At 41.5% G+C, this 72,089-nt stretch overlaps 2 protein-coding genes across 2 annotated transcripts; both read right to left on the bottom strand.

Moving 5' to 3' along the window:
- Positions 1 to 6,363: 6,363 nt before the first annotated feature.
- CPN1 (carboxypeptidase N subunit 1) lies at positions 6,364 to 25,274 on the bottom strand. Its single transcript, XM_060768180.2, has 10 exons — positions 25,119 to 25,274; positions 24,760 to 25,006; positions 20,294 to 20,490; positions 17,896 to 18,051; positions 15,721 to 15,903; positions 13,434 to 13,545; positions 11,509 to 11,648; positions 10,930 to 11,029; positions 9,432 to 9,550; positions 6,364 to 7,078 (listed from the first exon to the last, which is right to left on the bottom strand). Exons 2-10 carry the CDS (start codon positions 24,980 to 24,982, stop codon positions 6,947 to 6,949), a joined length of 1,362 nt encoding a protein of 453 aa, XP_060624163.1. The 5' UTR covers positions 24,983 to 25,006; positions 25,119 to 25,274; the 3' UTR covers positions 6,364 to 6,946.
- Positions 25,275 to 31,961: 6,687 nt separating this feature from the next.
- ENTPD1 (ectonucleoside triphosphate diphosphohydrolase 1) lies at positions 31,962 to 52,899 on the bottom strand. The gene is made up of 9 exons (XM_060768179.2): positions 52,791 to 52,899; positions 50,190 to 50,307; positions 49,023 to 49,173; positions 48,318 to 48,477; positions 40,923 to 41,159; positions 39,143 to 39,403; positions 35,835 to 35,942; positions 34,731 to 34,868; positions 31,962 to 33,492 (listed from the first exon to the last, which is right to left on the bottom strand). The coding sequence occupies exons 2-9, from the start codon at positions 50,266 to 50,268 to the stop codon at positions 33,286 to 33,288; spliced, it is 1,341 nt and encodes a 446-aa protein (XP_060624162.2). The 5' UTR covers positions 50,269 to 50,307; positions 52,791 to 52,899; the 3' UTR covers positions 31,962 to 33,285.
- Positions 52,900 to 72,089: the final 19,190 nt, after the last annotated feature.

Here is a 72,089-nt window from a genome sequence, read left to right on the forward strand (position 1 = left end):
TGATGTGGCCTTCAATGAAAATGAGTTTGACACCCCTGTCTGAGGGTGAGCAATCACAGCACTGAAGTACTGCCTTGATGTACGTATTTTCTTTGTTTTTGTATGTGGGCTTTTTAAATTTGAAAGACAAACTCTGGACAAATGCAACTGATGTTCAATGTACTACTTACTGACATCATTAGAGGCTGTCTGTTGGAGCATAATGAATTACCCATAAGTTTAAAGCCTGGAATAGTCATGACTTACCAAGGAGTTCTGCCAACACAATCCCTTCCACTGTCCCCAAAATTATTGATTTCATAAGATATTGCTACCAGTAAAACAAGGATCTTCTACATAAAGGTAAAGGTAAATGTTTCCCCTTGACATTAAGTCTAGTTGAGTCCAACTCTGGGGGGTTGTGCTCATTTCCATTTCTATATCTAAGAGCCAGCATTGTCCATAGACACCTCCAAGGTCATGTGGCCACCATGACTGCATGGAGTGCCGTTACCTTCCTCCGAAGCAGTACTTATTGATCTACTCACATTTGCATGGTTTTGAACTGCTAAATTGGCAGAAGCTGGGGCTAACAACAGGAGCTCACCCCCGTCCTGCTGATTCAAACTGCCGACCTTCCAGTCAGCAGGTTCTGTAGCGTAGTGGTTTAAATCGCTGCACCACAATGACCCCTGATCTTCCAATACCTTCCAATTATTCTGATTTTGTAGGTACAGTCCCAGGCTAGATCTACACTATTCTATATCCCAGGATCTAATCCCAGATTATCTTCTTTGAATTGGATTATATGAGTCTCCACTGCCATATAATTTGGGATAAGACGATAATCTGGGATCAGATCCTGAGATATAGAGCAGTGTAGAAGGTGTCCCAGTTAATTCACTGTCATGCCATTTTTTCAACTGCTTAAAAAATGTCCCAGTTCATCTTTCTTCCCCTGCCCCCCCCCCCCAAAAATTTTCCCCCTGCCCCCCCCCCCCAAAAATTTCATTCTCTGCAAACTAATTTCAAAGTAAAAAATGTAGTTTTACACTATTAATTTAGCAGGATGAGGAGATGACAATAGATTTTTTTTCTGTTTGCGCTAAGCCCAGGAAAACCGCTCAGAAACAATAAAAAGATAAATACAGAATGAAGTGTGGCAGAGGAACGGCCGAAAAATATTTTATACCAGCAGTCTGTGAGCTTCTGTTGACACATATGCAGGGTGAATTGGCCAGCATATTGTACTGTTCACACCACTAAGAAAATATACATACACTCTGTATTGACATAATTTGGACCAGACCACAATAAAAAACAATAAATGGAAACAGTGATCAGTGAAAAGCTTTTTCCACGGTCATGTGGTCCAGTGGCCAGAAGAGGGCAATATAGGCTCACTTTTATATCCTCAGGGTGCATATAGGTAAGGCTATGAGGCTTGTAGTGTGGGATCTTCCAGTTTCATTCACAGAATTGGGGAGCAGGAAGAAATCAGATGTTTCCTTTTGTTGCTTCTCCCATAATGTTTGTCCTCATATTGCACTTCCCCGCCTGTTTGAAGTCCTGTCTCCACTACTCTGTCTCCTATGAGCTCTCCCATACAAATATTTCTTTTTCATCTCTATCTCATCCTGAGTTTTATTATTTTATCTTGCACATGTGGCCGTCCTTTGGGATTGATTTTTTGCATTAAATTACTCTGTATTGCTTTATTGTATTCTTATGTTTTTATTTATTTAATTGTGATGTTTGTTTTGTTGTTCTGGTTTTATTTTGTTGTAATGTACTGCTGGGCTTGGCCTCACGTAAGCTGCCCTGAGTTCCCTTTGGGACTGCATTAAATCACTACTGACAAAGAGGTCATGAGTTTGAAGCCAGCCTGGGTCAAAGTAAGCTCCCGACCATTAATAGTCTAGCTTGCTGTTGACCTATGCAGCCCAAAAGACAGTTGCATCTCTCTTTATGTGTGGAGGCTAATTTAACTAATTTACAACACCATACAATCTTTCAGCAGTGTGTGTAAGAATGAGGAAGTACTCCATCAAGGACTCGGTGTCACAAGTGGACAGCGAAGTGACAGCTCCCCCTGTGGTCGGAGTAGAGCATACCCTCATGAAACTGAAAAGCTGGAATGTTAAATTGTCTCTGTGTCTGTCTATATTTGTTGTATGTTTATGGTATTGAATGTTTGCCATGTATATGTGCATTGTAATCCACCCTGGGTCTCCTGTGGGATGAGAAGGGCAGAATATAAATATTGTGAACAAACAAACAAACAAACAAACAAATAAATGTACATAAATACAATAAAAATAAAAGGAGTATATTGTAGCAGCATACTACTATAAAACATGCAAATGTGAGCAGATCAATAGGTACTGCTCTGACGGGAAGGTAACGACACTCCATGCAGTCATGCCGGCCACATGACCTTGGAGGTATCTATGGACGATGTTGGCTCTTTGGCTTAGTAATGGAGATGAGCACCAACCACCAGAGTCGGACACAACTGGACTTAATGTCAGGGGAAAAGCGTTACCTTTACTTATAGTCGCATCTTAAACACTGACTTTTAGTTTAGCGTGAGTATTCATACATATAAATTGACTTCTTCAGACGAATTGGTTGTGTGTTTCTGTACTACAAGAGAAGCTCAGAGGTTCTGTTTTTTGCTTGGATCTGTTTGAAAATGTACTCCTTTTCTTGTATGAAAATTCCATAAAAGTAATAGGAAAGCCCTTGATATAGTTTCTTCTGCCACACAAATACAGTCCCTATCTTTGCAATAATAGCCCTTTAATACCATTCATGGGCTATTAACAATCCACCTTCCCCACCCAGGATCTGTAAGTCAGGCCTTCCTTATATGTATGGCTACAAATCCCCTTCTTAAATTAGTAGGATTACTTCTGCAGAAATGGTTCTGGGCTTTGTGCATAAGGAGATAATCTAAGAGCTCTGTTCAGAAAGCAAAATCTCAAGCAGAAAAAAAAGTTGAAGGACAAAGATCATCAATGTCTTTGGTTTCCAATAGCCAAGGGCGATTCCATATTGGTAGCTCCTGGCATTACCAGTTAAAAGATCTTGCATAACTATTTTGTCTTTTTCTCCTTAAACATGTGTGTGTGTGTGTGTGTGTGTGTGTGTGTGTGTGTGTGTGTAAAGAAAAGTGGAAAAAAACATGGTATGATTACCAGTGGAAGATGAGGCTTGGATTTAATAATAATAATAATAATAATAATAATAATAATAATAATAATATTTATACCAATCACTGCAAAGCCGGCCCCAGCAGGGCGTGAGTGGGAAAAACAAAATACTGTCCTATATAAATATGTATGTTTTACTTGTACCAAACATGTCAGCTTCTTTGAGCAGCTTACCACTGGCTGTTATCCTTTCTGGCCAGATTGAATAAAGTACCTCAGTGGCTTTTGCTTCAACTGGTGAACATCTTTGATTGGGTTTTAGATTTAAGCCTCACCAGGCACAGACTCAGTTTTCGCATTCTGGATCTCACTTTTGCAAATTGCTCTAAATTGATCAATAACGCAACTTATAAGCTTAACTGTTATATTTTGTAGGTATGGCTTTGTGGTTGTTACGAGTATTTATCATTCTCTCATAAGTTGCTTTATATGGTTTAAAGCAATGGTTCTCAACCTTCCTAATGCCACATCCTCTCTCAGACATGTCCTTTGAAAAATAAATGACTAATATAATGGAAATAATTAAGAACCTATCAAGTAAAGGCAAGACTAAAAGCATATCAGGTAAAGGCATATAATTTAAAGAGCGGCTACAACAAGTTCTTCAGCTATAGTCTGCCTTTACAATTTGCATGACAGAGCTAGGAGCAAACAGAATTCATTTCCATCTGTCAGTCTGATTTATCCCTTGCTTCAGATATAATGGGCAATTGGCAGATACATTTGTTATGCTTTAATCTTTCTTTTCAAAAATCACCAACCAAACCTGCAGGAATTCTAAAAACAGGTGTCAAGCTGCTTTGCAGTTTTGAACAGGTCGTATGTTAGTATCATCATCGGTAAAAGCCAGCCTGTACTGTCTACAAAAGGTTTTTCACTTTTCAAGCATACTATGCTGAACAGATGGAGAACTGGTTTCTTCAGAAATTATCTCAAGAAAATAAATGTATGTACTAAATCCTGTTTGGGTGCTTCTAAATCAAGACAGATGTTATGTCTACCTCACTTCTTATTTGCATGCAAAAAGAATGTGTCACCAATCTGTTACTCATCTAAAATGTTTCATTGTGGATAATAATCCAACCCTAAACGTGTTTCCTTAGGAGTCAGTGAGATTTATTTCTTAGCAAGTGTATTTAAAATTGCATCCCCAGCACATCAAAGAGGTCAAGTAGGATTCTTGGTGGGTGATCTCTACTATGGGGTGATCTCTACTAGAAAACGTAGAATAGATGCAGCTCAAGTTAAGGTAGGTAAAGATTTTCCCCTGACATTAAGTCTAGTCGTGCCCAACTATGGGGTGTGGTGCTCATCTCCATTTCCAAGCCAAAGAGCCGGCGTTGTCCGTAGACACCTCCAAGGTCACGTGCCAGCATGACTACATGGAGCATGGTTACCTTCCCGCTGGAGCAGTACCTATTGATCTATTCACATTTGCATGTTTTCAAACTGCTAGGTTGGCAGAAGCTGGGGCTGACAGCGGAAGCTCATGCCGCTCCTCGGATTTGAACCTTTGATCTTTTGGTCAACAAGCAATGCATTGGAAGGCCTAGAGTAAAGAGGGGGGGGAGGGATATCTTAACCTAATCTTCTTACTTGGGAAGTGTGGGTCCTTCCACATAGCCATATAACCCAGAGTATCAAGGCAGAAAATCCCACAATATATGATTTGAAATGGTTTATCTGAGTCCACACTGCCGTATTTTCTATTTCAAAGTAGAAAATGCGGCATTTTATTCAGCTGTGTAGAAGGGGCCTGAGTGAGGCTAGATTTACATTATCCTATGTCCCAGGATTTGATCCCAGATTATCTTTCTATCCCAGATTATCTGGCAGTGTGGACTAATATAATCTAGTTTAAAGCAGATAATGTGGGATCAGATGCTGGTATATAGGGTAGTGTAGATCCAGCCTGAGCCAAGATGGTGTAGTGCTTTAAGTGTTGGAGATCATGGTTCAAATCTGCTCAGTCTTAGAAGCTCACTTGGGGATCTTGGGCACGTCAAACTCTTGGCCCCCAAAAAAGACAATTGCAAACCTCCTCTGAATCAATCTCATCAAGAAACTCTATGTTAGCAGAGTTGACTTGAAAGTACATAACCAGATTGCACTGATACAAAAAAATCTCTTTCAAACTCTCAGGGCCCTTTCACATAGTCCTATAACCCAAATGCCACAACATCCGCTTTGAATTGACTTATCTGAGTCCACAGTGCCATATATCCCAGTTCAAAGCAGATATTGTGGATTTTATTCAGCTGTGTGGAAGGGGCCTCAGTCTCTCTCTCTCTCCACACATACACACACACACACAGAGAGAGAGAGAGAGAGAGAGAGTAATAAAATGTGGAAATAATACCTTAGAAGTAACCGTGTTACTTGTGAAACTTACTTTGTCAGTAACAAGGTAACGATCAACTTTTTGAAAGTATCATCATGACTGGTAATGTTACTATTCCTTCCTCCCATATTAAGCAATTGTTAGTAGGATGGGGTGTGGGAATTAAAAACTCTTGTGGGTCATTTCAATGGTATTTCCACCAAGTTCGTGGCCATTTTCTTTTTTAAAAAGTAACGAGAGTAACAAGTAAAACAATGATCAATTTTAATAAGCTATTTTTTTTGAACACATAAAAATGAGTAAAGGCAAAAGTGTACATTTACAAATTGTAATGAATAATGGAACCAGTTTCTTTTTAACGTTGCGGTCTATAGGCTGCATCAACATTGCTTTTTAACATTGCAGTATGGGCTGCATCAACACTCCAGAACTATAGCAGTTTGGCACCACATTAACTGTCATGGAATTCTAGGATTTGTAGTTTTGAGATTTTTATCCTTTTCTGTCAGAGAGTTTTGGTGCCAAAACAAACTACAAATCTCAGGATTCCATAGGGTGGAGCTATGGCAGTTGAAGTGGTGGAGCCCTCGATGGTGCAATGAGTTAAACCCTTGTACCAGCACGACTACTGACCAAAATGTTGGCGGTTCAAATACAGGGAGTGGGGTGAGCTCCCATCTGTCAACTCAGCTTCTCAGCCAGGAACATGAGAGAAGCCTCCCACAGGATGGTAAAACATCCAACGTCCTCTGAACAACGTCCTTGCAGACAGCCAATTCTCTCACACCAGAAGCAACTTGCCATTTCTCAAGTTGCTCCTGACATTAAAAAAAAGTTGAAGTGGTGTTAAACTGCTATAGTTCTGCAATGTGGATGACCTCTCAGACAGAAAGATAGATAAACACACACACACAATTTTAATGTCTGATATTTTCCATGTGTTTTATAAACTACTTATGGCCATATTTTGGGGGGGGGGGGCAATAGCACTGGCTGCAGGTGATACTAAGCCAACAAATTGGTTGAGACAGTTTAAACTCTGTGACTGTCAGTGTTTCTCAAACCGTTTTCCTCCAGTTGTTTTGGACTTCAGCTCCCAGAAATCCCAGCCATCCATCCTACCAGCTGTTAGGAATTTTAGGAGCTGAGTCCAAAACATCTGGAGGAGCACAGTTTGAGAAACACTGGGTTAGAAAATCATAGAACTGAAAGGTCTAATGACTGCCCTCCTCCTGAAAGAGTCTGCACCAAAGTTAAATATTTCACATTTAATAAACAAAGTCTCAGCTCATTTCATGTTTACAGGAGACAAGAAAGGTTGTGGGGTGGCCTTTAGAAAGTTCATCTGCCAGCATTATTGACTTCTTATAGTATAAATGGCTCAATTCCATCTGCTTCCACCTTTCTGCTTTCACCGAGGCATCTCCCTCTGGGCAGCACGTGGCACAACCTTTTTGTGCAGAGCTTTGCTTGTGTGGTGTTTTTCAGAGATCTTCTGTGCAGGACGGTTGTCCAAAGCACCCTGCCTGAGCTGGAAGTGTACCTGGAAAAGAGAAGATCATTGAAGTGCCATTCAATGCAGAACTACATGCTACATCATCCTTCCACTGATTCATGATGACAGAGGTGTGCGAATGGTCAATCATATCTAGAAGTACAGCAAAATAAATCTTATCATGATAGATTTGGCCAGTTTGAAGGGGAAGAACTTTGCAGCTATAACACAACTTTCTGACAAAGGTATGGCTGCACACAAAGCATGCAACTGACTGTTGACAACACAGCAAAAATAATGAGAGGAAGCTGGAAATGACTTGAACAATAGGAAAGCAACAAAATTATCAATCAGAAAAAATGATCCTTCTTTTCTCCAGCAGATGGTTGAGTTCTAAGTCACAGCACCACCTCTAGGCTCCCTCCTAACACATCCCCTTCTTCTGTGTGTGAGAGGGTTTCCCTGATGGGAAAGCCTCTCAGTAAATCTTCTAAGTATATTTAAAAATACTTCAGAAAATCTGGCAGCTTCCACAGCCTTTGAGAGTAAAATGAAGTGCGACAGGTCCATGCAGAAAGTTAGGAAAGCTCAAGAGGCCAAAGTCAAAGAGCAACAGGAGGCCACAGGCTATACCTATGGCAGATAGTGGATTTGTAGTCCAGGTAGAAGAGCTAAAGCAGTCCTGGGCTAGACTGATCTGGCTCTGGTAATGTAATGACTTAACTCTCCTTGAGTCATCATTTACTCACATGAGCTACTACACTGTATAGATGTATACCTAACCCTTCAAATATATTATTTTCAGGCAGTTTGATGGACTCCAGACAGGGATATTTGCCTGGATTGGCTTAATTCTTATTGATCCCTAGCAGAGCATAATGCTCCAGCAGCATACTTATGTAGTGACTGAGGTGGGTAACAGCTGCCAGCTAGATGAAGACATGATGGACTATTATGGTTTATCCCCATGGCCAACCAGTGGATCTTTGGAGTAAGGACAGTTTAGCTGTACTATAGTACCATTTGGCACAGGTGGGGAAAAACCACATTGCAATTAGGTACTGGAAAATGTATTGTCAAAGGCTTTCATGACCAGAACCACTGGAGTGATCTGTGGTTTCCTGGCTGTATGGTCGTGTTCTAGCAGTATTATTTTCCTGATCTTTCACCTACATCTATGGGTGGCATCTTCAGAGGATCATCTGAAGATGCCAGCCAAAGATGCAGATGAAATGTCAGGAGAAAATGCTGCTAGCACACAACCATATAGCCTGGAATCCTCGCAACTCCCCAGGTAATAATATAATAATTTAATTTTTATATCCTGCCACCATCTCCCCGAAGGGACTTGGGGTGACTTAAATATGTGAGAGGAAGCCACAGGGAGGAGGGAGCAAGCTTGTTTTCTGCTTCCCTGGAGACTAGGACGCGGAACAATGGCTTCAAACTACAAGAGAGGAGATTCCATCTGAACATGAGGAAGAACTTCCTGACTGTGAGAGCCGTTCAGCAGTGGAACTCTCTGCCCTGGAGTGTGGTGGAGGCTCCTTCTTTGGAAGCTTTTAAACAGAGGCTGGATGGCCATCTGTCAGGGGTGATTTGAATGCAATATTCCTGCTTCTTGGCAGGGGGTTGGACTGGATGGCCCATGAGGTCTCTTCCAACTCTTTGATTCTATGATTCTATGATTCTATGGGGACTATGCCCAGCATAAAGAAGGATTACAAACTAAACACAATTAAAAACAAATTAATAACATCTAAACAATATAATTTAAACACCTAAAACTAGCTGTTAGGAATTGTGGGAGTTGAAGTCCAAAACACTTGGAGGGCCAAAGTTTCCCCATACCTGCTATAGCAACATAGTACATTACATCAACATAGTACTCAGCGCTGCAAAGTGATGCTTTGCAATGAATTTTCCCCCAAAATATTTTTGAGCCATGTTTGCTTGAATCCATGCATATGGAGAATGAACTGTATTTGTGAGGTCAAAGTAAATTTGAGGGAAATAAAATATACACAAACTGTGCATACATTTAAAAGTGTGACTGACTTAAAATATGCAAAACTGAAAAAGAGACGTAAACATGTTTTGCTCTTCGAAAATATGTACAAAAATGCTTATATTAGAAAAACTTCATTCAAATAAATCTGTATCGGGGAGAAATGTGTGTCAAATGTGCATAAGAATTCCATGCAGAAAAAAAGATCTGCAACTTAATTTGTACAAAAAGTTGGGATGAGAATGCACGTGGGATTGGAAGAAATGCAATAAAGCTGAGACTGAGAGCTTTCAAGTCCTGAGTACTCCAAAACAGTAATTCTTCCACATTAAGTCATGTATTAATGTCTGAGTTTTAAAACATTGGTGCCTTCAGTTTTGCTTGATTACTCACCACAGAGGGCCCAGCGGGACCCACCACAACTTTCTCTATTTGGGGTTGGTAGCCATCTGCTGATGCAGTGACTGTGTAAGTGCCAGGCAAAAGCAGCCGGAAATAGTCACCCTGTTCACCTGTAAGAAAAAGAGAGATAAGAATAATGGATTTCTAAAGAGATTCAATCTAAGTCCAAGATTATAATACACTCAAAGAAAATACTCTTTGAGGTTGAGAGGAATACAGGAATCTGTAAGGAAACTTGATGTGGCAATAAAAGTTATTGCTGGAATCCTTGGTATACCAGGGCAAGTGGTCAAGACTCAAACTGAAAGGACCTTTAGGGTCCAATCCCAACATGCAATACAGAATAAACTTTCAAGAGGTGTGATTATTTACAACAAGGAAATTGCAGACCAAGTTTTGCAAGCTCATGCCAAAGATCTGCTTGAAATAGGAAATGTCAGGATTGCAGAATTAAGAGAACCATCTCAGACAATAAAGAAAATAAGGGATTAATTTTTCCTGGCAGATAAATTGAAGAAGAAAGGCTAAAGATTCAGATGGGAAAGCACAAAATGACTGATGGTATCTTATAATAGACAAAGATATTGGTTAACGTCAGTCATGAAGGCCCAGGATTTCTATGAGAGGTTAAGAAAAGACCTGGATTCAGAGGAAAGATCAGAGGACAAAGGAGAAAGAACATCTGGGAAGGTAGGAGGAGATGGCAACCTCAATAGATCTTGGATAAAGAAGACATTCAATTACAGTGGCAGACCACTTCACATGAAGAAGAATGGGATGATCTACTATTTCAAGAACGAAGATCTTGAGGATACTTTATTTAAATATACATGGAATGGATACACCAAACAAAAGGAGCAGAGCTTTTCATTATTTGCAATTACCAGAAACAAAAGAAAATTTATGGATTTCAAAAATGATGGATCTGGCAGAAGTGGACAAATTGAATAGGCTTATACAATCGCCAGATCCTTCAAAATTTGAAGAAGAATGGCAGCCTTTTATTGACTATTTAAAAGAAGAAAATGAAAAGAAAATATGTTTTCTATAGCACTAAGGGAAAATTAGTAATACAGGGGTGTAGGAATAACAAGAAAAGAAAAAAATAGAGAAGTTAGTGACAAGAATAACAGGATCCCAATGATATTCAAGGGATCCTGGAAAGTTAAATCTACCACAGATATGAAGTTTTATGACAAAAAGAATAGATTCTTTGATTATGAAGAGGCAGCAAAGACAAGGTAGCAAGCATTAGTTAGGGCTTTCTATTTTCCATTTCTCAACTTTTCTATCTTCTTTGCTTCAAAATACTGCATACTCGCTTTTCTATCCTTCTGTTTTAAATTAGAAAATAAATTATTTTTTTTCTCTTTAGCTGTTTTCAAAACAAAAAATTATCTAGTTTTCAATTGAATTGCAAAGAAGGAGAAAAATGATATAAATATCACTTAAGAAAATCAGTCTAATCAGCAACAAGCTGAATACCAACCTGCAGTGACATCATGGCCAATTCCTTCCACCGAAATGACAGCACCAGCAACTTTGTTGTTATTCTCATCTGTCACCATGCCTTTGATGCCATGATGAACCTGAAGGACAGATAGAGTGAATTGTCCTAAGAACTGAAGTTGAAACATGCAAGAGATAAAGCAGCAGCCAGCACAGAGTGTATTTACTAAGTTCGACCTAACCAACCTCAATCCCTACTAGGAACCAGTGAATACTTACTCAGAATCTATGAGAAGTTTTGTTTCGGACAGAATTTTTCAAAATTCGCAAAAAAAATAAAATAAAAAGAGAGGAAGAACTAAAATGGCAGTTTTCCTCACAAATACCCAGTAGTGAGACAGAGCTTTGCATCTAGAAAGCCCCAGCTTCAATGTCTGGCACATTTAGAAAAGGTTTGGAAATACTCTGGTTTAAAATCCAGAAAACTATTGTCTTCATACATCTGCCTGGTATGAGATAGATTTCCTCTAGGTATTGGTCAGTGATGAATCCCAAGTTAAGACACTTGTTAAAGAGCAGGAGGAGGATGAGACAGAGTGGCATCTTGTCAGTTCATTACCTCCTCTATGTAGGCAATCAGTGCTTCACGATTTGCTAGCCATTCAAACTCCAGTTCTTCCTGTGGTGGGAATTTGTTGCAGCTCAGTTCAAGAGTAATCTCAAAACAGTTGGTGAACAGATAATTGAAATCCTGCATCCCTGTAAGCCAGACAGTTGAGAATGTTTATTGGCTAATTGCATAAAACCATCTCTAGCCTAGCCACATCTTAGCTTGTGAGTCAACAGTAGCAGTGAAATGATCAAACAAATCCAGGCAAACATTACTGGAACAAAATAGCAGGAGCTTGTAAAAATAACAGGTCAATGGAAAACATTACATGGGGCCAGAAAAAGTGTGCTCAAATGAAGTCATTCTCATCTGCTGTTATCTAAACTCAAAGATGAAAAGAGCCAAACCTCTCAGGTTCGTGGACTCTGTAGTCAAGGTTGCTTTGCTAACAAGGTGGTCCTCCTGTGTCTTTCTTTCAACCACGCATCAACAGATAGCAGGGACATAGAACAAGCCTCTCCTAATGATCCTGACACCTGAGCAGGTTCATTAGGGATGAGATAATTGTTCACCTCACAAAATTTGAGGGGACTCTGACTACTACAATAATGTACTAGAGCAGGGGCCCTCAGACTTTTTAAACAGAGGTCCAGGTCACAGTCCCTCAAACTGTTGGAGGGCCGGATTATAATTTGAAAAAAAAAACATGAAGGAATCCTATGCACACTGCACATATTTTATTTATAGCGCAAAACCCACTTAAAAACAATACAATGATTACAATGACGAACCATTTTAACAAATATAACATTATTAGTATTTCAATGGGAAGTGTGGGACTACTTTTGGGTGATGAGATAGGATTGTTGTTGTTGTTGTTGTGTGCTTTCAAGTCGTTTCAGACTTAGGTTGACCCTGAGCGAGGGCCGGGTAAATGACTATCATAATATGTCATTAAGCACCTGGGCCTTAGTTTGAGGACCCCTGTACTAGAGGTATATGCTATACAATGTTTCTATACAGAGATACCATTTAATGTACAGAAAATGCTGCTTCCTGCACAGAAATGGCTGTTTTCTGTGCAAAACAATCACCTAAGGATTTTATATTGACCCAAATCACCATCAGGCTTTGAAGATTTTCTCTCAGCAGGAAGAACATTGCTAATACTACTTGTTGTATCTCTGCAGAAGAAACTTAGTGAAGAATTATATATGTGTATGAGTTAACTTCCTGTATAAATTGAGGACAGTGATGGGAGCTAAAATTATAGGTCTTGATATGACTCAGGGCAAGAGGAAGATCATTCTTCAGAGTGGAGAAAGTGCCAGAGCCACGTCAGATGGCCAGACCTCCGTAGAAACTGACACCGACATTTTCCAACCCATTCATAAAGGCCTTTCATCTCTCTACCCAGAGAAAGGGATCGCTCTCTCTCTGTGTATGTGTGTGTGTGTTAAGGCATGATATTAACTCCTATCAAAGCAGAAACTGTGCCTTAGTCTGAATAGAGTGGCAAAAGGCAAGACCGTAGTCCATCTCAAGAGAACCTAAAAGAAGCATGGACCCCCTCTTCTCCCTTGGTGATTTTTCAAGGGGAAGCGGCAAAGAGTCATTGCCACAATTTTTTTCACCTAGGCATTCAAAAAGACCAGAAGCAGAACCACGGGAGAGAGAGTAGAGGGGATTGGTGTTTCTTTTAGGTTCTCCTGGGATGGACAAAGCTCTTGCCTTTTGCCATTCTACTCAAAGAAGGGGATGGTTCCTTTTTAAAAATAAGAGTTAACCACAAATAAGTTGACCCATGGGAGGGGTCAATTTCTAGAGTATACATGAGTATATACAGCATATCTCTATTCTTAGGCAACCCTTGCCTCCAAAATATGCTTCCTTCTACATTTCATGTTTTTGTGCGCTCACTCCCTTGACTGTACCTTTGCTGAGGGAGTACCAAGAGGCTCCATTGGTGATGCCATCAGGAAAGTAATCCCCACAGTTTGTACCCCGGTGCATCCTTCCATGTGCATAGGAGTAACCCTTGGCTAGCTGCCATAAAGAAAAAAGGATATGCTGGTCATACATTCCTACATGCCCAGTTTGTTCCACAGTGTAGGCAAAATGAAGATCTAAATTCCCTCAATGATGAGCAAGAAAAATACTCTTATCTAGTACTCCTTTGCAGCACCATAGTTTTTTGCCTTCCGTCATGAAAATCTACATTAATGTAGAATGGGGCAATAAAGAAATAAAACCTAGCATCTAGCAAAAATAAAGGGGCCTTATAGAATCTTAGGCACTAAGTGGGAAAACAGGTAGCATAAACATTAACTGCCATGGTTCAATGATATGGGATCATGAGAGTTGTAGTTTGGTGAGGCTAAAGGGAAAGGCAATCTGCCATAGTGGATAAATAATATCAATCTTGTATTGACCTTCTGTATAAAAAAAAACATATTTTGATAAGTTTCAATGTGGAATTTTTAGTAAGCATATATGATCAGAAAGAAAACGTATTATGATAGTTGAGCTGGGGTAGCTTTATATATATATATATTTATTTTTTTTTATTTTTTATTTTTTAACTTTATTTGTACTCCGCTAGCATCTCCCGGAGGACTCGATGCGGCTTACACAGGCCGAAGCCTCAAAACACAATACAATAGAGAACGTAACATCACAATAACAAAGCAAATCACACAATAAGCAAAATAACATAACACCAGAATAGCTAAGCAAATCAAACAATAAGCAAAATAACGACAATGGCAATACATCAGGACATTATTAAAAACTGGTTCGGCCTGCGCACTGGGGTACAAGGTTAAAAGTGCTGAAATGGCAGGAGGCACGTAGGATAAAAAGTGCGGTGTGCAGCGACAATTAGTTATGCTAAGGTGCTACTAGGACTTGGGGTGGGGATTCCTAGTCTGGGAAGGCACAACGGAACAGCCAAGTTTTTAAATTCCTTCTGAAAACGGCTAGAGTGGGGGCCTGTCTGAGATCTTTTGGGACATTATTCCAAAACATTATTCCAAACATTATTCCAAACATATATTTGAATAACTATTGATAGTAAATTGGAAGTAACTTCCTTTTTTCTACCTTTTTCTCTCTCCATCTTTTTCTTCCTTTTCCTGAATCTGTCTTTTTTCTTTTCCTCTTGCTTCTTCTCCCCGTTTTAAATTTTTTAATGTTCTATTTTCTGTAGCTTGGGAAAATGTTAACTAAGAGTTGAACATAGCCCTAAAATGGAATGTTTCCATGCTCTCATTTTTGATGTATTTTTCTGTTATCTCCTTAGGGAGTAGGGGCGAGACATAAATAATGTTATATCAGCCAACTCCAGTCTTCTGAATCTTCTCTCATATTACTACCCTTACTTCAGTTTAAACTTTAGCTCAGCTGGGATGACTAAGGGCCCATTCAGATAGGCCCACATCCAGGGATGTGTCTGGGTTTTTACCAGAGGCGTCCAAACAACATCTCCTATACAAAATGAATTGATTCAGAATAACCTAAGTTATTCTGAATTAATTAGATACCCCATTAGATCTGGGCCTTCTTGAAAGGCCCAGGTCTAATGGTATATTGGGCCTGTGGGGACTTATTTTGAGGTAGTCTTGGGACTACCCAGAGGAGAGTCCCCACTGTCATCCCGATTCTTTTGAGCTACGGAAGCCAAAAGATTCAGAATGGCACCCACCCCTCCCTCGCAGCTCCCAATTTACCCTTAAAATTAAAGAAAACTTACTTGACTGTCATAACTTCCTCCTCATACCCTACTGGTACAAGAAAATGATGTGCCAGGAGATGGGGAGGGGAGATCTCTTCCCCCCCCCCTCTCCTGGCATGTAATTTTCTCACACCAGGAGTGTGTTGATGACGAAAGTTATGGAAGCTAGGGAAAACTAGCCTCCATATAAAATGAAAGGTTGCATGTAGCTGCCCCTTCCGAGAAAGCCTGTTTGTTTTTTGTTGTTTTGGTAGGAGTGGGGATGGGAATCTGCACCAAACTGGGTTTTTTAAACCTGCTTTGGCACAGATTTTGGCATTGTCTGGAAGTGCCCTAAAAGCTACTGACAATGAGATTCTTCCACTTCTACATCTCCCTAAGAGGAGTCCCCTGTTTCATATGTCCACTAACTTGAGTTTGTTCAAGTCTAGTCTGTCTTAGTACCCATTTTGTGCATCTCATTTTGCTTTGAAATTTGCCCGTTTCACCTTTTTGAAGAGATTGTCATCAGGTGTGGGACTGTTGGTTGGACGCCAGACGCCTCGCGTTCTCTGCTCTTGCGTTTTGTCATAAGGATAATTGGCTACTACTGCTCCGCCATGAAGGTTGGCTGAGAGGACAAAATTGTAACTTTTCATCCACTCAATCACAGCCAAAGTCTCTGGCTCCACCTGTGAAAAGAGAGAAGCAGATAAAACTAGGGAAGAAGGACATCCTGATTTCCACGATTTTCACTTGGAGAAAAACATGAACAGTCCTGCTGGGACTGCATCACTTCAGAGATATCAGAGGTAGAACTGAATTAGTCTCATCTCAAGATATCATAATGCAAGTTAGCTGGTACACATGTATTGGGTCAACTTAAATGTTTGGAAAGTTTATTATTTGAATTACACTTCCAGAATCTTCCAACCATGGCCCATGAGATTCTGGAAGCTGAAGCCCAAGCCAATAGCTTGGTTTGGTTTGAGTTGCATCCACCTACCAACGCATAGCTGGCACAATTCAAAAACTGGTGATCACCTTTAACTTTCCAATATGGGATGGGCAATTACTTCAAATTGGCAAGACAAGTATATATGCTATCTTCTGTGGAACAAATGACGCCAGAGGGCATGCCCCTTTATATCAGTGAGATGCTATTTCACAATTAGTGCACTAAGGGCCTTTCTAGACAGGCCAAAATCCCGAGAGGTGCCAGGATTTAAAATCCTGATTCCTCCCAGAATTTGGATTTTTGTGTGGGGAGGAGTAGCTAGATCCCCTCCTGGGTTGATCTCTCAGAAGGGCATCTAGCAAGCCTCCAACACCCCGTTTCCCTTCAAAACTTACTGGACCTGCCTGCAAACAGAAGCAGGCCTGCTCAGTGGAGCATTATTTTGAAAGTTCTGGATCTTTCCAGGTGTTTTTTAAAATCTGGAATAAACATGGAATAATCTGGATTAATACAGATTAGCCTGAGGCAATATTTGGACTCCTCAGGCCAATCCGGAACCCATTACGGGCTTTGGACCTGTATGGAAGGGCCCTTAGATTCCTCTTTAGCAGTCACAGCTACATCCAATGAAATCATGGGGCTTGTCATTTGGTGGGATGCTTGAGTCCTCTGGCTCAGAATTCAAAGTAGAATTGTAAATTATATCATTTCATTGGACAGAATCATGGCAGTTGAAATACATTCATAGTACTATAATTGTATAGTGTGTTTCACTTGATCTTTCTATCCTGTCTACATAGCTTGTGGGATCCCCGTTTTTCCATTGGACCATCAGTATGAGATTTTTGTGTTAGTACTTCAATTATCTTTGCTCCCCCCCCCCCCTGCCACTTTCTCTGAGCTGCATAGTTTTGAGAGTGAGAAACCACTTGTCTTTGAGTATGTAGGGTGGCTTTTAGTTAGCAGCCATGAGCATGGGAAGTGCCCTGAAAAGGAAGGGGAAACATTTGCTCATGGATCATTTCAAGATGACTTGCATTGGGGGCCCTTCCACACAGCCCTATATCTCAGAATATCAAGCCAGAAAATCCCACATTATGTGAGTGTGGACTCAAATAACCCAGTTCAAAGCAGATATTGTGGGATTTTCTGCCTTGATATACTGGGATATAGGGCTGTGTGGAAAGGCCCTGGGAATGCACAGCAAGTTAAAAGATCCATGGGTTCTGTGAACATGGATCAAAGATACTAAAACCTAGCGTCAATTCTCTTAAATTTAGGATCCTTCCACACAGCCATATAATCCAGAATATCAAGGCAGGAAATCCCACAATATCTGCATTGAACTGAGTTATCTGAGTCCACACTGGCATATATTCCAGTTTGAAGCAGATATTGTGGGATTTACTGCCTTGATAATTCAGGATTATATGGCTGTGTGGAATGGCCCTTAAACTTTAAAGTTAAGGGGACAGAAGAAGAGAATGGTCTGAAAAAGGGAAGCTATCTTCTACTGATAGCTGCACAGGGGACCAAACCCACCCAACCGATCAATTGAGGGTTAGAGCTTCATTTTACCAGTGCAAGATAATGCTTTCTGCACATGCACACAAATACAAACCACCAGATTCCCGTAGCTAATCTGCTGGATCCCTTACAAAAGCGTGGTGAATAAAACTTCTGTCCAGACCATCCACGCGGGGAGTCTGATAGAATAATGTATTACCTGATTTCTCCAGTTGTCTGGCAAGGGAAGGTGATGGTTTGGTCCGCCATGTTTTTCATTGTGGTACATGATGGTATTGAGCTCAGGAAAGTTTCGGTTAAGGTCAACTGCATTGGCATTGTTTCTCCCAGTGAAGTCTCTTAAACTGTGTTGGGTCTAGTTAGAGAAAGAATGGATTTCTGTGAGAGCAATATGGATGACTGAGCACCCACCAAAAACCGTCTTGAATGCGTCTCCAGCTTTGAATTCCAAGCTGGGGGGAAATGGCACAAAAATAAATATGATGATGACAACGATGAAGACAACAATTTTCTTTCTAAGTCAGACCAACATCCACTATTCAGTTTTTTAATGTTAGTAACACAGATCCCTGTTGAAATAATCACAAACAAATAATGGTGGTAATGCTTCCCTTCACTATTTGGGATGCTAGCATTAAGTACTAAGAGATTTACTGCATCCTACACGGTAAGTTGAATTCAGACACCCTGGTTAATCAAGTTTAATATAAGCCTCTTCTACACTGCCATATAAAATCCACATTATCTGCTTTGAACTGGCTTATATGGTAGCATAGACTAAGATAATCCAGTTCAAATCAGATAATGTGGATTTTCTACTTTGATTACTTGAATTATCTAGCAGTGTAGAAGGGGCCTTAAACGAGGAATAAGGTAATGTGTAGACTTTCAAATGTTATTTGATTGCAATGTCTATCATTTTTGTCAGTATAGACAACCATAAGGAAGTTGTTGGACAAAAACAGCTCTCATTCCCCAACATTGTTTGTTTTCTGTTGTTGTTTATTCGTTCAGTCACTTCTGATTCTTTGTGACCCAGGCCTGTAGCCAGGATTTCGTTTGGGGGGGGGGGGGCTGAATTTTTTTCAGGGGGGGTTCGGGGGGGGCTGAGTCTGAGTGAAAGAGGGTCTAGCCTAGCAAACCTTTTGTATCATTACCCCAATACCCTCATGCATATGGGATATCTTGAGTATGGTTATCAGATCATGATATGAATAAACATAACAGTTTAAATAATGCACCAGTAAGGCCTTTTCGCGAACCACCATGAGAATTTCAGGGGGGGGGGCTGAAGCCCCCCGAGCCCCCCCCCCCCGGCTACATGCCTGTTGTGACCTCACAGACCAGCCCACACCAGAGCTCCCTGTTGACTCTCCATCATTGTTATAGATTTATATTCTATGCCTGCATGGATATGCAGGCAGTCCCCAAGTTACAAACATTCGACTTACAAATGACTCATAAGAAAGAATGGGGGTGAGACAACAGGAAGCAAGACAAATCTACTCCTAGGAAGGGAAAATCACTCCTGAAAGAATTATCATGGGGAAAAGGTGTCTCCAGTTAAGCTTTGTCACCAATCCTTGTTTCCACAACAAGTGAAATTTGTCAAAATCCAATTACCACAGGGACTGAAAATCAGGTGAAATCTTCTGAACAAAAACACAGACAGTAAAACAAACACCACAGGGGTATTTACCCTTCTCTATGCCATGCAAAGTTAATACATATCCATTTTGGCGGGAGTTTCACTTAAAAGATGTACCTGTTACAACTTACAAACAAATCCAACTTAAGAACAAACCTACAGAAACTATGTTGTTCGTAACTGGGGGGCTGCCTGTATATGCTATGTTTTGGTCTTTTTGATGCTTTGGACTTTTTCATCTAAATTGTGTTGGACCATTGATCACTCTGATTGGGATCCCTAGAAGTGAGGACTAGAATGTCTGGAGGACCAAATTAATTTTTTTCCTATTCAAGGATACTCCCTTTGTCTCTTCACACAAACACCTTATGGTACCATAGTAAAGGTAAAGGCTTTCCCCTGACATTAAGTCCTGTTGTGTCCTACTCTGGGTGTTGGTGCTTATCTCCATTTCTAATCCAAAGAGCTGGCGTTGTCCATAGATACCTCCAAGGTCATGTGGCTGGCATGACTGCATGGAGCACCTTACCTTCCTGCTGGAGTGGTACCTATTGATCTATTCACATTTGCATGCAGGACTGTAGCCTGGGGGTGTGTGTTAAGGGTTCTAAACCCCCCCCCCCCCACAAAAAACCTAGTTTACTCTAGAATTATAACTGGTTAATCAAGTTATGAGTAAATCAGGTTTCTTTTCTAACCTGACATATTTCAGGGCAGGGTTGACCTTTTAAACCCCCCTCCCCCTCTGGCTATGGCCCTGTTTGCATGTTTTTGAACTGCTAGGTTGGTAAGAAGCTGGGGCTGACAGTGGAAGCTCATGCTGCTCCCCAGATTTGAATCTGCAACCTTTTGGTTAACAAGTTTAGCAGCTCAGCGATTTAACCCACTGCGCTACTGGGGGCTCCTGTTACCATAATACTGAGATATGAGAGAGATGCTTGCCTGGTACCTGGGCAGCTGCCACCTCATATCCATCAGGGTTCATGGAAGGCATGAGGTGAATACGCGTATCATGGATAAGCTGTGTAATACGTTGATTTCCATGTCGATACTCTTCACACAGGAACTCGGCAAGCTGGATCAGCAGTTCTCGGCCCAGTACTTCATTGCCATGCATGTTTGCCACATACTTGAACTCCGGCTCCACTGAAAAAATGAGAGATTTGTTGACATTGGAACACAGATGGTAGAATACCAAACAATGGGGTGGCCTTCTGAAAACATAAAAATCAGGAGAAGAGGGGAAACGCAATGATCCCTATTGTCATACCATAAAGATTCAACTACTGCTATGTTTTTTCCATGCTGCTTGGAATAGCATCTCACTGTGAGGCCATGTTTCCTTCTAGATAGCACAGTTAACCCATCACTGAATGCACCACAGTGATGGAAGCAAACACCCAAGTCTTGCTGAATTCCAGCAGATAATTCTGGAGGAAGAGTAGGGCAACACCTGGATATTTGGAGTTACAAAAATATAGATTTCAGTGGAATCCAGTGAGGAATTCAGTGACGGAGAAGAGTAATATTTTCTGTGATGCAGAGATGATGAGAAGGTCCATTCAGGATCACCGTTGCCTTATTGTATTACAGCCAGAGGCCTCTTTCCCTGTGCCTGCTCCTTTAGCCCCTCTCATTGCTGTGTCACATTCCTGACTTCAAAGGCCCCAAAGGACTTTAACTAAACTGCAGAATCAAACCAATCCTTCAGCTTGGCCTGCTCCCAAATTCTTTTTCTATAAAATTGCTTCCCCCAGAACGTGGCCCCTTTAACTCTGCAAGCAGCCAGGGTGCAGGAAAACTCTCCTGAACTCCGAAAGTACTATTTGCTTCCAGTCCCTCCGATATGGCAATCTATGGAGGGAAATCACATTAAACTATGCACACCAGCATGCGTGTACACTGGAATCCCAAATCAAACAGATGTAAGGTCAAAGGCAGCCATAATTCATTCAGAGACCTCTTGCTCAAGTGTAAATTTGAGATTAAACAGGACAGGAGTTGATGAAATCTAGGAATGATAGGAAAGGAATAATCTGGCTCCAGATATGAGTCAGCCCTCTTGCGTCCCTATTTTTTCTTGTTTTCGCAACAACTATCCAACAGGATGGTGCCTGCAGGCAATAGTCTATATAGACCAGGCATGGGCAAATTTCGGCCCTTCAGGTGTTTTGGACTTCAACTCCCACAATTCCTAACAGAAGGCATTATGAGAGTTGAAGTCCAAAACACCTGGAGGGTCGAAGTTTGTCCATGCCTGATATAGACTAGCTCTCTGGAAGACAATCATACTGAGTCACGAATGATTGTCTATATGACATGATACAGTACAATTGCAAAAATGCTGAGCTTGGAAGCAGGAACTGCACTATTTCAAACTCATGATCATTCAGAAACTTGCTATTTCTTTACATATACATTGTAGGGCTGTTGCAATGTTATAGAAGAAGGGCAGGTTTAACTCTAGGGGTGCATCTACACAGTGGAATTAATTAAATTTATTCTAATTTCATTGCCTTCCTCAATGCTATAGAATAATAGGAATTGTAGTTTTACAGCAGTGGATCCCAACCTGTGGTCAGTGGACCACCAGTGGTCCCCAAGAACTAAAATATGGTTGGCGGCCTCACTGTTACTACACCGTTGCAAAGAGTGCAACTAGTCTCATGAAACCCTCTTATACTGCCAAGGCAATGAGGATGTCGGGAGGGAAGAAGCTCACTACCAATGAAAGGCACAACAAGCCTCCTGATTGCTGCTTCTCCCCCTCCTCCCCCTGGGTGGAGCTGTTCCATGTGGTCCTGGAAGTGGGGGCGCCTTGATGTCTTCGTTTTTAGGCCTGTTCCTGGGATTATTTGTGGTGCTAATTCAGAAAATTGCATTGGATAGACCACATCAGCTCTAGCTGATTAAATATGGTTTTCTGTGGGCAAGCAAATGGTGACTACCAGATGGCATATGTTCTGTATCAGAAACTAGAGCTGATGTGGTCTATCCAGTGCAATTTTCTGGATCAGACACCCTAAATAAACAAACTGAATCTAAAGTTGACCAAAAACCGATTCATAACCCTTGTCAAGTGGTCCCTGGGGAAAAAAAGGTTGGGGACCACTGTTTTACAGTGTCTTTAGCCTTTGATGTCAAAGAGTGTTGGTTTCTCAACTCCAGGATTCCATAGCGTTGAACCCTGACAATTAAATTGGTGTTCAACCTCATAAATTTGACAGTGTACATGCCCATAGGTTCAGTAAGAAGCTTATTTCCTCTTGGCATAATCTGCCCTGTAGGCTTGGTGTGCAGGTAAGATGCTGCTCTGAGCTTCTTGAGGAAATAGTATATAATTAGTTATTTTGAACAGAGGGATGCTGCCCTTTATAATATCAGATTTTAAATGTACACATGCAAGGGAGCACAAAGAGGTAAAAATAAAACCACATTACACTCCATAATCAGCATATTTTAGGACCCTTTTGTTATTAAATAAGTGCATTTTTAGACCTAAATTTGGCACCTAATGATATCAGGATTTTACCAAGTAGATCTTTTTGGGGGGAATGCTTTTTGAGTGCCAAAGCCCTTTCCCCTGTAGATAATATTCTTCCCATAGGTGGAAGAGGTACATAGAAAATGGCCTCAGTAGTTGATCTTTGAATTGTTTCTTCATAATTACAAAGCTGATGCCTGTGTTCTCCTAACTTTTTGCCATCAATTTTTAACTGATACAGCGAAGGTCTGCCAGAACACCAGTTTGCCACTGCAGCAGAAAAACTATGACGCACCCTGTGAAAAGGAGCACCCCCAAAGCTCCCCTCAACATCCAAAGTTAGCCATAAACTACAGTCTGTTTTTTTTTTCAGCTGTGACACTATTCTTTTTAGAACCAGCACAATGTAACAGAAGGAAAACTGGACTTGAACCTTGAAGTTAAATTTTTTCTCTAATGGGTCTTCGGCCGAATAATTCAGGCCCCTTTTACACTGCCAAATAAAATCCAAGGCTGAACTGGATTATATGACAGTTCATATAATCCAGTCCATAGATTCATATAATCCAGTCCAAAGTAAATAAAGTGGATTATTTGCTTTGATAATCTGGATTATATGGCTGTGTAGATCTAGTCTCAGTCTCAATACCCCATGGCCCCATCTACACTGACCATTTAATGGAGTTGCAAACCAGAAATGAAAAAAGTGTTCTCACTGTAGAGATGATTACACAGGAAATTCTGGGACCTGTATTGAGGCCCGGATTATGATTACGCAAATCACAGAACATTAATATGAATTAAAGCAGTGATTCTTAACCTTCCTAATACCGCAACCCCTTAATACAGTTTTTCATGTTGTGGTGACCCCCAACCATAAAATTATTTTCATCGCTACTTCATAACTGTAATTTTGCTACTGTTATGAATGTAAATATCTGATATGCAGGATATATTTTCATTCACTGGACCAAATTTGGCACAAATATCTGATACGTCCAAATTTGAATACTGGTGAGGTTGGGGGGGTTGATTTTGTCATTTGGGAGTTGTAGTTGCTGGGATTTATAATTAACCTACAATCAAAAGGCATCCTGAACTTCACCAATGATGGAATTGAACCAATCTTGGCACACAGAACTCCCATGACCAAGAGAAAATACTGAAAGTGTTTGGGGGGATTGACCTTGAGTTTCATCTATATCCAGAGAGCACTGTGGACACAAACAATGATGGATCTGGACCAAATTTGGCACGAATACTCAATCTGCCGAAATGTGAACACTGGTGGAATTTGGGGAAAATAGACCTTGACATTTGTAGTTGCTGAGATTTATAGTTCACCTACAATCAAAGATAATTCTGAATCCCACCAATGATAGAATTGGGCCAAACTTCCCACACATGACCAACAGAAAATACAATATTTTCCGATGGTCTTTGGTGACCCCTCTTACACTCCCTCACATACACAACCCACCCGCCGGGGTCCCGACCCCCAGGTTGACAAATGCTGCATTAAAGGTTTTCTTTCATGCACTTTTGTAGGAAATGGTTGTCTGCCCAATGTAGATGGTCGGTGCTGGTGGGGCCTATGTGTAAAATGAAACAAGATTGTACCCCACTGAAACCTTGCAAATACAGAAGAGGACCAAGGAGATCAAATGCATGAAGCACATTCAAAATTAAAAGAAACACTTGCTAGATAACTGTGGGAAGTTGCCATCAGCAGAAGTATTGCGGCTTGCACAGACCTGCCTTCCCTCGTTTTTTTAAAATAAGAGAATGCCTTTCTTGCTTCGAGTGCCTGGGGGCTAGACAAAATGTGCCAACCACAGAGATTACATTAATCCCCATAAATTCTGAATCTGGTACTGATCTGGAAATGTAAAAAAGCGATAGGGAAGGGTTTTACCCCCCAGGACACTTACTGGGCTCATGGATGCCAGGGTAGTCGCTGAACTCCAACACATAGAGGTGGCGGCCCTGGGCACTGCGTCCGATGCTGTACAGCCGGGTAATATATGGGCATGAGCCCTTCACATCGTACAGGGCTTGCACCAGCTCCTCATAGCGGTGATGGAGGAAGTTCACAGAGGCAGTCACATTCAGCAAGAGCAGGACTCTGCCAAGGAGCCAGAGCCACCGAGACATCCTCTTGGAGGTGGGCAAGGAGCTCTTGATGCGGAAGAGAAGAAACACTCCTGAGCTCCCTTCCTATCAGGAATTCAAGAGCAGCCCTGAGCCAGCTCTCTCCAGTTTCACAGCTAAGTGCCAGCCCACTCTTTACCTGTGGTGATAGGGGTGGGAGGGGTATCTCCACAAATGCCCCTCGTAGCTCAGGAAGGAAGTCGAATGCTGAGCTTTGGCTTGGCTCTCTAAATATATATAGGCACACACATATATGCACCCCCCCCTCCCCGCTGGAGTTGCTGGAGCCAGAATCACTCAAAGCTTTAGTGCATTTGGAAAGTTGTGCTGGTTCCTGTTCATTTATTAACTAAATGGTAAACAGGGGTCTGCAGCAGCCTGACTCTCGCTGCTGACTAGAAACACAACCAAAATGTCACAGAAAAGAAGGGAAACTTGGAGTTGTGGTATCTTCAGCAGTGCATTTCATTTGTGCTAAGGTTCAGCCATCTCTCCATTTTCAGCTCCAGGTTCAAGTTCACCACTAAACATTCACAGAGTGCCTCTTCCTTTCTAATGAAGTACTGCAACCTATTGAGGAGTATGATGCCGAACTTTCAGACCATACTTCATGGCTCCACAGCAGACATGAGCACTAGTAGCTTTGTTTCTAGAAGTAGAGTACTGGCAATGGAACTGGTTTGAAACAGACAGTTGGCTTGATGCGCCTTCCTCTTGGCACGTTTCTCCCTTTGGGCCTCCATTTCTGCCTCTTCGAATTCCGCAGCACTGCTGGTCGCAGCTGACCACCAATTAGAGCGCTCAAGGATTTCCCAGCGTCTATGCCACACTATTAAGGTAGGAGCCCCCGGTGGAGCAGTGGGTTAAACCCCTGTGCTGGCAGGACTGAAGACCGACCTGTTGCAGGTTCGAATCCAGGGAGAGCGCAGATGAGCTCCCTCTCTCAGCTCCAGCTCCTCATGCCCAAGACTCAATGTGTATTCTGTGTCATTTTCATAAGTTTTTTTTCCACCTGTGGAAGATGGCAACACAGGAAAGCTGTCCCAGTCTGACTCCATCTGATACAGTATGCATTCTTCCTTATCCTTGCCTGGGGACCCAAGGATCTTAAGCAGATAAAGTTATGTGAGTTCCTTTTCATTTCTAAACAAAATATGATGCAAGGCAGAGAGAAAAGCTGAGAACTTTAATCTCCAAGTGTAATAGTCTGTGGGCCTTGCGTTCATCAAGTAGGGAATGAGACCCACCACAAAGTGTCAGCTGGGTATGTCTGCTTAGGATGTTGCTATGAATATTTTTGTGCTATTAGCGATTTGTCTGGAATGAAATATCACCTCTTTTTCTTTCGCCTTTAAGCAATCCTAAGGGGGAAGGAATTGGAGATGGAGATGGATCTGCAGAAATGCTGGTGTCCAATTGCTATTACTCATAGTTGGTAAACCGATTAGATTTTCTGGAAGTAATCAATAGTTCTCAGTCACATTCAAGTAGAGCTCAGTCAATCAGTCATTCAGCCACTCAGTACTTTATTTGCTGAAACCAAAGGTCATCACCAAATGGGAAATTTAATGCAGAAAAATAAAGTTCAGTTTAGCACAACAGCTTGAAGGACTAGACGACAAATTAAATGCTGACTTTAAAAAATAATTTATAGTAACAAAAAGATAGCTCTGTGCACCTAATGATGACCTTGACAAAGTATAGCAATAGATTAACATACTGTACATAGCTTTAAAAGCTATACAAAATTGCCCTATAAAAACAATTTATTAGCATGAACCCGACAAAAAATAATCCCAAGAGGATCTATCATCTAAGGAAAAAATAACAATAAGCAATGCTCCTATGCCAACAACTCTACTGGCCTGACCACGTTGTCCGAATGTGTGATCACCATCTAACAAAGCAATTACTATACTCCCAACTCAATGATGGGAAATGTAATGTTGGTGGACAGGAAAAAAGATTTAAAGATGTCTTAAAGCCAACCTTAAAAACTGTGGCATAGACACTGAGAACTGAGAAGCCCTGACCCTCGAGCGCTCTAACTGAAGGTCAGCTGTGACCAGCAGTGCTGCAGAATTCGAAGAGGCATGAATGGAGGGTGAAAGGGAAAAAATGTGCCAAGAGGAAGGCACGTCAAGGCAACCCTGATCGGGACAGCCTTCCACCTGGAAACTGATGTCCTCACTACAGGAGAACATACGGATCAAGAATAGGGCTCCGCAGTCACCTACGGACCCACTGCCAAGACACTACACTTAGAGGACCATCATCCTTGGGTTACAAGGGATCACCTAAGTAAGCAAGTATGATCATCTGAGGGAAAAATAACATCATAAGAGTTTTAGGGACATTGTAAATACAAGACAAAATATGGGTAAGAATCTCTACAGTTCCTCAAACTTCTCACCTGCTTAAGTGTAAGGAAAGGTTTCATAGAATAGGAGCCAGGTTTGTAGAATTAAGAACTGTATAATATTAGACTGTGGTGGGGGCATTTAAAAATGTAATCAGCCTATTCTAGCTTGTGCTGTGCTTGTTTTCCTATTAATACAGAAGACTGTGCTATAAGGATACACATACCCATGCCACCGTTTGAAATGAAATTGTGCATTCTATCACCTCCGCACTGCTAAAATCTCTTGCCCATATAGACTAGGATTTCCTTTCCTATTTTTTATTGGGTAGTATAATTTGTCACCTCAGATTCTTTGTCTGAAGGAAATGGAGAAAGACCTCTAGAAGATTAGCTTGGTGCCATCAGACTTTGGTTTCTGAAGGTAGGAGGGAAAGTGCCGAAATCCTACTTTGCCCTTTTCTGAAGGTCAGATTCATTTTCCTCTTGCTCTACTAGTCTTCCCACCCTCTTCTTTAGGAAATAATGGACAAACGCAATTGGCATGAATCATAATATCTTTAATATATTACACAAATACAGAGGTGTGCACGAGTGGATTGTTTTCTTTACTTGGACTGAAAAGTCAAGGAAGGGCATATATTTCTCTTAAAGATAGTAAGCCAGGAGTACATAAAAAGATGGACCCAATTGTGAAATATACTGCTTTGAAACTGGGTTCATGATTTCCAAACATCCTATATGAACTGTGTCTCTTTCTACCCAGGTCTATAGCCAGGAATGCTCAACTTGTTTATTTTACACTTCCCAGCAGCCTCGAAAGCTTTAACATCCACTTGTCACTTTTGTCACCATTTTTCACTGTCAGGATTCCTGCACATCAGCATGTTAATGGGATTCAACTTAACACCAGTTGAACAGAATGTCCTGTCACGTGTGGATAGAATAAATTGGATAGAATAAATTGGCTGATAGAAGATGAAAGAGTATAGACACAGAAATAAAGTCAGCAGGTAGTTGCAGAACAGAAGTGGGTAGCATGTGTTCTGTAGGCTATATGCACAATGCATTTTTGTAGCCCTTGCTGCCTCTAAATTATTATGATTGCCAAAAGTTTACAACAGTGCCACCAATGCCAAGAAAACCTACCTTCTTCCTTCAGGAGGGGGGAAAGAAACACTTGCAGGTCGGTAGCAGGATTTTTTTCCCCCCTCGTGTCAGGAGCGACTTGAGAATCTGCAAGTGGCTTCTGGTGTGAGAGAATTGGCTGTCTGCAAGGACGTTGCCCAGGGGATGCCCAGATGATTTGATGTTTTTATCATCCTTGTGGGAGGCTTCTCTCATGTCCCCATATGAGGAGCTGGAGCTCATCCATGCTCTCTCGGATTCGAACCTGCAACCTGTCGGTCTTCAGTCCTGCCGGCACAGGGGTTTAGCCCACTGAGCCACCGGGGACTCCTAGCAGGATGGTGATGGATGGTTGTTAACACTTGTCAAAGAGATAGAGAACATACTAATTCCCCCCACCCCATGTGCACACTATAGTATGGGAATATGTTGGACTTTGTAACTCAGGTGTCACCACACCTTATACCAAAGGAGTTTATGAATGGTCAAAAACAGCGAAGTGTAAATCCAAGCAAGCGCTAATTTATTAAACACGCACCTGTTGCCAGCTCCTGAATCTCTTACCTTAAGACAGAATGGAAGTTCAGTCTGAGGAGTCAATTTAGGAATATATAGAATTAATTGACTAAGTATATCTACCATGCATAGTTACAGCAATCTGATAATGCTTTAATTGGACTAAACTTCTCTGGTAGATCATTCTAAGTACAGGCAGTCTCCAAGTTATAAACAAGATAGGTTCTGTAGGTTTGCTCTTAAGTTGAATTTGTATGTATATTTTGGAACAGGTACATTTAAGTGTAACTTCAGCCATACATATGTGTCCATGTGCGTGTGCACATGTGCTTTGGATAGCATAGGGAAGGTATTTGTTTTGCTGTCTATGCCCATGTTCAGAATATTTCACTTCCCTTTTTGTCCCTGTGACAACTGGATTTTGACAAATTTCACTTATTGTGGAAACAAGGATTGGGGAAAAGCTTCAGTGGAGACACCTTTTCCCCATGATTAACTCTTCCAGGAGTGAATTTCCCTTCCTAGGAATAGATTCCTCTCACTTCCAGATGTCTCACCGCTGTTCTTAACTATGGGTCGTTTGTAAGTAGGATTTTTGTCTGTACCTCATTACACTACAAATCTCAGGATTCCTAAGGATGGTGCTATGGCATTAGAGTAATAGTGATTGTTCTGTTATATGTCACAATGTCAATTCTGATTCATAGCAACTCAAAGGATTTTCTGGCTGAGAGAACGTCACTTGATCGAGGTCAAGTGACATTCTAGGACTGAGCAGGATTCAAAATCTGGTCTCTCAGAGTTCTAATCCAACACTCAATCCTCTAGGCAATGCTGGTTCTCTAAGTAGGGTGGTGCCAAACTACTGTAGTTATTAGTCTGGCTATATTCTGACAAAATCCTTTCTTGAAAATTCTGTGCTCTTTAAATTCAAGGCAAGATAGAAAGCAACAGAAAGGAAAAATAGGGAGTTTTTCCTCCAACAAAACTTGGGTAAATGTTATTTCTAAGGGTTGCACAGCCTTAGCAAGTTATCTGAGTGAATAACAAATATGCAGGCTTGCTCTTTGTCTGTCATTAAAGGCACAAGGTATTAGTGCAAAATAAGTGAATGTGGAATACAGTGTTTTAACAGGAAATTAAAACAGAAGCATGCTTTTGCCATGAACAAAAATATAGCTGAGCTTCTGTACCTTCCTTGAATAGTGTGAGTTACACAACGGTTCAGCTACACATCACTTCTGAATATTGACTCTGTGCAACCAAATATGTACCTACTTCTAGTCTCATTGTGCAATGGGGAATGTACAATGTCTGTGTCTGAAATCCCATGAATTAATAGGATATACTGGAGGCACTGAATATTGAATATGCACCATTCAAGAATGCACAACTGTATGGTTAGGCCCAACTACAGCAGACTCATTCAATCACATGAATCAATGGTTCTCTTGCAGTCATGACTAACAATAGGATTTTGGTCCATATGCCATTGTTACACATGTAGAGGTCTAGTTGTCCAGACGTGATCTGAATATGACCACTGAATAATGGTCAAAACAATAGAACCACACAAGAAAGAGAACCTACATACATGGATGCCTTGTGAAAACACAAGTTACATACAGGAAAATCTCTGAAAATCAGTTGGTAAATGAAATACTTGACAATGGCAAATGCTTTATCTCCTGAAACTGTAGATGCACTCAAATACCAAAAACCTTAGGTGAAATGTCGCAATGTGTCAACGCAATGACTTCCGCAAGGTTTTCATTTTGCATATAATTGTTTTTTGTTTGGGAAATCTGTAGCATTTGTTGTATCTTGAATCAATCATTCATTTGAAATGTAATCAAAACGTCTCAGCATTTGCAAACCCAACTTACTCATAAGAGTACTATCTATGCCTGGATGAACCATTCATCCTAGAAAAGACAATGGAGTTCTCCTTTGATAAGAGAAGCAGTATGGGAAACAGAAAGAGAGAGGACTCTGGGAATCCAGCTTGCCAAATTCTGGGAGGATAAGGCTCTGAACAGATTCTTGTCATGATGGTTATACAATGTGTTATCTGCACTATCAAAGACAGCATGCATACAAAAACCAGTTTCTGGAAAACTTGAGTGGGTAACTTTAAAGAAGTCGCTTTCAAGGTTACAGCAGTCCAAATCCTCTTGGAAAAGAAAACTCTGTGTTTGCACCATCCCTTTTTGGGCATCGTTGTGCTGTTAAAAAAGTTTTATACAAAATTCATGTGGATTTTGTGACTTTCCCCTAATATATTACTTCTTGCAAGCAGTATTAATATGACTTTGACGTGTGCGTTTTTCATTAATGTACTTCCCTCTAAGGTGCATTTTTTTTGGTGGAAGAACTACTCAAAATTTTGAGAACTGCAAATATTGAAAGACAAGATTTAGCAAGTATGAATATAGTAATATTTATCAAAATGCAAACAGAACAGAATTCTCCCCCAACAATACTATTCCCATCCTGTATTGTCTGACCCCAATCCTACTCTCAGTCCAGATCTCACACACAGAAATCACACTAAAAGTGGAAGAACAATCTGAAAATAAAGCGTTTCCCAGATAGTTGATAGACTAAGAAGAATGTATATGGTAGTTAACAGGCTACCCTTCCACCCCCATAAAATTCTCTTACTTGGTTAAATCATTGGGATCAACATTGTTACTAGAATGTGGAATATTGTTATTGGGTTGCTGTGAGTTTTCCAGACTGTACAGCTATGTTCCAGGAGCATTCTCTCCTGATGTTTTGCCCACATCTATGGCAGGAATCCTTAGAGGTTGTGAGGTCAGACCTCAACACCTCTGAGGCTGACTGCCGTAGATGTGGGTGAAATGTCAGGAGAGAATGCTTCTGAAACATTTTATACAGCCTGGAAAACTCACAGCAACCTAGTGATTCTGGCCATGAAAGCTTTCGACAACACAAAGATTGTTATGTTTACCCCATCAGGAATGGTCAAAATAAATATCATGTTGACCTGGTAGATAAACAATTAATTGGTAAAATAACCAAATGCCCTTCAAAAGATGCTAAAATTTTAAAAATGGAGGGAAAACTGGAATGATATTTCTGTGTGAGAAAACTGAATACCCAGTCTTAATAAGGGAAGCAAATTCAAAGGATGACCATATGCTCAGAGGTACCACTTATTTTTCTCTAAATAATATGTGCGCCCTATGGAGGCACTAATAAAATTACTTGGCTCCATTTGGTCGACTGCTACAATTCATTGGGGAGAAAACTCCAGCCATATTTATCAGACGAAGATTGGGAAGTCCTTCACTGCTTGAGTCCCTTATTTCCATGAACATCAAAGTGCAAATCAATTAATCTTTGTGAGATTTTTAGTGACACACTAAAAAGATTTTTTTCCCTAGGAATACGGGGGAAAGGCCCTTTGTTCCGCATAGCTCCTCCACTGCATGTATGTAAATGAAGTTGCAAGGAATGTGTCCCACCTCCCCTTCCCTAGCGCCACCCCACAATTTTTGACTGATCATTTTGCCCATGGAAACATTGGGAGGCTGCGACATCTGGCCTCAGATTCTGTAGTCTACACAACCTAAAGAAAGCGGATGGCTATGGTTCACATTGACTAATCCAAACATTTCACAGATAATTCATTGTCTTGGAGTTCATTGGTCCTTCAGTGGATCCGTTCAGTGGTTCCAGGCAAGTGGCAGTTGGATATTCTCTCCACAAAAGTCTTGTGAAAGGGAACATTTAAGGTTCCTTCCCCTTCTCCCAGCTAATGATTGGTCACATAGACAGTTTATGATAAAAAGTCTCCATAAGTCTTCACACAGCAAATGTCCACACAAATCAATTATGACTGGATGGTGATTGAGATAAAACACCATGAATGGGGGAGATCCACAGGTAGCATTTTCAAATAGCCATTGACCTTGCCAGAGGTGTGAAAGATATACAACCCTGAGCCCACCTGGACCTGCCAGGCACAATCTGTCTTTCCATTGTTCAGTCAGTTGTTCCCAACAGGGTGCCCCTTGTGTTGCATTTTTGGGACCAAGGCAATACATGAAAGGACGGACCTGAGAGAAGTTGGTGTTTTAATACGGCACACAAGGTCTCCATCATCAATCCCCTATCCAAAATAAGGAAGATGGGAGAAAGTCCGCAGCATGCTGTTTTTGGCATCTTTGAGTGCCAGTGGAGGTGGCCAAGGAAGTCCTCATACAAAGTCATTTGCTTCAGAAGAAGAACACTAAGTTCTGAAGCTCACGGAAATTTTGCTGTGGACTATACCACTCTAAATTGCTTCCTTTTTCAAGCACTTCGGTTTGCGATAAATTATGAACCCTGCGAGGACCAGCAACACTACCATAGTGGAGCAGATGGCCATGATACTAATATAGCCAGCGTGGGAAAGTGGACGTATATAGGGCTGCTCTGCACGGATCATATTTGTCAAGTTAAGCATGTAGCCCAGAGTCCATCCAGCATCACTGTCACGAATCTGAAATAAATGGGAAAAGAAGGGAGACGAGTTGATCACTACAGGAAATATATGAGATATAGTCTGTCCTCCACATTCACACGAGGTATAGGAGCCTCTGTGAAAGTGGGAAGAAATGGAAAATTTACCTGAGAGAAAATCCCTTTATGAATAACACATGAGAACCTAGAGAGTTCAAGAGAGATGTTTTCTCTAGGAATCTTTAGGTTCTCCAGCATGACACTATGATGCACTTCGAGGGAAAGTTGAGCACAGAGTCACACTGAAGGACCTAGAAATTCCTAAATAGAAGCTTTTAATCCAATTTGCGACTAATCAATTCCACAAAGTTAAACTACAAATGTCGAAGGCAAACTGTACTTTTAAAGGAAGTGAGAAAACTAAGTTTTTGGTCGTGACTTTTGGAGTCCTGTATGACTTTTGCTCAGAGTACCTGACATTCTGTCTCCTTCCATATCAGTTTCTGGCATACAATGGCCTGGTTGCTGATGACATGATAAATAAATACTTTCTGGCATGTTAGAAGCAGAAGGAAATGCCCATCTCTAAATGGAGGAGGTCTTCTCAGTCCTGCCTCAATAGTGTGCTGAAGAGAAAGACTGAATGTCTTGGGTTGTTGTAGGTTTTTCGGGCTGTATGGCCATACTCTAGAAGCATTCTCTTCTGACGTTTTGCCTGCATCTGTGGCAAGCATCCTCAGAGGTTGTGAGGTTTGTTGGAAACTAGGAAAATTGGGTTTATATATCTGTGGAAGATCCAGGGTGGGAGAAAGAACTCTTGTCTGTTGGAGCTAGGTGTGAATGTTTCAATTGGCCACCTTGCTTCGCATTTGATGGCCTGACAAGAGTTCTTTCTCTCACCCTGGACCTTCCACAGATATATAAACCTGATTTTTCTAGTTTCTAGAATATGGCTCTACAGACCGAAAAACTTACAATAACCCAGTGATTCCGGCCATGAAAGCCTTCAACAATACACTGAATGTCTTGTTCTGTGGGTCAGAACTATTTCTGTTCCTTTAGATTTTTGTTTACTGATCATTTGGTGCAAACACTGGGCTATGATCCCTACCTTGGCATTTTAATTGCATTTGTAACTGAATGTATGGCTTTATTTTATTATGATTTTTACATGATTGTGAGTCAATCTAAGTGGTGTGACTGTACATATTAGAAAGGCAGGACACAAATTTTCTGCCAAATCCCAGAACCATTCCCAGATTCTGCATGTAAATATACCTTTCCCAAGAAATGAATGTCCGACCATTTCTCCTTAGTGAAGTTATATCTGTTGCCGAGAAGTGAGATTACATAAGTTCCTGCGAAGCAGTACTCACTCAAGTACTTCTCTTTTATCTTAGGATGGTCAGCCTTTACCTAGAAAGTGGATAAGAAATGTTACTTTCTTTACATCAGTGGTTCTCAACCTCCCTAATGCTGCCCCAACCATAAAATTATTTTGTCATTTTGCTATTGTTATGAATTGTAATGTAAATATCTGATATGCCAAATGTATTCAAATTCACTGGACGAAATTTGGCACAATTTAGGTTGAGGAGGGTTGATTTTATCAATTGGGAGTTGTAGTTGTTGGTATTTATAGTTCACCTACAATCAAAGAACTTTCTGAACTCCACCAATGATGGAATGGAAGCAAACCTGACACACAGAACTCCCATGACCAACAGAAAATACTGCAAGGGTTTGGTGAGCATTGACCTTGAGTTTAGGAGTTGCAGTTCACCTACATCCAGAGAGCACTATGGACTCAAACAATAATGGATCTGGACCAAACTTGGCACAAATACTCAATATGCCCAAATGAGAACAATGGTGGAGTTTGGGGAAAATAGACCTTGACATTTGGGAGTTGTAGCTGTTGGAATGTATATTTCGCTTACAATCAAAGAGCATTCTAAATCCCACCAACAATAGAATTGGGCCAAACTTCCCACACAAAACCTTCATGATGAACAGAAAATACTGTGTTTTCTGAAGGTCTTTGGCGACCCCTCGGAAACCCCCCTTGCGACCCCCCAGGGGTCATGACCCCCAAGTTGAAAAACACTGCTCTACATGAATATTTCTTCACCAGGAGTGAGGAATTCCACCCTTGTATTTAATATTAAGCTTAAGAGTGAAAAATAATCCATTGTTGTGCTTCCCCTATTAACATGCCTTTCACAAGTCAGGAAGACATTATATATGCAAAATAGACCTTGCGTTGGAGACAATGGTACTAAATCCACCCCCAATAATGCAACATTAAGACCAGATGGAAGTCATACACCCCAAAGACTTCAAAAATAGGAGTCAGGATGCTCTTCTGAAGAAATGTCATACCTTGGCCCAGGGTTCGGAGCAAAAGTTCTTCAGTGCCTTTATCACTTCATCCATAGGTTGTTGTGTCATGTTCAGAAATTTCATTACATAATAGTAAGCAGAAAATGCCTAAAGAGCATGAATAAAAAGAAAATATGAATAAAAGAGAGTAACAATTTAAAATAAACAAATATACAAATATTAATGTATTGTCGAAGGCTTTCATGGCCGGAATCACTGGGTTGTTGTAGGTTTTTTTCGGGCTATATGGCCAAGGAGAGAATGCCTCTAGAACATTCGTATTAAAAAACAATTCCGTTAAAATCCATAAAGATGTATTCAAAACTAAGCTACCGCGCTAATGCCGGAATAGAAGAAAAACAATCCTGCTTTTCTGAACACTGAACTAATAGCTTTCTCAAAACAATTATAACAATGTTTATGCTCTTAATTTTTGGTATCCCACTTATCTTTAAGCAGACAGCCAAATAACTTATAAGAAAATGATAGGCAGAACAATTTGAAGAGATGTAAAGGCAGGAAAGGGGGGATTAGCAATGTTGTGGTGCTTCATCTATTACAGGTTCACCTGGGCAGCTGGTGGATGAGCAGAGCCCCCCTCTCCCCCAAATTACCTCCTTAAACCCATTAGGAAAAGAATTAGCTGGGTTAGCTCCAGGCCGGAGTAGTTTAAGAGCCCACTTGGGATGAAATCATGTTTTACCAAAACTCTAATCATCTTTGCGGAACTCTTTAACCACCAGCAGAAATACCACCAACAACCTAGGAGTTTTCAATGAATATAACCAGGCCTCCAGGCCAGATGTATCTTCCTCCACCAATAGAGCTCTTAATTGGCACTTGGTATCTCAGGTAAAATAACATATTGGATTAGTATAACTCTCCTTTCCTTTACTTCTAACAATACTAATTGCAGGTCTCTGAGAGGCTCTGGCTCAAATCCACATAAGCCTCTCTTGCTTGGTATCTTGCTACACAATCTAGACATATAACGAGACAGGCTTCACAAATGCATGTTATAAAATGTCAATTTTACCCATCTGAATGTTAAATATGTGGTAAGGTGAAATAATACAACTGTGTGAAATGCCTGAAGGACTTTCAACCAGACTGAAATAATGTTTGAATTTTAGTAGTTTTAACCACGAATCCTCAAGTTTTATATACCGGTAATCTCAAAAGCTATACCATAATTGTAATTTTTCCTTGCAAACTACAGGTTTTATATTACTGTTCATAAGCGTGCACTGACATATCTAATTGAGGTTCCTGGTAAGCACTCCAAACACAGTATTATTAAATTCACTCTACACATTTCTGTGCTGCTTTGTGACAATCACCCTTGAGCTTTGTGCTACTACCCAAAAGTGTGAAACTGGTAACCCAGGTATAAGGTCCTTCATAATAATAATAATAATAATAATAATAATAATAATAATAATAATAGCAACTTTATTTTTATACCCCACCTCCATCTCCCTGAAGGGATTCAGAGCGGCTTACAAATAGACATGCCCAACAAAACAGGTTAAAATAAACATAAAATCAGACAACATTATAAAAATAATTAAAAGCAATATCATGACCGAGCAAATAAAGTGCCAAACACCCTCAAAACTATGTTGATATCATTTTGCTTCCCAAAGCCCAAGTTTAATGACGTCATCTCTTAATGCAGGGATGGGGCAACATGCATAAGATGCTGTAGGGTGTTTGGGGTATTGTGGACTTGCTAATATTGCCCTCATCACATATATTAAGAGTATCTCCCTTGCATCTCCCTCTGCTCAGTACTCTTGAAGAACCACTTTGTGGTCTGAAGGAAGAGTTAGCTCTGTTCCCCTCCCAACAACATCAAGCAGAATTGTGATGATGCAGTGAGGGTCATATTAAAACCTTCTGAACCTATCAATCAGCTGTTGGTTTGGAGAATGCTTTAACCCTCAACTTCCTAATCAGTTACTATAATCAATATCACTGAGATAAGAATAACAATAAAGCCTGGCGCTAGTCCCAAGGATGATCAGCAACAAGGTGTACCTGTCTGTGCATATAATTCATTTGTGCTGTGCATGCAAGCAAGTACACATGCATGTGTGGCAGGCATATAGCTGGGGGGGGGGGTGTCTTGGGGGGCTTCAGCCCCCCCCCCCCCCCCAAATTCTCATGATGGTCTGCAAAAAGGCCTTACTGGTACATTATTTAAACTGTTATGTTTATTCACATCATGATCTGATCACCATGCTCAATATATCTCATATGCATGGGGGTATTGGGGTAATGATACAAAAGGTTTGCTAGGGTAGACCTTCTTTCACTCAGACTCTGCCTCCCCCCGGCCATCAAACTCAGCCCCCCCCCCCCCCCCCCCCGAATCAAAATCCTGGCTACGGGCCTGATGTGTGGGATGCAGCTTTTAGTGGTTTCCTAGGAGTCCAATGTGTCTCTTAGTCCACCAGAGGTCCTCCCATCCTAACGTTAATCTACAGTGACATATTCAGCTAGAACTTCTAGTTAATGCCTATGAAACCCAGCTCTGAAGACCTATTTTGATATTTTTGAAAATCTATGCCAGAGTTATTTACTAGTTTCTACTGTTCTGTGCCACAAAGCTTAAAGGACCAAGTTATCTTTGCACGAGGATGAATTAGCTGGGTTAGAACCTTTGCAACTTTGCATGTTGGATGTATTGTCGAAGGCTTTCATGGCCGGAATCACTGGGTTGTTATAGGTTTTTTGGGCTGTATAGCCATGTTCTAGAAGCATTCTCTCCTGACATTTTGCCTGCATCTGTGGCAAGCATCCTCACAACCTCTGAGGATGCTTGCCACAGATGCAGGCAAAACGACAGGAGAGAATGCTTCTAGAACATGGCCATACAGCCCAAAAAACCTACAACAACCTTTTGTATGCTGGCATTGAATATTTGCCATTAGTATGTTGTAAACTGCTTTGAGTCCCCCCAGAAAGACAGTATATAACTACAGCAACCAAACCAACCAACCAACCAACCAACCAACCAACCATAGGTGCCTTGCTTCACACTGGACTGGGCTTGGAATTTGGGAGTTTTATTTTGCAAAATTTACTCAGAATGAACATGCAGCCAGAGGGGCTTAGACTTACCAGTGAGATCTTCTTGCCTTTCATCACATATATGATGCAAAATGCCAGTTCTGCTTAAAAACTACTGGCATGGATGTCAAGACAAATGTGTAACAAATGGAAACAGCATTAAAAAAACTCTTTCCTCCAGTGTTAAACTATGAGCTTCTACAAGACATAAATAATTACATATAGAAACTTACCCCAAATTGGCCAGACAGTGGAGGCAAGAAAGAGCCATTGAATGAGCAGCTGGAAGAAGGGCAGCCAACACCATTGAAGATGTCCTCAATGCCAATCAGGCACTGTTCATAATCCCCAGTACCCTCAATGAGGAGACTGGTGTAGGATTTAGGGCGGAAACTGCTTGCCGTGCAAGGGTTTTTGCTCAGGTCAATCATATTAATAGTCCTCTCATAGCCTTTGTGGAAACATGGCTCTTGAATTTGGGCAGTGGATGAGCCCTGCATTGTCAACAATAATGATGAGGGAAAAGTCATTAACAATAGCCAGATGAGGAACAAGATGTGGCGAAATTTGGATGTAGGCTGGATTAATACACTATAGATGTATATATGTATGTCTGTATTGAATTATTAACATGTGATGACATGTTAAAGAGAACCCAAATAATATGGTCAATAATTAACTACTTTAGTTATATCTTACCCTTTTCTAAAAACACATGTTATTTGGTGATAAAAATAATTGTTTTAGAGGAAAATCTTAAACCTTGAATGCCACTTCATTTTAAAGTTACTGTGTTTTTGCCCAAGGTAGGAATGGGCAGCTCTGTGGGTACTAGAAGCCAATTTCCCTCTCACAGAAAGCCCAAATATATCTACTTTCTTCTGCAGTCCTTCTCCTACTCTGCATATTTTCACACTTCGGAGAGTTTCTGTGTGGTTTAGGGACAAAAAACATTGAATGATGCGGGAGGATGGGGGATTTTGGTTGACTTGTATGTTTGTGGGGTTTTATGAACCATAAACCAGGTTGTGGCGCAGCTAGTTAGTAGCCAGCTGCATTAAATCGCTACTGACTGAGAGGTAATGAGTTCGAAACCAGCCCAGGTCAGAGTGAGTGCCTGGCCATTAATAGTCTAGCTTGCTGTTGACCTATGCAGCCCGAAAGACAGTTGCATCTGTCAAGTGGGAAATTTAGGTACCGCTTTATGCGGGAAAGCTAATTTAATTAATTTAAAACACCATAAAACCTTCCAGCAGCATGTGTAAGAATGAGGACGTACTCCATCAAGTGGACGATGAAGTGGCAGCTCCCCCTGTAGCCGGAATCGAGCATACCCTCATGAAGCCAGAAAGCTGGAATGTTAAATTGCCTCTGTGTCTGTCTATATATGTTGTATGTCTGTGACGCTGAATGTTTGCCATCTATATGTGCATTGTAATCCGCCCTGAGTCCCCTCTGGGGTGAGAAGGGTGGAATATATATACTGTAAATAAAATAAATAAATAATAAATAGAAGGGGTCTAGGGGGCTGCATGGAAACCCAACTTTAAATCCCTCCTCAGCCATGGAATATCACTCTGTCAGCTTAACCTGCCTTAGAGAGTTGTTATGAGGATAACTTTCTGTAGATGGGAAGTGGAAGGAGAGAATAATGTATATCATCTCTGAGCCCCTTGGAAAACAAATATATATGTACTAAAATTGTAAAATATTGGAAATGGACATCCAAGATGTCATTAGACTGAGATGAAAATCTGAACTCCCAGTCCAGGAGTAACCAGAAACATTTCAGTCACCCTTCTACTCATGTAGAAATACTTCTTTATTTCTACATGCGGAAGTGTCATTGAAATAGAGCCATGCAGTTCATGGTAAGTGCTGATATCTGCTCATAAAGCATGTGTGAAAAAACAGAAGACTACATTTATTATACTGTGTCTGGATTCAGTGTCAGAGTCAATTGGGTTGAATCCCAGACCTCACCTCTCCCATGAGCTGGCATCTCAAACTTACCTTGACTTCATTCAGTATCTTGAGCCGGAGTGCCTGATCCTTTCCATAACAGAGGAAACTGTGTGTATACACACTATAGGTCTTTCCATACAAATGGAAATTCAACATATATTGAGATGACTCAATGCCGTTCTGATGTGGCACAAAGGTGATCTGTGTTGAAGCTCCCCCAAGATCCAGAGCCCCTATTGTCCCAGGACGGACAAAGAGACGGGGCAAAAAATTAGGCCAGATAGACTGCAAATAGAACAAACGAGACAGGGAAAAACATCAAGGCCAGAACAATTGATGGAACAGCCAGGTATGAAGCAACACACCACACTTGTATAATTTCTAACAATGATCCAAGTGTGTGAAATCATGTTACATAGACTTGAGCCTTCACTTCCTCAGATTTTTTAAGCAGTGTGTGTCTGTGTGTGTGTAGTAAAGGTTTCCCCTGATATTAAGTCTAGTCATGTCCAACTCTGATGGGTGGCGCTCATCAGCATTTCTAAGCTGAAGAGCTGGCGTTGTCCGTAGATGCCTCCAAGGTCATGTGGCCAGCATGACTGCATGGAGCACTGTTATCCTCCCACCGAAGTGGTACCTATTGATCTACTCACATTTGTATATTTTCAAAATGCTAAGTTAGCAGAAGCTGGGGCTAACAGAGGGAGCTTACCCCACTCCCCAGATCTGAACCACCAACCTTTTGGTCAGTAAGTTCAGCAGCTCAGCGTTGCTAGCACAAATCACCTTTTGACTATGCTTGGGATACATAATTCACAATGGCTCAATGGAATAAGTCTATCTCCACTCCTCCCCTGAGAACATGAACTTTGTACAATGGTACAATTTAACTTGACACAATTGTAGGTCAGTTTATGATGGCATAACTTCCCAACTGGATGGCAGCCTCTAATTGTGATTTTCCCACACTGTTTGTATATGTTTTTCTTTGATTTCATTTGAGATCAACATTTATAGTTTTCCCTCTCCTTGCCTTTGTAACTTGTTTGTCTGTTTGTCTCATTAGTTAGTTTCTGGGATCTCTCACTTCCAACAGAAGACACAGTTTTTAGAGACACAGGGGAGACTTGCTATGGGGAAATGAAGCCAAAGAAATCAGAGGGTTAGAGAGATGTCAATATAGGCAAGGTATGAGGCAGGAAGGAGTACTATGTTGAGGGGAAATGAAGACCATTTAAATCTGAAGTGACAGAAAGTATTCATCAGAATTTTAGAAATCAGCAACAAAGTAGAGATGAATAAAAGACAATAAAATGTGAACCATGACTTGCTAGGAATTACCTTTAGAAAGAATGCATACAAAATAGCTGCACTTTACTTTTTTTTTCGTGTCAGGAGTAACGAGAAATTGCAGGTCGCTTCTGGTGTGAGAGAATTGGCATCTGCAAGGACGTTGTCCAGGGGACATCTGCATCTTTGATGTTTTACCATCCTTATGGGAGGCTTCTCTCATGTCCCTGCATGGGGAGCTGGAGCTGACAGAGGGAGCTTAACCTGCTTTCCCTGGATTTGAACCGCTGACCTGTCAGTCAGCAGTCCTGCCGGCACAAGGGTTTAACCCACTGCGCCACCGTGGGCTCCACTGGTGTTTACATGGTGTTCTACACTGACTCTTGTTTAGTGACACTACTTTGGTCAAAGCCTGAAAACAAAAATTGTGGATCACATATTTCAGTATGCTTTAAGGGACTTCTGGGCACCGTATTCTGAAAAGGTAACTCCCCAAACTCTATTATTTGAATACATGTCTTACTAGGATGAGGATGAAGGAGGGATTATTGTGGGATGTATTGTTGAAGGCTTTCATGGCCTTCAACAATATCACTGGGTTGCTGTAGGTTTTTTGGGCTGTATGGCCATGTACTAGAAGCATTTTCTCCTGACGTTTCACCTGCATCTGTGGCAAGCATCCTCAGAGGTTGTGCCACAGATGCAGGTGAAACGTCAGGAGAAAATTATTTATTATTTATTTATTTTATTTGGTGCATTTGTTAACCGCCATTCTCAGCCCTAGGGCAACTCATGGCGGTGTACAACATATAAAAGGCAATTTACAAAAGGTAATTACAAAACAACATATTAGCAATACAACAATTATATAGTTACACTAACTAATCCGCTTCGTCTCATAGTAGAATCGTAACCAATCTCATATTCCTTATTCCGTTCCAGTCATCTTTACCACATTATTATAGCACTTAATTAAATGCCTTCTCGAACAGCCATGTCTTTAGGCTTTTATGGAAGGACATAAGGGAGGGCGCCTGTCTGATGTCTACAGGGAGAGTGTTCCACAGCCGGGGGGCCACCACCAAGAAGGCCCTCTCTCTCGTCCCCGCCAGACATGCCTGTGAGGCAGGCGGGATCGAGAGAAGGGCCTCCCCAGACGATCTCAAGGTCCTCGTGGGCTCATAGGCCAAGATGCGGTCCGAAAGGTATTTTGGGCCGGAACCGTTTAGGGCTTTGTAGGCCAAAACCAGCACCTTAAATTGGGCCCGGTAGCAGATCGGCAGCCAGTGGAGCTGGGACAACAAGGGCGTTGTGTGCTCCCTGCATCCCGCTCCAGTTAGTAGCATGGCTGCCGTGCGCTGAACCAGCTGAAGCTTCCGGGCCGTCTTCAAGGGCAGCCCCACGTAGAGAGCGTTGCAGTAGTCAAGGCGGGATGTGACCAGAGCATGTACCACCGTGGCCAAGTCAGACTTCCCGAGGTACGGGCGCAGCTGGCGCACGAGCCTGAGCTGTGCAAATGCTCCCCTGGTCACCGCTGAAACCTGGGGATCCAGGCTCAACGATGAGTCCAGGATCACACCCAAGCTGCGGACCTGCGCCTTCAAGGGGAGTGCGACCCCATCCAGCACAGGCTGTAACCCTATACCCCGTTCGGCCTTGCGACTGACCAGGAGTACCTCTGTCTTGTCTGGATTTAATTTCAGTTTGTTCGCCCTCATCCAGACCGTTACAGCGGCCAGGCACCGGTTCAGGACCTCGACAGCAGGTGGGAAGGAGTGACAGAGTTGGACATCATCTGCGTACAGATGACACCGCACCCCGAAACTCCGGATGATCTCACCCAGCGGCTTCATGTAGATATTAAACAGCATGGGGGACAGTATGGAACCCTGTGGAACCCCACAAATCAAAGGTTGTGGTGTAGAACAGGAGTCCCCCAATAACACCTTCTGGGTGCGGCCCTCCAGGAATGACTGGAGCCACTGCAAAGCAGTGCCCCCAAGGCCCATTTCAGCAAGGCGCCCCAGAAGGATACCGTGGTCGACAGTATCGAAGGCCACTGAGAGGTCCAGGAGCACCAACAGGGACACACTCCCCCTGTCTAGCTCCCGGCGCAGATCATCCACTAAGGCGACCAAGACCGTCTCGGTACCATGTCCCGGTCTGAAACCAGACTGTGCCGAATCCAGATAATCCGTGTCTCTCAAGAATACCTGGAGTTGTGAGGCCACCACGCTTTCCATGACTTTGCCCAAAAAGGGGAGATTGGAAACAGGCCGAAAGTTGTCCAATTTAGTGGGGTCCAATGATGGTTTCTTCAACAGCGGTTTTATAACAGCTTGTTTTAGGCTCGCTGGAATCTTGCCTTCCCGAAGGGAGGCATTCACCACCACCGTTACCCACTCAGCCAATCCCCCTCTGGCCTCCCTCAGAAGCCAGGATGGGCAGGGGTCTAGGATGGACGTGGTGGGCCTCATTCCTCCAAGTATCTTGTCCACATCCTCGGGTTTCACAAACTGAAAAGAATCCATCAAAATAGGACAAGCAGGTGCTCTTGTTACATCCTCAGAGACTGCATTTAACGCGGCGTCCAGCCCAGAACGGATCAAGGCGACTTTGTCTGCAAAGAACCGAGCAAATGCTTCATAGCGCGTGACCGAATTGTCAGGGCTCCCGCCTAAGGTGGCGGGAGTTAAAAGACCTCTGACAATCCGAAACAACTCCGCCGGACGGTTCTTTGCAGACGCAATAGTGGCCGCAAAGAAAGTTTTCTTTGCGGCTTTTGTTGCCGCGGCATATGCCCTTAGAAAGGACACAAACCGTGCTCGATTTGACTCGCTCGGATCCGAACGCCACATGCTCTCTAGTTCCCTCTTCCTTCGCTTCATCACTGCCAGCTCCTCAGTAAACCAAGGAGCTGGTTTAGCTCGGCTACTTGAGAGGGGACGTTCCGGAGCGATCATGTCAATTGCCCTGGCCATCTCCCCATTCCAGAGAGCGACCAAGGCCTCGACATGGTCACCTACCGAGGTGGCGGGAAAATCCCCAAGAGCCGTCAGGAATCCATTCGGATCCATAAGCCTCTTGGGGCGGACCATCTTAATGGGTCCTCCACCTTTGCAGAGGTTAGGGGGCGCAGTGAGCCTAAATCTGATCAGGAAGTGGTCAGTCCATGGCAACGGAGAGATGGACAACTCCTCCACACCGCCACCCTGTTCCCATCCCTGGCAGAAAACCAAGTCCAATGTATGTCCAGCACAGTGGGTGGGGCCAGATATTTGTTGGGACAGCCCCATGGTTGCCATGGCAGACATGAAGTCCTGAGCCGCACCTGTGAGGGTCGCCTCAGCATGGATATTGAAGTCTCCCAGCACAAGAAGCTGTTGAGACTCCAACGCCAGGCTCGAGACCACCCCCGCTAGCTCAGGTAGGGCGACTGTAGTGCAGCGAGGTGGACGGTACACTAGCAGAATCCCTATTCTGTCCCGGTCACCCACCCTCAGGTAGACGCATTCAAAATTTGTGGTCTGCGGGATGGGGCACCTGGTCAGATGGATGGAATCTCTATAGACCACTGCGACCCCGCCTCCCCAACCTCCGGATCTCGGCTGGTGCTGCACGGAGAAACCTGGAGGGCAAAGCTGGGTTAGATTTACTCCTCCAGCTTCATCCAGCCAGGTCTCCGTGATGCACGCCAGATCTGCCCGCTCATCCAGGATTAAGTCCTGGATAAAGGTCGTTTTTCCGTTGACAGATCTGGCGTTCAGCAGCACCACCTTCAGTCCGGAAATGCTTCTAGAACATGGCCATACAGCCTGAAAAACCTACAGCAATCCATTGTGGGATGTGGTATTGAGTCCCCTTCAGGGTGAGAGAGGGTTGGGTATAAATGCAGTAAATAAATAAATATTGGACTGACAATCAAATGGTTGCTAAGAAGCCAGAGACTGGAGGCAATTCAAATGGGCAGTTCTGAGCACTATCAATTGAAAAGACAATATGCAGCTGTTCCATCTCTAGCCCCCATCCTTTCCCCTTCTCCCCAATATTTTATATTAAGGAAAAAGACAAAGGAAAACCCACGAGAAGACTTACAAATGGAAAATGTCATTTGGACCACATAAACTCATAAATTTCAAAGAACAATGTAGGTTGGCTACACAATAAAAGCCTCCTCTGGAAGCACTCTCAGATCCAAATTGTACTTTTGTCCCTTGTAATGTGATGTTGTTTTCCATCATGACCAGCTGCCGCTGCCGGCTTTTCCTTTTACAAGCTTAAGGGAAAAAAGGAGCAAGGTAAACAGTCTGAAAGGGCTGCCATTCTGATAATGACATTGACCATGAGAAAAGTTCATGATGTCAGGAACAATGTAGCTTTTAAAGGCACATCACAAAAGCCAAGACCTGCTGAAAGATTTTAACCGAGTGTGTCGGGCGGACTGTTCCTCTACTGTACCCTTTTCTATAAAGCTGGATATCAGAGGAAATGTTTTAGTGTGTCTTTGTGTAAAGACAAAAGCTAGTTGGCAAGGACATTTTATTTGCAGTCACAGCAATTAGTACTTTAAATAGTAGCAACATTTTTTTAATTTATGTTTGCCAAGATCCTGCTTTGGGTACTTAGTTATAAATGAGTAACTAAGTAACATCTCCCGGCCTGGCCCCTCAAACCTATCTTAACATCCAGCAGTCACATTGAGTGATTGATGTCTGTCTTCTTCTGATTGTCACAGATTTGGTGGCAGGAGATGACTGAAAGCATTTTCTACTGTGCTCTGATCACCAGCTGAACAGATCTTCAGCACTTGCTGCAACTGCTTAATGTTGGAATAGGTTTGGAAGAGCATTTATATTTGTGCCAATAGAGCCATGGCTGTGAATATATAATATTATGGAATACAGAACAGCTACAGATCCATAACACAAGGTTACAAACCTGTAACTGCAATACAGGTGCCAACTGTTATTTATAATCTACCTTTCACCCAGCATGGGACACAAATGTGTTCCCCCGCAACTGGCGAAACAGGACAAATAAAGATATGTGGATATTCCACATTGAATTGTGCCAACCTGTAACACATCTTGAGTCACCATATGGCTGAGAAAGGCAGCCTATAAATACCGTAAATAAATAAATAAATAATAAATAATATAGATATCATTTTCCATACACAGAATAGTCTATAATAGTCCAGAGAATAGATAATAAGATAGTAAATAGAGTTGACTTAGCAAGGGAGCTGATTTCCATCTAGGCGTAAGTGGTGCTCACTTTTACTTGTGATAGTGTTGAGGAAAGCTGTGTTCACTGGGTATTCAAAGAATAATAGAGCCACGGTGGCACAATGGTTAAATCCTTGTGCTCCTGAACTGCTGACCTTAAGTTTGGCAGTTTGAATCCACGGGACAGGGTGAGCTCCCACTGTTAGTCCTAGGTCCTGCCAACCTAGCAGTTCAAAAACATGCAAATAAGAGTAGATCAATAGGTACTGCCTCAGTAGGAAGACAAACAGGCGCTCCAAGCAGTCATGCCAGCCACATGACCAGGAGGTGTCTATGAACAATGCAGGCTCCTTGGTTTGGAAATGGAGATCAACATCTCCCTCAGAGCCAGAGTTGAGCACGGCCTCCAGAAGACGGAGATGAAAGGGGAAGCCCTTGCCTTTGCCTTTGTCTTTGTCTTTCTATCTCACTGTATCAAGGCATTGAATGTTTGCCTGTATTTGTGTTTGTATATCTGCAATAATCCGCTTTGAGTTCCTTTGGGGAGATAGGGTGGAATATAAATAAAGTGTTGTTGTTGTTGTCTAGTGCCTATCATTCTGTATTCTACAATACTGCACACATTTTTATTGGATTAGTCATTAACAACCATAGCAATATTTCACTACTGCTGTTCCACAAAACATCTGTGCAACTTTGAAATGCTATAAGACTCTTGTTTTTTATGCAGCACGTTACATTTGCACAGAACTCAGAAAGCTATTTTTGAGTGATAGTTCCCAAAATCCCCCAATTTATATAGTCAGCTAGTCCAAAAACTTTTCCAAGTTCCACATTTTTTGAAACAAAGACCACAAGAACCACGACACTGCTAGGTTTCCAAGAGCATCACCCACCCACCCCCCACCCCAAAATAGCACATTACCTCTTTGAAATTTCCCAGCAGGTAATTTAGAGTGATCCAGCCATAGGCACCTTCTTCCTCGCCACTTAAGATCCTGGCCCCCCGGAAGTTGAAGGGGTATGAGCGTAATGTTGCCTCTACCCCAGAGAGGACATCTTTAGCAGTACTTGCATTCTCCATCCTGCATGTCAAAAAGATGGATGGGGAACTTACATAAAATGTCCAACTACTTAAGGGCTACTTCAGACTATCATTTCCTTTTTTCATAAAATCACAGAATCGTAGAGTTAGAGGAGACTACACAGGCCATCCAGTCCAATTCCCTGCCATGCAGGAACACACAATCAAAGCATTCCAACAGATGGCCATCCACCCTCTGCTTTAAAACATACAGACAGAGGCAACATACTGCGCTGCTGAACAGCTCTTATGGTCAGGAATTTTCCCTTTTGCTTTTCGAAAGTGGAAATTGGCCAAAAAATGATATATGGTCTGGTTTGCTGTGAGTTTTCTGGGCTGTATGGCCATGTTCCAGAAGCATTCTCTCCTGACGTTTCGCCCACATCTATAGCAGGCATCCTCAGAGGTTGTCTGCTATTAGACACAGACCACAGACTTCCCATCACTGCCCACTCCCAAAAATCCTTTCAAAACCCCCACCTATGAACTCAACCCCTGTGAACATGATTTTTCAAAGAAAGCACAGATTGTACTCTACTTTGGTACCTCAGCAACCGCATGCCAGCTGTTGCGCCCAGATAAACAGGTGTGTCACGATGCTTTCTCTGTGGCACTATCTCCTTTGCCTTATCCATGCAGTGCTTTAGGGAAGGACCAACGTTTCCCACATCACTGGCATATCCCGAAATTCCTGGACCTGGGTAGAAAAACAGGAGCATGATGACCAGTTTCAGCCCAGAGTTAAATATGTTAAGCATTATAAATATCCAAATTCTTAATCAGTATTTCAGCACTCTAAAGCAGATTTGGACAATTTATAGTTCTCCTGATGTTTTTGACTTTAATTCCCACCCATGCTATCCAGCACAGTCATAGGTTATAGAACAACAGAAGCTTCAATTAGACAGCAACTGGAGCGCCATAGTTAGTTTCAGAGCTGATTTTTTTCTATTTTTTCTCGAGTCAAGAGTGACTTGAGAAACTGCAAGTCACTTCTGGTGTGAGAGAATTGGCCGTCTGCAAGGACGTTGCCCAGAGGACACAGGATGTTTGATGTTTTACCATCCTTGTGGGAGGCTACTCTCATGTCCCCGGATGGGAAGCTGGAGCTGACAGAGGGAGCTCATCCACGCTCTCCCCAGATTCGAACCGCTGTCCTATCTGTCAGCAGTCCTGCCAGCACAAAGGCTTAACCCATTGTGCCACCGGGGGCTCCTTTTTTCCAATGATCCAGGAACTGTATCTATATTTCTGCCCCTTAGATACAATTGTTTCATTCTTTCCTGGGAACTTGCCATGAACTAACTCGGGGACTGGTACCAGTTCAGGGACCACCACTCTGAGTAGCTCTCCTAGGCAGTGTAACAAAACCACAAAGAATATTTTAAAACAAGAATAACAAAACAAATGAAGGTAATGTTCAGAGTTACTGTGGATAACAAAAGAACAGGCATATATTCAGAACCAAACAGAATGCTACAGCGTACAATCAATAAGAAAATATACATGGAACAATGACAACATTTGTACTAATTTGAACTTATTTGTTGCATTCTTTTTACAATACTGATGAATTATTGAGCGGGGTCACAACTGAGATGTGAGACCATTGCTTTCACTGTAGACAGGGAATGACTTGTGTTTTTCCTCAGTTCTACTATCACATCATCCCTCTCATGCTAGAATCAGCTCCAAAGAGACCCATTTCCTTACCTTCTACTTCACACACATCTACCTGCTGAACCACTCCAGTGTCATTTTCTTTCTCTGCTGGCCATTTGTATATATACATATTGGTATGAGAAGAACCAGCATCCAACACAATCCCATACTGCAAAAGAAACAAATTCGCTGTTTCATTCTAAAAAATCAGCCTTATTCAAGGGATTTATTTATTTCGTGTCAAAAGCATTGCATAAATAAAACAGATATAAAACTGATAAAATAGAGGGAGGACAAGCGGCTAAATAATTTTAGACCAAAAACGGACAACAGCAAACGCATTGCCTGTAGCGTTCTTCCTCTGTGCATAAGGCAGAGCAATCTGGGCAAGGATACAGATGCTGAGTTGTTTGTTCTGCTCCACAGTCTCACAAGGTGGAGGATTCTTCAAAGTAGTGCCATTTTGCCAAGTTGTCTTTTGATCTGCCCACTCCATTTCCGAATCTGTTCAGGGACTTCCAAGTTGCTCATTCTTGGTTTGCCCCTGGAAGAAGACCCTTGTTGGGGGGGGGGGGCATCCATTTGGGGTTTTCTGGTTTAGCTGCCCAGATGGATACTCTTGCTGTTGCTGGGGGAACCTTAAGAGGAGGGGTAGTTCTCATTTCCTTGATTTAAATCTACTAGGAGGAGGCCGAAAGCCATGCAGTGAATGGCTTTCATAGTGTTCAACCTTATTTCTTTCACAGTTAGCAGCAACTTCGCATCGCACCTCATATTGGGGGGGGGGGGGGGCGGACTGATAGCTAGCTTATAGAGTCTATCAACAGGTGTAGGTTTGAGACATCATGTGATTATTCTACATGTTTCGTTCAATGCTATATTCACCTGCTTTGCATGGGCAGACTTGTGCCAAACAGGGCAGGCATACTCAGGGGATATTCAGGGGATGAGATGGGAGAGGTACTTCCATTTAGGGAATTATTCATCAATTATTTCATGTAGGTTCGCCACAATTTAGCTTGACTGGGTTTCCCTTTTAAAGCCAGACTAATACTGTTTTGTTTTGTTTTCTCACTTCATGCAACCAATATTGAATCTTGGAAGATATTAATTGTATTCTTTTATATTTAAATACTAAGTATGAAGTCATCATCCTTAATCAGACTAACAAATATGGCTCCCATCACAAACTGGGACTTTTTAAATCAGTGGTTCTTAATTTGTGGGTCCCCAGGTGTTTTAGCCTACAACTCCCAGAAATCCCAGCCAGATTACCAGCTATTAGGATTTCTAGGAGTTGAAGGTAAAAACATCTGGGGACCCACAGGTTGAGAGCCACTTTTTAAATGCTAGGATTTCCTATCCATATATTTACTTTTTTACTAGCTGTCCCCTGCCACATGTTGCTGTGGCCCAGTCTGGTGATCTGAAAAATAAAGTAATGATAAAATGTTGGTTTCTAATATATGCAATGTCTTCATGCTTGTGGGTAAACAGTATTTCTTCTTGTTTCTTTGTCAGTGTTGATGTGGAGAGTGTCTGGTTTGCTTACTCTAGAATATGCAACATATAATTGTCCTTCTTAAGGGGTCCCTTTCAAATCTTTAATACTATCTCTCTCTCTATGAATTATATGTATCTATCTATATCTATGGCTGGATGGCTCTTTGTCAGGAGGGCTCTGGTTACCTTTTCTTGCCCCAGTGAAAGGAGTTGGACTAAATGGCCTTAAGTATTTTCTGTTGGTCATGGGGTTCTATGTAGGAAATTTGCCTGAATTCTGTCATTTGTGGGATTCAGAATACTCTTTGATTGTAGGTGAACTATAAATTCCAGTAACTACAAATTCCAAATGTCAAGGTCTATTTCCCCCACACTCCATCTGTGTTCATATTTGGGCATATGGAATATTTGTGCCAAGTTTGGTCCAGATTCTTCATTGAGTCCACAGTGCTCTCTGGATGTAGGTGAACTACAACTCCCAAACTCAAGGGCAATGCCCATGAAACCCTTCTAGTGTTTTCTGTTGATCATGGAATTTCTGTGTCCCAAGATTGGTTCAATTCCATCATTGATGGAGGTCAGAATGCTCTTTGATTGTAGGTGAACTTTAAATCCCAGCAACTACAACTCCCAAATTACAAAATCAATTTTTTGAGTAAAGGACATACATTGGGTTGTTAGGTGTCTTGTGTCCAAATTTGGTGTCAATTTGTCCAATGGTTTTTGAGTTCTGTTAATCCCACAAACGAACATCACATTTTTATTTATATAGATTCCAAACTAGGTTTCAAATGCATAGAACACAAAAACCTCACATCTACGTTGAGAAACAGTGGTTGGTTTTTGAAACAGACCCTCCTCGTAAATAGAAAGAAAGAAGGCTCATTTGACCCTTTCCAAATGCAATACCTTCCCCATTAAGGCTTATTGGAGAAGTTGCTTTGAAATGCGAGCTTTTGGATTTCAGCCTTTTTGAACCTCTTCCTCCATTGGAAATAGGTACGTTGTTTTTGAAGGCAGTGAGGGAATGAACAGCATCAACATTAAATCTTTCTAGGCTTCTCTTGTGCATGAACACTGCAGACAAAGGGAAGGATGACTGCAGGATGGAACCACTCAATTCCAGCAGGAGATCCCTCTACAACCTACTTTACTATTCCTTGTCGAAGGATGGTTCTGTGAAACAGCCACGGCAATTAAAGCAATCACAGCTCCCACGAAGAGAAATCCTGTGATGATATACTTGGGACGGCAACCCTTCCTCAGCTTACTACCTGCAAGTACAGCAAAGAAGAGATGGTATTAGAACAAAACCCAAATAGCATAGCACTTTTCATAAATTGACTGTCAAGACTTGATTGTCTAGCATATAATCTCAAGGGGCTACTCCACAGAAAAGATGCAAAGCTTCAGTAAAGCAATCTCCCTTTGATGCTAAAGCCTGGCCCAACAAAACTGCCAGGGATCGGTTGCTATTCATCACTCTACTTTTGTCCAGATGTTAGATCTCAGCTCAGCAGCCCAACCGACTCCTCTCTCTCTCTCTGCATTTATTTTTGGTCTATTTGGAGGGGCTATTCCTGGACCGATATACAGCTGGAGTTCTGAAGTTTCACAACAAACCAATTCTGACCTCAGCTTCAGCCCGATTATATTGTTGCCAGCATTTGGAGATGAATTACGTAGTTCTGCCAAAAGAACTTTGAGGGGTCAAAAAGCATTCAACAATAAGAGTGCTGTAAAGCCATGCATGGTTTGTTTTTGTTAAAGGAATTCATAATAGGCTAACTCTAGCTATGTTGCCTACTTTATTATTTTCATATTTTAATGTTTTAATGCTTGTTGATGTATTGTTTTAATTGTTTTAATTGTGATTTATGTTTAATTGTGGTTTTACTATTGTAATTTTATTGGCATTGTATCGGTGCCCAACATAAGGCATTGAATCTTTTCTGTGGAGTAGCCTCAGGGGTGAGAAAGGCGGTATATAAATACTGTAAATAAATAAATAAATAAATAATCAAAAGATATAACCAGAACTCATTAGCAGCATCCTTTGAGCTCTATTCTAAAGATGCAAAGAATAGTTTCCTTTTCTTGCTTCTCTCCCATGGCAACATCTCTGATGTAAAGGCTGTTGTTCTCTCATTCAGCATCAGCTAGTGTTAAGCAATAAAAGACGAAAAAAGCCTTTGGGTGTAATCTAAGTGCTTCCTTCTGTCACCCTGAAGAGCTATAAAGTAATCTTAATGGGTCTATTATATGGAGCCCCTGGTGGCACAGTGGGTTAAACCACTGAGCTGCTGAGCTTGTTGACCGAAAGGTCGCAGGTTTGAATCCGGGGAGTGGTGTGAGCTTCCGCTGTCACCCCCAGCTTCTGCCAACCTAGCAGTTCGAAAACATGCAAATGTATGTAGATCAATAGGTACCCCTCAGGTGGGAAGGTAATGACACTCCATGCAGTCATGCCGGCCACATGACCTTGGAAGTGTCTACGGACAACGCCGGCTCTCTGGCTTAGAAATGGAGATGAGCACCACACTGCAGAGTCAGACACGATGGACTTAATGTCAGGAGAAAACCTTTACCTATCTGTATGAAGAATGGGGGAAAGGACTGCAGGACATATGCCCCTGTTGTTTTTGTTTTTAATCTAGCAAGGTAGTGTCATCCTGCACAACATATGAAGCTATTGGCTGAAGAAATTTGTAGCATCAAATTAGAGCTCATAAAATGAAACTTCTGAACAATAACTCTTGTGATGACTAGGAGATTCTGGGATCTAAAAAACAGAACATTTCCAAGATCTGTAACAAATAAGCATTTAATCCTAAGGAGTCTAAAAGGAATGAGTAATGTCTTTACAGCCTTTCCCTCCTTCTCCATCATCAACATCATCATCATCTGAGAAGAGAGCTAAAATCTATTTTTGTTCTGGAAACAGAACATTACTGGCAGAAAATGGCAATTAACAGTGTGCCTAGAAAGGCCCCGAAATGGGACAACTGAATGAAATCAGGACTCTTGAGCAAAGGGAAATCCCGGGATGGCAGAGAGCCACCCCCTCCATGGCTGCTCAACAAAGTAGGAGGCAAATGGGCAGGAAGCCTAGGAGGAGGAAGAGTACTGTAGCTTCACATCAACAGCCCCTCTCCTGCTGTGTCCAGCTGGCTCAAACTGAATCAATTCACCCCGAGCAGACAATATCCATGATGGGATTTTTGGATGGGGGTGTGTGTCTAATTTATTTCTAGCTATTGGTGTCAGCTCCTGACAGTGTGTTGCCACTTCAGGATTACTATTCCTCACAATTAGTTACGTACAGCTTAGAGTTACTTTCTTGAACCAGAAGTCCTAGAGTTCCCCAGCCAGCTCAGCCAAATGAATGCCTTCTAAAATAATATTATTCTTCTGATACTTTTAAAAATAGATTTTAAGATTTAACCATTACAAGGCAGATCACTCACGCAATTTATCATTACCATGGCTCTTAACGTTATCAACAAAGCTTACGTTTGTACTCCATGGTTACAATCCTACATAGTTCGACACTGCATAGTTCTGTATGAAGGACTACATTACATATCAGCTCCAGGAACCTATCACTGAAGCCCCCTGCCCTTTCCACACAGAGCAGGGGAAAATCACGTAAGCATGTTGCCATGTCCCCACAAAGGGATTACAGTCGGCTGCTCACATTTGCAGGTTTGACATTTGCAAATTTGATTAAAATGTTATCTCTAGGAATCTTTAGGGCTTCCAGTGCACGTTTTTATTATTCACCCCTAATTCCGGGAAACATGGAGGATTAATCTGCCAAAACCCCTGGAAGTCTCAGCTGTATTTAATCATTCCATGCCTGGCTTTGGGGAGTCTTTGCAGAGTCTGATGTGGAGGGAAGAATACCAACCTCTGCAATGACCAAACATAGACATATGCTGGATTGTGTACACTACTAGAAGGATGACAGCCCAAATTTGGAAAGAACTGAATAAGAAAAAATATATGGCAGAAAAACTACAAACTGTGTTACGATCATCATGTGACATTTCAATACATGCTCATGATCCTGAAACCCATTTTATTTTTTTATTTTGGTAATTTCTATGCCGCCTTTCTCCTGGCGGACTCAACGCTTCACCATATATGAGTCATGCTCTCAAGTGGGCTCACTCCCCACAGAGCTGATTTGTAGAGCTTGGACATTCTTTGGCTCAAGGTCCCCACAATAATTTTTGTGTTGCTTTTTCCTCTGTGCGTATTACAAAAACCCCACACCTTGGGGCAGTGGTTCTCAACCTGTGGGTCCCCAGGTGTTTTGGCCTACAACTTTTACAATTTAGCAGTAAATTGCCTAGAGCATTCTTGGATGGAGAGCGATTAATAAGTAATTAAATATGATGATGATGATGATGATTATGATGATGATGATGATGATGAAATCCCAGCTGTTAGGATTTCTAGGAGTTGAAGGCCAAAACATCTGGGTACCCACAGGTTGAGAACCACTGCCTTGGGGGGGGGGGGTCATGTACCAATTTGCTCTGGATTCCACAGAAACCATTGACCTTAAATATTCTTCTTCCCTGGGCTTCAGGAGTCAGGTGGGGAACATGAAAAGATCCAGCATATAAGAGGAAGAAAGATGCCAAAGAGGTAAAGTCATCTTCTTCCCTTGATAGAACATCTTGAGCAACAGTAAAGTTTAGAACATTGGCAAAGCAAAGACCTGAGGGGCAAAAGGCTGAGACTGGAATTGCAAAGAGGTACGTTTTCCTCCCTTGGAGCATAGTATGTGTGACAAGTCAGCTGTTTCATGCCCTGAGACTGCAAATGTCCCTGCAGCAAAGGAGCTGCCAGGGGCTGAGTCCTTGCATCCCCCTTTCCCACACACCCCGGAAGTGAGCACAAAGAGGCTCTGTGTGCTGACTGTGGAATCCCAGCTTTTCTATTAGTTTTGGCAGAGAGCCGGGTGGTTTATTTCTGGCAAAATGTCGTCAGGGAGGTTACAGACAGGAATTCCCTGCGACCCAGCCAGCTCGGCCTGACAATTCCCCCATTCACCCGCATCAACACCAAGCACATTCCTTCCATCTGGAGACCATCCCACTAAACTCGGTGCTTGTTTCAACAATGCAAAGATCAGCTCCCAGCTGCATTACATCCTGTAAGGCACTGCTTCTTAAACTGTGGGTCCTGACCCCAAATGGGGTTCCCTTAGCTCAATGTTGGGGCCATGAAAAAAATGGCTATAGTAAAAGGTTTCTGTATGCTACCTAGTCATTTACACACATCTGTTAGAAACAAAACGCGGTGTTTACAGTAAACTCTACAGAAAATGCTTCAGCTGTACTCCATAAAAAAGGAAAATCAGCCTGCTTAGCAAAGCCTTGCAAATGCGGATTTATTATCAGTAAATGTTAGATTTGTATATCTATTTTATACCTATTCATTTGGGGCCACATAAAAAAAATTCAGGCAGACAGAAAGTGGAAAACATTTCAGAAACCGTACTGAGACCCCACTCATAAAGTTATCTTCATTTCCATATAGGAGCACTACCAAAGGTAATTTCAGCACCTGCCAGTCATGGAGAAACATCTTGGAGCTGGGGGAAAATACCCAACTACTACAACTTCCAAAATACTACAGCCATGTTGGGAGCTGTCTCCTCAAAAGATAATTTCTCAGAGTATCCACAATGAATACATTATAAGAGGAAGGTGTATTCATCTTTGGTAATAGTAGAATAATTCCTGTTGACTTCAAGTGGTGGAGGATTATACCACTGGATTTGTAATTCCGCTTTTGTTTACTGCAGAGTTGGGGAAAATCTAGCCTTTCGAATGTTATTGGGCAGAAATTTTCATCAGGTTTCAACAGCCAAGCAATGCAGGGAGTTGCACTCCAACAATATCTGTATCGCCATGCTTTGCCTGCTTCAGGTTGGATCTACACTGCCATATAATCCAGTTTCTGAATCCAAATGATCTGTTTTGAACCGGTTTATATGAGTCTACACCACCATATAATCCAGTTGAAAGCAGATAATCTAGATTCAGAAACTGGATTATATGGCAGTGAAGCTGGAACCTCACTTTCCAGGAATACTCTCTGCAACTGAGAAAAGTTATAGCAATATAGCAACTAATCTAAATGCCTTTTTAAAAAGGTGCTTGGTAAACCCATGAAGAAGAAAGAAAATTGAATAACACCTTTGTGGTAAACATCAAATAAAGGAGGGCAGTTTTGATAGGAAATTGGCATAGCCTTGATCATATCAGAAGCATGTTTATCTCATAACGTAAGCATGCTTCAGGTATCTTTGCTTGCCACATAAAATCCGTTAATGGAAAAAGACAGTGCAGCTGCACAATGCACTTGAATGAGGAGCAGATGTCAGCCTGAAAGTTCAAGGAAGTACACCAGAAAGAAATGCACATTGCTTCCCTGACTGACTCTGCCTCCATTGCCCTCTCTTCCTCTGCGCCAAAACTGAAATTGCAAATAAGTGAAATTAGAGTTGATAATAGTTCTGTCCGTGGTTAACAATTATAAACTTAACCGTGCTTTTTAATTTGAATGTCAATTAAAACTGTGTGTCATTCAGCCTAGAAGCATATTGAAGGATAGCCTCATTTATGTTAACTTTGACAAGAAGGGAAAGAAATTGGTTATTGGAAAAAATTTAAAAGGCCTGAAATAATTTGAGCATCGTATGTAGTTTGAAGGGAGAATTGACGTTATCTTTCTTCTTGTTCTTTAATCTTCAAACTTTTCTTTTCTTTTTCTTGTATTGGTAGAATTTTAGTGTAAAATATTTTATACACACACATATACAAGCAAATAGTAGACATATCCCTGTTTGGCACAAGTCTGTTCACGTGAAACAGGTGAACATAGCACTGAATGAAACATGTAGAATAATCACAGGATATCTCAAACCTACACTTGTTGATAGACTCTATAAGCTAGCTGGCATTGCCCCCCACCCCCCAATGTGCGATGGGAAGTTGCTGCCATCTGTGAGAGAAATAAGGTTGAGTATTGTGAAAGCCACCCACTGCATGGCTATCAGCCTCCTCCCAGTACACTCAAAACAAGGAAAAGCTTCATGAAAACAACCATGTTTCCCCATCGAGAGCATCTCTCTAGGCAGCTAAACCAGGAAATCACAATTATTTAGCCGCTTGTGATCCTTCTATTTTTATCAGTTTTATACCTATGTATGCAATGCCTTTGACACAAAATAAATAAATAAATAAAAGTAGACATATAGGTGAATCCAGTTCCTTACTGGGAATCAATTCTTGGCTCTTTTCTTTGCATATAAACTGTCTCTCAGTAACCTCATTGAAACACAACAAGATGGGTCCACAGCAGACAACTCCTGCTGGCTGTTGTATTGGATCACACGTCGGACACTTCCCAAGTGTCTAGGACTGTGTGATGTATCGGCAAATAATGCGTGCAGGTCCCAGTAAGGTGGCCTTCTGCAGCTGGCAGATGGTCATTTTGTCAGCGCTGATTGTGTTTAAGTGCAGTCTTTAGGCACAGCACCCAGTGTGCCGATCACCACTGGGACCACCTTGACTGGCTTGTGCCAGAGTCTTTGCAGTTCGATCTTTAAATCCTCCTCCTCCTCCTCCTCCTTAATACCCCATTTTATCTCTCCAGCAGGAAACTCAAGAAAAGGAGTTGCTTAAAAATGAAAGCCAAAATGGGTTCTATAAGTGAATCCAGTTTCTTACTGGGAATCTTTGGGAATCAGTTCTTGGTTCTTCTCTTTGTGTATAAATTATCTCTCAATAACCTCATAAAATGGCTTTTAATATTGTTGTTGTATGCCTTCAAGTCATTTCAGACTTATGGTGACCCTATGTCTGTATTGCAGGGTTTTCTAAGCAAGATTTGTTTGAATTGGGGTGGATTGGTCTTCAGTCACAGACCAATCCTCAAGCCACTCTCTCATGCTGGCTCTTTATAATATTAATTATATAGAAATAACATCCAACTGTACTTTCTTGGGCTCCTTCTAAACTGACCATTTACTGCAGTTCAAAGCTAGCTTCAAACTGTGGCAGCAAAACAACAAACACCCACATAAGCTCATGCATGAGAGCCTTTTATGTGCACCAGTGCTCACTGGTTTGTATAATCATCATCCAGGTCTCAAACTAGTTCCAGGATTCCTATGTAATAATTTGGACATCATGAGCCCCCTGGTGGCGCAGCGGGTTAAACTGCTGAGCTGTTGAACTTGCTTACTGAAAGGTTGCCAGTTCGAATCTGGGGCGTGGGGTGAGCTCCCGCTGTTAGCCCTAGCTTCTGCCAACCTAGTTCGAAAACATGAAAATGTGAGTAGATCAATAGGTACCGCTTCTGCAGGAAGGTAACAGTGCTCCATGCAGTCATGCTGGCCACATGAACTTGGAGGCATCTATGGACAACGCCAGCTCTTTGGCTTAGAAATGGAGATGAGCACAACCCCCAAAGTCGGACATGACTTGACTTATTGTCAGGGGAAACCTTTACCTTTACCTTTACCTTAATTTGGACATCAAAATTACTTTCTTCAATACCAGCTGGAAACTACATTAAATGATCAGTGTTGATGGCCCCTAAGACTCTTCAGCTGTCACCCACCTCTATCCTGGATGATTCATCATCATCTCACACCCTATGCCTCCAAGAGGAACTTTTTAAATCTTCTCTTTCAAGCCCTCCTCTCATGTTTTCCTTATCTCCTCCTATTAAATAAGCAATCCCTGTTTTTATCTTTGGTTCCTCATTATACTTGATAATCAAATTCAGTCTGTAGCCATCCAGACTGAATTTGGTTTTCTTTCCATACAAGAGATAAGCAGAAGTTAGATATGGATCATCTGACAGATCTTCAGGTGTTTTGCAATGGCACAGACTGACTAGGATTTTTGATCCTCAATCGTTTCAAGCATTCCAGTGACACAATAACTCCTATACTGATCTATATTGATGTATACTACAGAAAAGGATTTGTGGTAACCAGGAGTGCATTTTTGTGTGAAAGGACTGTAAAGCTCTGTTTAGTTCAAAACAAACTCCGGAGCTCAGTATTCTTTAATTAAAGTGTTTTGTCATCCATTCCCAGTTGATAGATCTTGCTTAATTAACATCACAAAGTGAATCCCACAAGTCTTAATCTGCAAGGTTCATTTACTTCCGATTGATCTTCTACTCTGTCTGCAAAAACTCTGGCCCATGCTCTGATCAACTCTTACTTAGATGATCCAATTTTCTCCTATCTGGCTTTCCATTGTCTCAGCTTGATCTCTTCACCTCTATCCAACACTGTGCTTTCAGAAAGTTTAATCTCTCTTGCTGCTCTAATCATGGATCACACTCTTCCTTAAATTCCCACACTAGCTTCTTGTAGACTCCTAGACTCCTAGCAATTACTTTCAAAACCTTCCATGCTAGTGCAGTTACCATCACTGGCCACACAACCAACCCACACAACTTTGTGAACGATAGTTGGCTTCTGTAAATCAATGTGGGTGTTTTATGTTCAGGTTTTATGTCATTATATAATTTTTGTTTGATTACATTTGGTTTAAATTATTGATGTTGAGTTTCATATGTGGGGTTTTTCTGGGATTATTATTTCAGTACTTGTTTGATCTATAGAGGCATTGAATGTTTGCCATTGTATGTTAGAATCTGCCCTGAGTCTCCCTGAAAAGATAGGGTGGAATATAAATAAAGTTTTATTATTATTTTATTATTCCATGGCTTTGCTCCTCTTTCTCTGAACAGTTTACAAACTGTGGATGGACAGTTACCTGATGGGGATGTTGTAGCTGGAGTTTCTGCACTAAGTAGTAGGGGGGTGGCCTATGAACCCCTCTCCAACTCTACAATATTTTGATTTTATGGTCATCCTTTTCACTTAATCCTTACAATGTGATCCATCCTTGTCTATGACCTTTGCTTCCTCAGTTTTCCAACCCAAGCTCTGAAAAAAAGACCCTTGCTTGCCCAAATGCAGAGTTTTGAAAGTCCCCAGATTATAGAGCCTCTGGTGGCGCAATGGGTTAAACCCTTATGTCGGCAGGACTAAAGACCGACAGGTTCAAATCTGCGAGAAGGGGTGAGCTCCCTCTGTCAGCTCCAGTTCCCCGTGCAGGGACATGAGAGAAGCTTCCCACAAGAATGGGAAAACATCCAAACATCTGGGTGTCCCTGGGCCACATCCTTCCAGACGGTGAACTCTCTCACACCAAAAGCGACTTGCAGTTTCTCAAGTTGCTCCTGACACACACAAAAAGTTCCCAGATTCTTACAGTTGGTATTCTGCAAGTTATTACCCAGACAACTTTTTCCAAGATCTTGTCATTTCTTTGGAATTGCCTCCTTGAAAAATCAATGCAATGTCATCTTTCTGCTTTGTAAACTTCACAAACTTCCTTTCCCAAGAACCCTTTGGCACAATTTGCTAATTCCTTATGCCTCACATCTCAGCTTGTCACTAAGAGTGCTTCCAGGTGAGTGTCTCATTCTGTAATCATCTTGACTCATTGATAGGAAGTTATGGTAAGCCCAGACATTGCCACAAATCATTTGCAATCCTCCTGGTTTTTTGGTTTTTTTAATAGTTCTCCTGTCTGTTCTGTAGTATTTGGGACTAACAAGTTACTTGTAATGCATTTATTATTGTAATAACTGAGGGTGCATCTACACTGTAAAAAAAATGTTGCTTGCTCTCACTTTAACTGTCATGGCTCAATATATGGCATCATGAGAGTTGTAGTTTTACAAGGTCTTTAGCCTTCTCTGCCAAAGAGCGCTGATACCACGCCAAACGAAAGCTCCCATGATTCCACAGCATTGACTATGGCAAACTGCATTCATTCTACAGTATAGACGAACACAAAGTTACAGTAATATTCCAGCTCAAAAAGGAACTACTGTTTTCTGAAACTATAACTGTATATTGGTTACCTTTATAGTTATGGAATGTGACATCATTACATATGTGATTTTGTACCACACATCAGTATCAGCCTGAGATAGATAGATAGATAGAAAACAATAATCTGAATCCTGTCATTTAGTCCCAACTAAAGTGGACATACTAAGTATATAACTTATTTCTAAAATGCTATTGAATATAAAATGCACACTAACTTCCATACCATTAACAGAATAAAGCTTAATATATATAATACCCACAATTCTAAGACATACCTCATTTTTGAGATATTTATATGAGGAAAAAGTGTGTCTTAGAATTGATGAAATACAGTATACAGCTGAATTGTGGTCCGTCCTGTTAAAAAATCCCAGCTGATTCGACCATTTTATTAAATTGGATCAAAAAATAGGATTCAGACCTAAAAGGTATTATTTTGACTAAATATGAATAATGAGATAGTAAATGTTTACTTTTTCAAAATTGCAACTATTGTGGTAATTATATTCAATGGGATTGAAACTGTAACTAATTACCCAAGCTCTGCCTTTTGCTTTCCACATTTAGTGACATTGACATCTCCAACTCAATCTCTGTTGGGATATCAGCCAGCAAGCCAATGCCTTAAATCAAGAAATTGCTTCCTAAGCCCTACAGAATACTTATAGGAGCACCTCAGCAAGCGAGAGTCCAAAAGTGGCAGGCTAGAACCCAGAACCCCAATCAGTGGCTGATACCAGATGAAGGACTCCCTCCTGGGCACACAGAAGACTCACCAACTTGGAAGGTGTTGAACAGACTGTATTCTGGCACCACGAGATCCAGAGCTAATCTTAAGAAATGAGGCTACAAAGTGGAGTCCGCAACATGCGAGTGTGGAGAAGAGTGACACCAGAGGCACTCCAAGTGGCCAGCTTCTGGTCAAAGGACATTTCGTATAATGCCAAGTTTAACTCTGTGTTTTTAAATACATTATAACTGTACCTTCTATTTGCTTCTGATACAATAAATAAATAAATAAATAAATCACATTCAGTCCATTAAATCAAATACATTTGGACAATGCATTTGAATGGGGTATAGTTGTTTGCCGAAAGCCCAAGCTAGTGGAAGAGAAACAAATATATACTATTTCCCTGATAACTCTTCCTACACCTCCCTCCCTTCCTCTGTTGATAAATGTATAAAATTAGAGTTGATCATGTTACTCACAAAAAGGTTATTCTAGGGTATAGACTTGTGAAAGCCAAGCCTAAGCCCAACACAAATCTACCATTTCTGACAGGCTTTCAGAGTACTGCCTCCCCAAGGCATTACCAAACAAGTAGTATCCCAGCCTGCCCTTCTTTCTCGTGTCCTTTATTTTTGAAAGCCTAGATGTGGTCTCCTAGGAGCCATTCTCCATAATGGAGTTTGCTAAGATTAGCATGTATGGTACTTCATGAATATCCTTCCTCGTATTGCTTGTATTTCCATTCCCAAAGATGATGAACAAGATGTCCTGAAGTATTTTTAAACAAGAAGCAGGAAAAACACACACCCAACAAGGACAAGGGCTTATTGTAGGAGAGATGAAAGTATTCATACATCTGTGCAATAAAGCCCCACATCATAACTTGAAGAGTGGGGGTAAAAGCAGATCTTGGAAAAAGGTTGCCAAGTGAAGTGGGAATATTTTTCCTTCTTTGCTAATGAGCTCCTAGACAAGGCCTCATTTGATGTCCACAAGCAGCAGGTGCAATGATGGCACTTAAAGGAAGGCCACAAGGCCAGAAGTCTTTGGAATTTGTCCCTCCAAGATGGACTGGAGCCACTGCATAAGAGTGTTCCCAAATTCCATCGTAGAGTGGTGACTCAGAAGGATACCTCAGTTGATGGTATCGAAAGCCACTGAAAGGTCTAGCAGGACCAATAAGGTCACATCCCCCATGTGGGTCAACAATCAAAACGACAGTGTTTCAGGATGCATCTACTCTGTGAAATTCATGCAGTTTTATAAGGTCTTTAGCCTTCTCTGCCAAAGACTGGTTGTCAATCACTCCCATGATTCCATAGCAATGCCATGGCAGTTAAAGTGATGTCAAACTGCATTAATTCAACAGTGTAGATGCACACAAAGTCCCACAGCAAAGCCTAAAGCCAGACGGAAATAGATCTGGACAATCCATTTCATCCAAGAATCTCTGAATACCACCACATGCTCCACTTCTACTATCCTACATATTTTAACTCTGGACTTGAAATGAAGGCAAATGGCCCTTACGATCCCCACCAAGATCCCCAAAGTAGTATAAGTAATTACTTTATACTTTGCTATCAGAAAGTTTAGCCCAGTGGTTCCTAACCTTCTTTGACCAGGGACCACTCTCCAACATTAGTACCAAAAGGGTTACAAATAAGTTTTTGGACAATTTTAGATTCAGTTTGGTTATTTGGAGTGGTGATTCAGAAAATTGCATCAGATAGACAACATCAGCTCTAGCTTCTGATACAGAACATATGCCATCCAGTAGTCATCTTCTGCTTGTCCACAGAAAACCATATTTAATAATCTAGAGCTGATGTGGTCTATCCAGTGCGATTTTCTGAAACAGCATCCCAAATAACCCCAGGACCAGGCCTAAAAATGAAGGCATCAAGGTGCCCCCACTTCCAGGTGTCACAGCTCCGCTCAGGGGGAGGAAGGAGGGGAAGAAGAAGCAGTCAGGAGACTTATTGTTGTGCCTTTTGTGGGTAGTCAGCCTCTCTCCTTCTGACATCCCTGTTGCCCCGGCACTATTACAGGGTTTTGCGAGACCAGTCACTCTCATTGCAACAGTGTAGTAACAGTGAGGCCATGGATCATATTTTAGTTCTTGAGAACCACAGGTTGAGAACCACTGGTTAAGCCTTTTTGTTGCTCTAATCATGTTATGGCTCTCCTTAAATTCTCACACTGTCTTCCTGTAGAAGCCTGGATTCAGTATGGATTTCTAGCACTTACCTTCAAAGCATTCCATGGCTTTGTTGCTCTTTCTCTAAACGGTCTTCAGATTGAAGCTGGATGGTTATCTGATGGGCATGTTGTTGCAGGGGTTTCTGCATTGAGTGGTAGGGGGGTTGGCCTATGGGCCCCTTTCCAACTCTATGGTAGTATGATTCCATTATCCTCCTTTTCACTTGGCTCTTATATCCTGATACAAAGGTCACAATTAGCCCTACATCACAGCAATGCAGTTAGCTCCACATCACAGTTAGCCCCACATCACAGTAGTGCACATCATGTTAGGATTTCTGGAAGTTGAAGGCCAAACCATCTGGGGACCCACAAGTTGAGAACCACTGTTTTGAGTTAATCCCTTCAAGAAGAACAGGAACTATTGCTGAACAATGGCCTCCAATTCCTAGTCCAGAGAGGCTACTTTCGAAAGCCACTGAAAGGTCCAGCAGAACACATACCTCTTTCCAGTTCCAGCTCCAGTTCCACTTCAATCAGTAACCAAAATTGCTTCTGTCCCATAGCAAGGCTGAAGCCAGATTGAAATAGATCCACTTAATTCAAGAATGCCTGAAGCTTGGAGCCCAGAACATTTTCCAGCTCTAGTATAACACTAAAATATTTTATATTTTTAACAGACTGTACACTGTCCAGAGAACATTTGTTAGTACTGGAAATTTGGGCCAAATAATCCTTAGAACTCCTACCTAATGGAATACATTTCTTCAGAGGACACCTGCCCCAAGTGGTGTAAGGAAGGGCATATAAATCCCAGGGGCTGTCTCTTTGTGAATCCTTACATCTGCCAACAAATAAACCATTCCTTTTCCCCATGACTGATCTCTCACTTCCTAAGCATTCTCCAGAATACACAAGCTCTGTCTACCAGGAAGAATGGAAAACTCTCCATCAGTTGACACCTTTGAATTGTACTGCTTTAAACAAAAATGTGTTGATAACAGGAATGCTTCCAGAAGGCTATAAATAGGACATTATGCAGCTATTCTACGCTTCTGTTGTTCTTGTTAACTATTTGTGCCCCATCTTTTTTCCAAAATATGGACTCAAGGCAGCTTACAAGTTAAAACAAATGCAGTATAGTTAAAGATATACAAAAATCAACAATAAAATTAAATTAAACTATCCAAATTCTAATAGCCTGTTGGGTTAAAACTGGAAGGGCATCAATAAAAGGGCCATTCTGGTCTTCCTGGAAACAAGGTTTTAGAGCCTTGAGGAGCCACCAAAAATACATCTTTTTCGCTTTACCAGTTTTTCTCTGCCGATGTCTGTGTTATCACACGATAATACACAATTAGCAAGATAAAAGCTTTCTCTGGAACAGAGCTATTTTTACTGTAACTCCAACAATACAATACTGGGACTGACAGTCTAAAAAAACTTTTCTAAGCTCTAGTCCTGATGCTTCTTGATCACTATTCATGGAACTGGCAAAATCACCTGACTCAAATGTGATTGAAGGACATCATGTTCTTCTATCAGTCCATGCTACTTTCCACTCCTTATAGTACACAATCTAAGTAGAGTTGTTTTCCTGTGAGGATCGGGACATCCGTAGGGATATCAAGGTGCTTGTTCATAAAGCTATTGTCATCCCAATCTTGTTCGATGCCTGCGAAATGTAGACTGCCTACAGATGTCACTCAACTTCTGGAACAATTCCATCAGCATTGCCTACAAAAAATCCTCCAGATCTCTTGGGAAGATAGGCAGATAAATGTCAGCATGCTGGAAGAAGCAAAGACCACCATTGAAGCGATGTTCCTATGCCATCAACTCTGCTGGACTGGCCACGTTGTTCAATGCCCGATCACCATCTCCCAAAGCAGTTACTCTACTCCCAACTCAAGAATGGAAAACATAATGTTGGTGGACAGGAAAAGAGATGTAAGGATGGGCTTAAAGCTAACCTTAAAAACTGTGGCATAGACACAGAAAACTGGGAAGCCCTGGAATTCAAAGTGTACCCTTTCCAAGTAAAATAATGACTCAGAAAATGGACCCATATGCTAAGCATTAAAAGAATGGGATGTCTTTAGCTATCCTATCATCTCACTCCTTTGGGCATGAGGACAAGACCTAAGTGTCCTCAACACCTTTTCCAGCAAAAAACAAGTCAATGTGCTTCCCACAGAATTCCCAGACACGAATCCTGCCAAGCCGTGTCTGTCAAAGGCCTAATTGGTTCTGTATGAAACAAAACATCTGCCTCCAATTTCCTGTTTTGATGCCCTTCATAGGTTATTAATTCTATTCGAAAGAATTCTCAATATCTGCAATCAAGAACATAACTATATCCACAAGTCGCAGTACAGCCAATGGTCAGAGCTCTAGTTCAAAAATGTAATTTTTTTTCCAAACATAAGGTCAAGAAATATAAACTAAGTAATTAATTCCCAATGAGATCTGCCACAGGCTAAAAATCCATGGATATCATATTGGAACGAATGCTGATAAATTATAGTGGGGTAGTGAATACATTTAGGCTTTCCAAACAAACATGTTAAGGCTTTTAAAATACTGCCTGAGCATAACTGTTGGGACTTCAATAATTTTAAAGATACTACTGCAAACCTTCCTCTCAGCCAGATGGAAACAAATCCATACAAATTTACACACAGTAGATTTACACATAATCCAAAATCCACAAGACAGTTCCACTGGCTACTGATGATGAAGATATAATACAAAGACAGCTATCAACATACCCTCATTTATTTATTATTAAACTCTGTTTTTTATTTATATGAGGTTTGATTATTAACAATTTATAACAAACATAACCATGAAAGCGTCAAGCTGTATAACAAGCAGCATCAAACACCAGAAGGGAGCAAACATACAAAGCCATTTCAAAAGGTTTTAACAACATTTATTGCTGTTGTGCGCTTTCCAGCCCTTTCTATCTCACAGTGACTTTTAAAAGTGAACAATTTCTCTCTCTCCAGATTTGTTCAAAGTAATAATAATAATAATAATAATTTTTATAGACCGCGCTCTCTCTCCAAGGGGACTCAGGACGGTTTACACACAAAACAGGCAAACATTCAATGGCCGAATTCAAATACAACTATTTTAAAATAAAACAGAATACCGTAATACAAAAATACTAACTATAAACGTGTCGCAAAAGAAAAATTAACACCAAAATGAGGACCAAACATGAATAATCAAATAAACCTAATTATACTAACAGCAAAAATTAATTTAAACATAAAACCTAGAAAAGGCAATTAAAATACATTAAAATGGCTCTCAAGGTTGTTCTTCTCATGTACCACAGCAGCAGTGAAATACTGATAGGTTAGCCAGCATTCCAGTAGAGCTGAAATATCCTAATCATCTTTCTCTTCATATGGCAAAGTACGCAAGTGTGTTTTCAAGAGTTTTTTAAGGAAAGGAGGGTGGGTGCCATTTTTATTTCTTTGGGAAGGGAGTTCCAGAGATGGGAAGCAATCATGGAGAAGTCCCCCTCTCTCGTTCCCACCAACTGCACTTTTGAAGGTGGTGGTGGTGGTGGTGGGACTGAGAGGAGGGCCTCCTCAGCTGACCGCAATGAATGTGATGGTCTGTATAGGGAGACGCAGTTCAACAAACAGCCTGGACCCAAACCATTTAGGGTTTTATAGGTAACAACCAGCACTTTGTATTTGGCCTGGAGGCAGACCAGCAACCAGTGGAGTTACCACAGCATGGGAGTCGTCCTCTCACGATACGGCACTTCAGTTAGCAATCTGGCTGCTGATCTCTGCACCAATTGCAGCTTCCAAAAAGTCTTCAAAGGCAGCCCCATGTTGAGAGTATTGCAGTAGTCTAAATGGGGTGTGACCAAGGTGGTCTACCATGACCAAGTCAGGTGTTTCAAGGTACGGGTACAGCTGGTGCACAAGTTTTAACTGTGCGAAGGTCCTCCTGATTACAACTGATACCTGGGGTTCCAGGATCAGCGATGAATCCAGGATCACCCCCAAACTGTGAACCTGTGTCTTCAGGGGGAGTGTGACCCCATCCAACACAGGTTGAAATCACACACCCTGATCCACCTTACAACTGACCAGAAGTACCTCTGTCTTGTCTGAATTTAGTTTCAGCTTGTTGGCCCTCATCCAGTACATCACTGAGATGGGTTTGCCATTGCCTTCCTCTGAGGCTGAGAGAGTATGATATTTGCAAGGTCGTAGGCTACTTGTCTAAAACCAGAAAATAAATTTGTGCCCATTTTGGCTCTGTGCTGTGGGAAAATATGATGTATGGCTGTTTTGAGTGGAGATTTGCATTTTGTAGACTTTAATGAGTGTCTTTGAATGTTTCCAGGGAAATGTGTTGTTTTTCTCGTGTGTCCAGATTGAGTTGGCATCAGGGGTAGGACAAATTGGTCAAAAGCAAGTATTGTCTTTTTTTTTAAGTGTGTAGATATTATACATCTTCACAGTTAGTTTAATTCATGGCTGGACTCAGCTGAGAAGCAGATGGTGACCCAAAGGAGAAAGGGGGGGGGGGGGAAGCAGTCCAAATCTGAATTTGGACAGGGAAAATCTGTGGCCATCAATACTAAATCAATGTGATGTATTATGATGGGAGAAATCTGGGGCAGCTCTAAATAACTCTGTGATTATTTTGCTGCGTAAACAACCACTTAGTGGGTTTCCACGGCTAAACAAGAATTCAAATCCTGGTCTCCTGGTTCAATACTTAAACCATTATACTGTCTTGGTGCACATAAAGCAAACATTTGCTGAAATAAATCATATTCAATTATATAGGGATATTATAGTGATTCACATCGTTATAATGAGAATATCTTTAATTTGATCTTTGAAATCTCGATATTTAATCTTTATCATTAATGGCAGCTACAATTCTAGCATTGGGATGAATGCCATGTAAGCAGCCAGCTGAAGGCACTTTTCTGCCTAAAATGGAGCCACAAATGATAGTATCCAACCACTCACCCAGATCATGGTACTTAATTCAGAAACTAGCCAAATTGTTTTGGAAAATGTGACAGAAAATTTCAGAGATGACTCTTCCCATATTGATAACACAAAATTTGCAACATTGAATTTACTTAGAACTGTGTGTATTGTAGCAAATTAAATGACACGCTCCTTTCAGAAACTAACATCCCAAGCTCTGTTCAGCCCTTATCTAAAGCATGCTACTTGGTTTGATAAACTGTAGATGACATCCAAAAGTATTAATGAGAAACTGTCCAAAATGGCAAGACAGGATGATCTGAATGGTGAAAATGGAAAGTGCTACTGTGCCTCTCTTCCCTTCATCTGGCTTTTATTTTTATTCTGACTTTACACTTTTTAATAACACAGATTTTATGACGTCAATAACATATGTGGACCTCTATAATAGCTAGAGGGAGCTGTTTTACGAGGAAATAAACAAATACAAGAAATAAAACAAGCAACAAACTGCCAGCCCCTCACTGGAAAATGCAGCCGAGGCTATTGCTTGAGAAGGTGAGGAAAGCAGCATATGGCAGGAACAAATTACTTGGGATGAGCATCACACACAGATTTATATTTGGTAATTAGCATAGGAAGAATCCAATAATTCATAGTAAATGCTGTGCCTCTTGCGTCAGCACCTGAAATCCAGGATACCTGTAAATCGGGAGTTTGCAAACATTGCTTTTCTAAACTATATTTTATAGAATTACTCAGACAGTCCAAAGATTTGCATAGGTCCCAGAAGTTGAGTTATCAAGCCTCCTGTAATAGATGGGGGCGGAGAATGTACCAATTAGACCAGTAGTTCTCAACCTTCCTAATGCTGTGACTCCTTAATACAGTTCTTCATGTTGCAGTGACCACCAAACATAAAATTATTATTATTAATACTTCGTAACTGTAATTTTGCTACTGCTAAATTGTAATGTAAATATCTGATATCCAGGATGTATTTTCATTCACTGGACCAAATTTGGCACAAATACCCAATAGGCCCAAATTTGAATACTGGTGGGGTTGGGAGGGAGGATTGATTTTGTCATTTGGGAGTTGTAGATACAGGGATTTATAGTTCACCTACAATCAAAGAGCCTTCGGAACTCCACCAACTATGGAATTGAACCAAACTTGGCACACAGAACTCTTATGACCAACAGAAAATACTGGAACGGTTTGGTGGGCATTGACCTTGAGTTTTGGAGTTGTAGTTCACTTACATCCAGAGAGCATTGTGGACTCAAATAATGATGGATATGGACCAAATTTTGTACGAATCCTCAATATGCCCAAATGTGAACACTGGTGGAGTTTGGGGAAAATAGACCTTGACATTTGGGAATTGTAGTTGCTGGGATTTATAGTTCACCTACAATCAAAGAGCATTCTGAACCCCACCAAAAGAATTTAGCCAAACTTCCCACACAGGACCCTCATGACCAACAGAAAACATTATGTTTTCTGATGGTCTTTGTCAACCCCTATGATATCCCCTTGTGACCCCTCCAGGATCCTGACCCCCAGGTTGAGGAACGCTG

This window comes from Anolis sagrei, chromosome 3 (genome assembly GCF_037176765.1).
Source record: "Anolis sagrei isolate rAnoSag1 chromosome 3, rAnoSag1.mat, whole genome shotgun sequence".
In the NCBI taxonomy this organism is placed as follows: Eukaryota; Metazoa; Chordata; class Lepidosauria; order Squamata; family Dactyloidae; genus Anolis; species Anolis sagrei.

What these genes read in the sequence shown, in the direction of transcription:
- ENTPD1 (XM_060768179.2), bottom strand. Translation starts at nt 50,268, where the DNA reads ATGTATATATACAAATGGCCAGCAGAGAAAGAAAATGACACTGGAGTG. An exon ending in GCTCCGAACCCTGGGCCAAG is followed by an intron (nt 34,869 to 35,834) that starts GTATGACATTTC and finishes TCCACTTTCTAG; the next exon opens with GTAAAGGCTGACCATCCTAA. An exon ending in ACATTCATTTCTTGGGAAAG is followed by an intron (nt 33,493 to 34,730) that starts GTATATTTACAT and finishes CATTTATTTCAG; the next exon opens with ATTCGTGACAGTGATGCTGG.
- CPN1 (XM_060768180.2), bottom strand. Translation starts at nt 24,982, where the DNA reads ATGTCTCGGTGGCTCTGGCTCCTTGGCAGAGTCCTGCTCTTGCTGAAT. An exon ending in CAGACAACTGGAGAAATCAG is followed by an intron (nt 15,904 to 17,895) that starts GTAATACATTAT and finishes CTCTTTTCACAG; the next exon opens with GTGGAGCCAGAGACTTTGGC. An exon ending in TTGGTACTCCCTCAGCAAAG is followed by an intron (nt 11,649 to 13,433) that starts GTACAGTCAAGG and finishes TCTGGCTTACAG; the next exon opens with GGATGCAGGATTTCAATTAT.